The following is a 64134-nucleotide window of genomic DNA, read 5'->3' on the forward strand; positions in this document are numbered from 1 at the left end:
CAAGGTTATTTGTATTTTAATGTCAAAGCATTAAAAGATATTGTTATTGAGCATATTAGTATTATATAATTATGTATAGTTAATTATAGCTGCCACAAAACCATTTTATAGCAAGTATAATGAACATAAAAACCCAAAGAGAGTTGTAATAAGCCCTATAGGTCCTTTGACTTTACCACAATATTAAAAGTCAAAGAAAAATAATCCTCCGGTAGGTTCTAATTATTCAGGTAAATGTTTAATTACTCACTTTGAAAAAATACTGTATTCCCAGCAATATATCCATGTAACTAAAACTATAAAAGAGCTCAAATTAAAATATTTTTCTAAAAACTGTTCCGATATTTTTGTAGTAAATGTTCTTCTGCTTTTACTTTGAAATTGAGGATTGTCCTCAGGAAAGAGAAATATAAAGTTCGTATAAAAAAAATTCAAAATAAGCCCCATAGTACAATAAGCCTGAAAAGGAAGTTTAGCCTTTTAGATAAAGGGGTAAAAGGGTAATTTCTAAACACTTCAAAAGATGAACTATATGCTTTGGACCATGATTTCAGATCAGAGAAACCTGTGTATACAACTGTATTTTTGTGAGTTAATGGTGAAAAAAAGATATCCATTTCATTCTAGATCACTGCAGGTTTCATTTCTGTCTTGAGGGTTTTTGGTTTGTTACATCAACGAAATGGCCTATTACTCTTGAACTCTAGGTAATGTTTGTAGAGCTCCAAATTTAAATAATTTAATGAAAAAATACTACAAATTACCAGGTGTTTTTTTTTAAAGGATATAAATTTAAAAATAAAATTGAGAATAAAGTGCCCTAAATCGCAATTTATTTGGAAATATTTACACTTTTCTTTTTTTGGAGGAAGATTAGCCCTGAGCTAACATCTGCCACCAATCCTCCTCTTTTTGTTGAGGAAGGCTGGCCCTGAGCTAACATCCGTGCCCATCTTCCTCTACTTTATATGTGAGACACCTGCCACAGCATGGCTTGCCAAGCGGTGCCAAGTCCGCACCTGGTACCTGAACTAGCGAACCCCAGGCAGCCTAAACGGAACGTGTGAACTTAACCGCTGCGCCACCGGGCTGGCCCCGGAAATATTTACACTTTTAAAGGCAATTTAATGAGAACGATTCTAATACTAAATCCCTCTTAATTTAATGGCATAGCCCCAAATTGCTTACCTCCTTTTTGGTTAACAGCATTCCCTTCCTTTGAAGAACTGATTTGCCTCCACTGTTTCTGGTAAGACTGCAAAAGTCCCATGCTCCTATGTTTTCAAGGAAAAACCACTGGATACACTATCTCCTTTAGGAGGAAGAGAGCAGAGTGGGAAGGCAGTATCTCCATTCCTATCACTTTGCCAAGAGCGTGGTAGTCTCTGTGTCTTTCTTTGTGGGCAATATAGGCAGAGAAGTCGTCCTTTTACTGAAAAATACTAGGATTTTTCCCTCCCTTCATATTATGCTTATTGTTATAAAATCATGTAAGTTTTTTTCGTATCAAGTCATTCTTCTTAGTCAATCACTTCTACTTATCCAGTCTAAAAGACCTATGTTATTTATTTTTAAATTTTGATATTAAAAAGAATCTTTACCTTTTCGAGATATATAATGAAAACTTACTACGTGATATAAAATAATAGAAGATGCAGGGTTGGTCATAGTGGAGGATTGTGAGGCCTGGGTGGTGATAACACAGAGGTTCATTATACCATCCTATTTTAATGTATGTTCAAAACTCACCATAATAAAATACATTTAAAAAATAATTTTGTTGACAAATCACCTGGTTCAGACTGATAACTCTCAAGGATCTCAATTGGCCACTTCTTTGAGGAGTCTCTCCATTCAATCAGCCTTGAGGAATGAGATGACCTTTCCCTTCCTAAAGCACAGAATTATTTTACAAACAGCACCATATATCCCCATGTGCTAAAGCAAAGAGCATTAGGAATCAACAATGTGTATGTCCCTATAACCTGACACCATTAAATATTTAGGAAATCAATATTCCTAATACTCTTTTTATTTATGGGGCTACCATACACTTTTCCCCTGGTGGGGAAACTCATTTACTAATTCAATATTTATTCAACTATCTTTTATACAACTGATTTCCATTATGCCCCTTTTATCATAATCTCTAAGTGGACAAGTATTTCTTTAACTTGCTTGTACAGTGTTTTGCTTTGTACAAGTTGTTAAAATTGCCACAGAAAATATCTGCCAGTTAACTCTAAAAACCTAGAAGGGAATACATTCCTCTATGTCATCCTGTGTTGATTTATGACTTCAGATATGTTGTATATTGTGAGTCATTTTAGGGTTATAAATAACTTATCCACTAGGCTGTAAATTTCACTAAACAAAAAAGTACAGAAACAAGCAAACAGCTGAGAGACCCACTATAATTTTTCTTTTTTCTTCCCATTTCACCTTAGGGCACATTTTTCCCCCCAATTTCATATTAGACCACAAAATTACACCATTCCTATTATTTGTAAAGAGCTGAGATCAAAAGAAGTGTTCAAATTCATCTGATTCTAACAGTAAGGCAATGAAGCACAATGGAAAGGTAAATTCTAACTGTAAATGCTTTTTTGCAACATAATATTTTCAAATCTGCTTAAGCCAGAGAGATTTTTATTACACAATTTGATTTTTACATCAATAAAATCTTAGATATAACAATACAGATGAAAGAACAACAATTTAATTTGTATTGAAATAAATAATTAGATATACAAAGCACATACAGTGAAAAGGGGTCACAATAAATTACAAGTGGAGACATTATTTTGCTCAATCACCAAAGAAAGCCCTTGACACTTCCAATTTCACACCATCAAATTTATCATTCTTGCTGATTTAAGCAGAACACAAAACAAATATGGATCCCAGGGCTTACTTTCACAGGTACCAGCATAGATAATTTACTATAGTGATCCAATTTGGAAATCAGTAGGGAGCAGTAAATCACTGCATAAAAGAAAGAGTGAATGAGGTCCTTTTTCCTTAGTGTCAGCAGGCTATGATTATTATGTTTATTAGATTTTCTTGAAAGGACTGAGTATTTTGTCAAATATTCAGGAGAAATATATTTCCCCTCTGAGCCCTACATTAGCATTTATGTACTTTGGTCTTGAATACAGGGGAATGATAAATTTTTCAACTTATTTTATAAATTTATACAGTCTGGATAGTATTGGCTGGTAACCCCAACTTGTACAATATTGAATATTAAAAATGGATTCAAGAGAAATTACTAAGAAATGCTGACCTACTGTATACACAAATTTTTTAGTTCAATATTACCCATTGTATACAGCACCAGAAGTAATGCATTTATAAATCAAGCAGTGTTGACTCTTTCTAATCTTTGCGACCCTTTTACATTTGTTCCAATATATACACTTCACAGATGTTACCTGCTCAAGATTTTGCCCATTTGGTCTTAACTTATACAAATATATATGTAAGCAAAAATTCATGTCAAAAGCAATTGTTCTATTTTAAAGTTACAAAAGAAAATGGTCAAAGTTTGGAATTAATCAGTGATGAACCAAGAAAAAAAGGTAAGTTTAAAAGTACTGAGCTTATCAAAAAAGTAGCTTCAGAGGGCTATGATGGAAAAAGTGAAATGATTCTTGAGCCTGCCTTTCTCCGGGAATATGAGCTAATTTTTAGATTCTAGCAAAGACATCCATCAATAATTTCTTCCTATCATTTTCTAAGAAAAAGAATCTGCTTTAGATTTTAAAAATACCGTACTTTCTCTCTTATCAAGTCAACTCAAATTCAATGCATGTCAGTTTTCCTATTTGCACTGCAAAAAAGACTACTCTAGGGTTAATCCCTCACACAGGAACAATGTGTTCCCTCTAAGAGCCACCTGAATACCACCTTAGAAAATAAACATGTCCTAGAACAATGATTACCAAACTTTTAGCAGCTTCTTTCTTATCCTTAATGCCAGATCCAGTAAGAACTTTCCACCCAGAACATTTTAAGAGGACTGCTCATTAAAACAAACTGTGGAAATAACTCCTGGATTTATAAACGGATACCTTTGGTATACCATCTATTGAGCTATACCATCATACAGCTCTCTAAAATTCTCCTAATCCTAGACAAAGTCCAATGAGGTGTTATGAGAAACTAGTTGTCTTTGCATTGAATTGGATTTACAACTTGAATTGGATTTACAAATCTAGGTACCATTCCTGATATGATATCCAAAGATTTCAATCTGCTTTTATTCTACTGTGAAAAGCCTAAATTTTAAGAGGCTGAACTGGCTCTATACCTTGTGTACCTACAAAATGACCATGAAAAAACTTTAAGTACCATTTTTCTACACAGTTGAACATGAAAGAGAAAGAATAATTTTATAATTGATGTATTTAGGTGATTTAGGCACTTAAATGAAATGAAAAAAAACCAGATTATGATTTGAATAATGCCACTCTCAACTGTGGCCAAAACTGTTTGCGTAGAAAGCAGATATTAACAGGGTACTTCTTCCAGCTTTTGAACATTTCAGTATTTAAAAAATCTACTCATAGTAAATGCTTACTAAATATCTGTTGAATATTGAATAATTACATATTAAAAAGGGTCATGGAATTCAGATCCTTAGTTTTATGGCTGACTCAGTACTTTTAGTGGCATTTAACCTTCCAACATGGTATGTGAAACAAGTGGGGGGCTACTTGAGGAAAGAGTGCCACCTACTGCTCTTAAACATAACTGTCTATGGTTACTCTCCCCCTTGAGGTTTTCATTTCACAGAATAAGTATCAAAGTAGTCTAAATGTGGTGAGAGCTTTGAGGCTAGCAGATCCTACGGGGATCTGAGCAGGAGTGGAGGGGGAGAGGCTTCAGAGTAACTATATTAATCACATAAATTCCTTAGCATTAGATAAGGAATTCCTCAATATTAATTTCATTCCCTCTGATATCAAACTTTCCAAAAACCTAAGTCTCAGTTCCTTTTGTCTTATTACATATACACTCATTTTCCTTTCCAGGATGACTAATATTCATGCCCTAAACTTAAAAACCTAATTTGATTTTTAGGAAGAAAGGAAGTTTTCCAATACCTTTACATTTCTTAGTTATACAACAGACCTCATAAATCTTTCCTAACTTCTAGTTTTAATATTAGCTTGCTTTGATTTTCCCTGTAAGGGAGGTTCCTAAATATCTAAATTTAAATTTTAAAAAAGTTAGCTTTCTTTCTTGCTTACTTCTAGGAAGATCTACCTTGATGAGTTTTATTCCAAGAAAATTTAAATACGAATTGCTATTTAAGAAATTTCTCTTTGAACTGATGTTAAATGGAGTTTAAATTCATGATATATTCATGATATATAAAACGTATATAAAAAAAGGAATATAGAATCCTTGTTAGAATTAAGTAGGTTTTGTATGCGGTTTCCACCTGTCAAAGAGGGTTTAATATCTAAAAGTGCTGGAGTGAGAAGAACGGCAGCACTATACCACTTCCTAAAGAATTATACGTTCTGGTTGTTAAATGAACTTTTTTTAAACCAGTAAGTAAAAAGTAGTTCAGCTCTGCAACTATAATTTCTCCTGCTGCATTCATTCTATATACTGCTGTTGTATTTCCTTAATTGCAATTTGATACGTGTACATGTTACACTATAATTTCAGACGCCAAATCAGCTGGTTATACAAATTCATATCGCAGAATTTCTCACTACAAGTTCATGCAAACAAAACATCTAGTAATGCTCAAATTTTAAAATTTACTTTTTCATGATCTTAGGAGTATTTTCTTTATAAATCAAGCCTTCCTTTAAAGAACAGTCAGACATGAGCATATCAGAAACATAACCCTGCTATGTGATAAAAAGCCTTGACTTTTAAAGCACAGGGTGTTCTAAATTATAATAATTAAATTAAAATTCTTCTTTGTTAAAACCAATATGAATTATTTCCTTTAGGAAAATCTTTCTGACCAACAGAAATTTTCAAAATAAAGAGGAAAAACTTAAAACAAAAGCATACTTGTGAGTCAGTAAAAGACAATCATGGTAAAAACAGAACACCCCAAAAAATTAATAAATGGAAAAACTGGTGAAATCTGAATAAGTTCTGTACCTTAGTTGACAGGATTGTTTCAGGGTTAATTTCTCAATTTTCATGAATGTTGTGTATTTATGTAGGATGTTAACATAAGGGGAAGTTTAGTAAAAGGTATACAGGACCTCTGTACTATTCTTGCAATTTTTCTATAAATCTAAAATTATCTCAAGATTAAAAACAATTGTAGAAAACAAAAGAAACTAGTAACTTAAAAATAAATGCCTTCAGCTGCCAAAATGTGACATAATTCAAGACTTAATTTTTTAAAACATTAGAAATCAATAATACACTGTTACTTAACATTATAGTCACTTTATTGCTCTAGAAAATTTAGTTCTTAAAACCATCAGATTACATATATAGAGATAATGAGGCTAGCCACACACATACACAGACACACACACAAAATCAACTGAATATCATGAGGCTGCTTCTCTAACTTAGTAGATAAATATTACAAAAATACAAAAATAGCTGATTACAGTTGAGCTATCAAGTAGATATCACATTTCTAGAGATTGCTAAGTTGAACAAAAAGAAAACTGACGTTACTGAGAAGTTACTAATAAATGTATTAGAGAAACTCCAAATTACATGCAGACACAAGAATATTGGTTACAAAAAGCATTATTACATTATTTTGGACTAAAATTTTTGCAATGTTTTAAACATTTCCAATCATGCAACAGTAATAAATATCAGACTGAATTTTATAAAGGAGTTAACAGAAGCTCAATGAACAAGATTTAACATATTATACAACTCAAATCAGTTGCATAATATATCCAATTCCCCTAAATTTATCTATGAAATTGAAATGTACACTTATTCCCCCGTAACTCCACCTCTGGCCCTATTCCCAATCAATTACCTTACCTATAAACGTTTTAATTTAACATTTTAAATCAGATTTAATGGGTAAGTATGTAATCTACAGGATAATCTTCATTATTATTTCAGAATAGACACCAAGTATGCTCAATCTGCAGTTACATTCCTTTCAAAAGGCATCTGAACTGCTGCAATTGTCTAGAAAAAGTGAAGCCTAAGAAACCGAGCAAACTGGCAGTCAAGAATCTGGTCTAGGTAGTTCTATAAACTGTAATAATACTAATAAAACCCATGTGTCCACATTTATAAAAGAAGGATTTCCTATTTGAGAAATGTTACCCACTGGGTCTCTGAAAGGAAAGCTGTATGACTACCGCTTTCTGACATAAAACAGTTAGGTGACCCCAAACACTTACTCAACTGGCTAACTTAAAGCTGAGGCTTTTAAAAAAATATTCAAAGCCACAGAAGTAATTAGGGAAATAAAATTTTGGAAGGTAATAGCATAAGATACATGCAGAATTCCTCTTATAATCGTACATCCAAAATAAATCTGTCCTAACAAAGCCACAAAAGATCAAATAACAATAAAATACAGTGGAAAATGCCTCTGTTAAAATCATCAACCAAAATTGCTGAATGGCAAAAGAATACTGCCTCAAAACATACTGAATTCACATATGTTAATATCACCATAATGAACTCATGCCAGATATAAATTCAGGTTACCAATTAGGTTGAAACAAATTTTAGAGCTATTTTTACAAGAGAAATAAATGTACTTCATGATAAAGGCACAGTATCATCTAAAAAAAAAAAATCTGATAGATTTATCACCAGACACAAACTTCCTTAATCCTTAACAACACAGCACAGTAAAATTTTCTTGGAAACTTTTTAAAAGGCTTGATTTAACATGCCAGGAAGATGATTATTTTTCCACTGAGATGCATTTATGTAGATTATGTAAATTGGATTGAGGTCAGTTTTACACCTGGAATTAACAAACCCTAGCGGAAGTACCAGCTGCTAATAATGCTTATTTATATTATATATAACTTAGCTGGATGTTAAACTACGCAACTGTTGGTGCCAGTCTGCTTATAAAGGCAATGCTCTGGAGACAAAGTCTTCTCACAAACAGTGGGCAAGCAGGTTTCATTATTATATGTTCAACAATAATCCTCAGTTCATTAAACAAGGTCCTGTAAGATAAAACAGTTTTCTTTCAGAAACACAAGGCAAAAGCAACATAATGCAAAACAAATGGTGATGATGGAATGTTCTACAGCCATTAAAGAATTTGAAGTAGTAAAAAGAAATAACCAGAATGCACAGGAATATACAAAATTCTCAAAATCAACACCTGTGTCTTTGAGGGGGCTGGCAGGGGAGGGGTCCGTTTAACAAAAGCATTTAATAAATGGCTTTCTCTGAGGGCTAGATTAGGGATGATTTCTATGTTCTTTATTGTAGAGTTACATCATTTTCACATTTAATTTAGGCAAATTCAACTAGTTCTAAAAAAGAGCAATAAAGTGAAAATTATATAATATGGGCAATCCCACCTACTATTTCCTTAAATGAACATACTTAGGGCTTTCCTCATCTGTAAAATAGAACTATGTACTTTAAGGAGTTGTAGTGAAGTTTAAACAAGACAACATAATATATACTCAATAAATTTACTTCCCAGTTGGATCACTCCATGATTTAACTGGCTCTTGTTTGCCTTCAGACTAAAGCCCAACTCCTTAACATCCAATGCTCTCCAGAATCTGGTCTCTGTTGAATTTTCTGCTTCATTTCTTGCCACTCTCTGCCATGACTGCTATGTTCCAGTTATGTTGCATGTTTGTGCCTAAAACAGGTTGTAGACTGACTTTGCCTTAACTGTGCTCATTTCCTACAAAGTACTCTATATTACATACTATACACATCACACATATATTGTACAGGCTAGCACACACAAAATTATGTACACTGTACTGTAATTTATAAATGATTTGAAGGAACATCAAGGGTAATTTTATTCACAATTTTCACCTTATATGCTGAGTCATCCTGCATAAAGACAAAACTCCTGTTCTACATTTCTGTATCCTCTGTATTATTTTTATGGTTAGGAAAAGTAATAAGCTACTGTTTTAAAAAAGAATGTAATAAACTCTCACACAAAGATAGGAAGGAAATTTAGAAAGATGCACATTTATCAAAAAACCTGACCTTCTTCTTGTAACTCCTATCTTTCTGACAGCCCCATAGCTCACAATTCTCCAGGCCAGAAACCTGGAGGTCGTCTTTATCTCATTCTTCTTCCCCAAGCCCTAAGTTCCTACCCTCCTGAATAGTTTTCAGATTTATCCCCTTTTTCCTAAAACACTGAATTAGTTCAAGCTCTGGACTACTCTAATAGTCTCCACACCGTCTACCTTTGCGTTCTCTAGGTGAGCTTGCAGTCCATCTTCTGGAATGGTATTTCTAAATCACATCTCATCACATTCTCAACCCCTCCACACTGAACTTCAATTAAGTTCCAGACCCTATCATAATCTGGTCCCTGTCTACCTTTCTGGGCACAGATCTTTATTACTTCCCTATATACTTTTTCAGCTCAAGCAACATCTAACTGTTGGTATGTCAGGCACTTTCAGGCACCCATGTGCCAGAACTCAAACTTCAAGAGATCTGGCTTTTACTACTACCTCCTCAGTCTCATCTGTCTCCCTCTGTTCCCTGTGCCTCCACAGCACCTTCATCACCATATTGACTTACACAGCTGTCTAATTCACTCAGCTCTAAGTCCCTAGAAAACAGGTATTTCAATCCTATATAACTTGTTAGCACCAACAAACAATCACTGTCCTCTAAATAAATGAGTCTAATGAATAAAGCTAGAAGGCATCTTGAAAATACTCTATTCAAACATCTGTAGGTTACAGATGAGACCTAACGCCACATGGCTATTTCTCTTATTCCTAACTCTATCACTGGCATAATCCAGACCAAGTCACAGAGCTCCTTTGGAGCAACGCTGACATTTGAACTTTCACTGATGATGAAAATGTCTATCAGTGCTGTCCACTACAGTGGCCATCAGCCACACAAAGCTTTTGAGCACCTGAAATGTGGTTAGCGTGACTCAAGAATTTAGTATTACATTTTATGAATTTTAATTAATTGAAATTTAAATGGTCAAATGTGGCTAGTGGCTGCCATATTGGACAGCACAGCTCTGGACAATCTACACTAGACATCTACAAAAGACTGATACCACTAACTTGAGAATAAATATCATGATAGGCAAAAATGGTACAAACTGTTGATACAGAGTGTCTCAAAACCCTTAACAAAAAAAGTCTAGTGTAGAAAGTGTAGTTTTATAAACTGTTGGTATTTATAAGTGCAAATATTTTCCATTACCTTTACACTTTTTTTTAATTTAAAGATTGGCACCTGAGCTAACATCTGTTGCCAATCTTTTTTGTTTCTTTCTTTCTTCTCCCCAAAGTCCCCCAGTACATAGTTGTATATTCTAGTTGTAAGTCCTTCTAGTTCTGCTATGTGGGACGCCACCACACCATGACCTGATGAGTGGTGCTGGGTCCATGCCCAGGATCTGAACTGGGAAAACCCTCGGCCACCAAAGTGGAGCACGTACACTCAACCACTCGGCCACGGGGCCAGCCCTTTTTCCACTGTTCTGATTAAAATGTGTGCTTATGGGAAAACTCTGAAGATGCTCAATAACACATATTTGTGTTATCTTGATCCACTGCTATTCTCTTCTTTTTTATTCCAGTGAACACGTCTAAATTTCTGTATGTGTTGATCTGATTTAAGGGTATATGGGAAAATGGGAGTGGAGAAGAAAAAGCATATTAAAAAAACAAAGAAAAACAAATCTGCTGATGAAAAATGGATGTCAGGGCAAGGGACCAGAAGATAATGTCTGAAATGAATACAAGGACAAGAAAGAAAAAGGGCAAAAACTGACAGAATCGAGTAAAACTGAAGGTCAACTTGAAACCAGAGATTCAAAAGACATTTCCTAGAGAGCATAAAAACCCCTCAAAGGAGAAGAATCAGAATCATAGAAAAAAGAAAATAAACTATTTATTAAGACCTTATTAAATCTAAGCACTTTTAAAACATTACTTCATTCGACCCACATAAGGAGGTTTTCTCCCTACCAATGAAGAAATTAAAATTTAAATAACTTGCCTAAAGTCACACACCTGGCAAACGATGGGTTGGCATTCAAATTCACTTCTTTTTACTTTGCTTGTGAAGATAAGACAGAGATCAAGCTAATACACTCACTGGCTTTATGGGTGAATTTCACTACATAATAAATTTATTTTAAACTTGAAAACAAAAACTATGTTAACATTAGTATCTGAGTAACATATTTAAGAAGCTATCAAAAACAGCTATTCGATTTGGTTTTACTCTAACTTTTGAGATCAGCATGCATAATTTACAGTTTAATTTAAGCCTCCATTCATGAACATTAAAGTAATTCACTAAAATATTTCTCTACTTCCTCATTTTTCCATTCCTAACTGTTCTGTCCAGGCTATCAGAAGAATATTATGATCACGTCAAAACCATTATTCTCATACATCTAAAAGATAAATTCTAAACTTCTTACTCTGAAACTCAAGAGGCTTTATGATATGGCTCGAATATGCCTTTTTCTTTTTTTTTTTAAAGATTTTATTTTTTCCTTTTTTCTCCCCAAAGCCCCCCAGTACATAGTTGTATATTCTTCGTTGTGGGTCCTTCTAGTTGTGGCATGTGGGATGCCGCCTCAGCGTGGTTTGATGAGCAGTGCCATGTCCGCGCCCAGGATTCGAACCAACGAAACACTGGGCCGCCTGCAGCGGAGCGCGCGAACTTAACCACTCAGCCACGGGGCCAGCCCCACGAATATACCTTTTTAATCTTAGCTCCAATCACTCACCATTCAGAATCTCCATTATAGTCAAACAGGTCTACTCAATGCCCCTTAAACATGGCTTATACCTTCTAGCCTCTGAACTCGTGCTCCTACTGTCTTCATATCTAAAATGCTTTTCCCTATTTTATCTATTCAAAGGCTTTAATTCTTCCAGAACAAATTAAAATCTCTATTTTGGGAAACTTTCCTGGGCTCTTCTATCTTCTGGCTCAGAAGACAGAAGATGACAGATGCTCTCTCCCTCCTGTGGACTACAGTACTCATATGATAAAGCAAACATATGACAGTTCTCATATACTGACTTGTTAATACTGTATCCTGAACTACTGTTTCCTTATTTTATCATCTGAAATATGTTTTTGTTTCTTCAACTAGGAAAGCTCCTTGAGAGTGGGACTTACGTCTTACACATCTTTAAATTCCTTAAGCTTTAGTACTATCTGAGAGGTGGTCGAGATAACTCCAGTCTCAGTTTCTGAAAAGACATACAATCACCTCCTCACCAATCCTAGAAGCCCTGGAACTTAAATTTATGAAAACATTGCTTGCTTCTAACTTCTAATACAAAAGCTAAGTAACTCTTAAAAGTTACAAACACTATATTTCACAATACCTTTAACAAATAAAACAGATTTAAATTAATCACCAGCTTACCGACAATATGGATTTCTTCGAGAGGAATATCGAAGAGTTAGAAATCTATAGTATATAAAAGGCTGGAGCAAACTTCCTTGACCACTGAAATAAACAAATAAAAGGAGAGTAAATATACATTATCAATTCACATGTGTACTCACAAAACTTAAAGGCAAGTTTATTGGAGAATATGTGTGTCTTCATTCACCAAAGAGTCATAGTAATATCTATGACATCTAAATCAAATTTATTCTTAAAAAGGAAATAAAAGAATGTATATGATTGGTAAAGAATAAAATGTATTGGTTAAATTTTTACAAACATGTATTCATGTATGTATTACTTTTTAAATTTTTAAAAGCTACTAAATGAGTCAGGAAATGTTATATAAATGCTTCCATAATTACCACTAATAATTGATAATCAAGTTTTAAAACTTTATAACATATTACAATGAAAAGTGGTTCATTTTATACAAACTAATAAAATCACACAGGCTAACAAGTAAATTTACACAGCCTATTCTAATTATTTCTCTTGGTTAAAAAAATACCATTACAAAAAAAAAAAAAAAACACCATTACAGGGGCCGGCCCCGTGGCTGAGTGGTTAAATTTGCACACTCCACTGCGGCAGCCCAGAGTTTCGCTGGTTTGGATCCTGGGCGCAAACATGGCACCGCTCATCAGGCCATGTTGAGGTGGTGGCCCACATGCCACAACTAGAAGGACCCACAACTAAGAATATACAACTATGTACCTGGGGGCTTTGGGGAGAAAAAGGAAAAAAAAAAAAATCTAAAAAAAACAAAACAAAAAAAACACCATTACAATACCCCAAGAGTCATATATATATCTATGAAATCCTAAGTCTGGAATTCTTTGCTAGGAAGAACTATGTGGATTAATATATTTACTGAAATAACTACAAATGAAATGTGACAACAATCTAACATGGATAGTTAAGTAGCAGAACTAAGTAAATTATATTATGCTTATCTGATGGACTTAGTATGCAACTACTTAAAATCTTGATTATGAAAACTACAAAGCAACTTTGAAGAAAGTAGAATAAAAACTATATACAGTATTACAACTATATTTTAAAACTTTTTTAAAGGAAATACATTAAGATGCTAAATGTGGTTTGTTTTTTGGGTTAATTTTTTCGCCTTTTCTTCTAAATTGTGTGATACTACTTTCATCATAAAAATAATTTACATGATTACAAACTTATCACTAAAATACATGTTACATCCATTTTTCCCAATAAATCACATGACAAACCTTTAAATCTTTAAATTGAAAAATACACATACTACAGAAAATATAGAAAGAAAAGAATACTCAATGAGAAACAAATCTTCCACCAAGCTAGCTCCTTCCTCAAAGTTATAGCACAGTCTCTAATATATCCTTCCAGAAATTTATACACACAATGTATAAATGACTAACACTAATAGAGTGCTCACTTTATAATTACTGAATCTGTTGAACAACTGTAGGAGGGAAGTGGTCTCATCATTCCCATTTTAAAGATGAAGGAACTGAGGCAGAAAGGAATACGTACATGCCCTTAAACTTATACATACATACCTCAACATATAAATGGGGAATACCCTACATGGTCCCTTACATGGTCCCTTTTTTTTTTTTTTTTTTTTTACAAACTTTTAAACTTACTATATCTTGGAGATCATCCTCTATCACAACACATAAATTTACCTCATTCTTTTTACAATTTCAAGTATTCCACCTTATACATGTACTATTATGTAACAAGTTCTCTACTAATGAATAAAGCTACAAGGATCATCCTTTAATCTGTCTTTGCACACGTGTGTGTGCATGCATATGTAACATAAACTCAGACTTCATGTTCATTTTTAAATACAGAGCTTTAAGCATTATTGCTAAAAATATAACTTAATATTAAGACTTCTAACATTAGACTGTGCTTCTACCATGAAGGGTAGCATGTAAGGAATAATGAACTAAAATTATTTTTAATTTTATAGTTTGTGTTATATTCAAGAGACATACTTAAAGCATTAATAGCTTTTCCTATTAGGGATCGAATAAAACTTCCTAACTTTATTTTAATTTTTTAGAATAACAAAGTGATTTCTCTATTTAAATATTTCTGGTAAATTCTCCTTTCCTTTACAATAATCTTAAAAATTAGGGGCTGGCCTCATGGCTGAGTGGTTAAGTTCACGTGCTCCGCTTCGGTGGCCCAGGGTTTTGCTGCTTCGGATCCTGGGCATGGACATGGCACCACTCATCAGGCCACGCTGAGGCGGTGTCCCACATGCCACTAGAAGGACCTACAACTAGAATATACAACTATGTACTGGGGAACTTTGGGGAGAAGGAAAAACGAAAAAAAAAATTAAAAAATTAAAAAATTAAAATCAGTTTGCACATAGTCAGTGTTTAAATAAAAGATTAAGTAGCACAACTGAGTTAATGTAGTCAAAACTTGGTGATCCAACCAAAAATTCACTCCAGTTCCAAAAATGAGGCTTTTGTTTTAAGTGTGCATGGCATCTCAGCATTCCACTATAAATCTTATGTTGATTTAAGAGGAAAATTAATTATTTTGCTTATTAAACAGAAGCTGGAGGTTTCAAATGCAGACATCAATGATCTCTACACAAAGAACTAGCTTTGGTATCTTCATTTTTTTTTTAATTTTTTTTTTTTTTTGATTAAGATTAGCCCTGAGCTAACATCTGCTGCCAATCCTCCTCTTTGCTGGGGAAGACCGGCCCTGAGTTAACATCTGTGCCCATCTTCCTCTACTTTATATGTGGGACGCCTACCATAGCATGGCTTGACAAGTGGAGCGTAGGCCCACACCCAGGATCTGAACCGGCAAACCCCGGGCCGCTGAAGCAGAACCTGCAAACTTAACCTCTGCACCACCGGGCTGACCCCTGCTACCTACATTTTAATTTTCACCCAGTTACATGAAACAAATCACAGAACCTGGCACGACCCAAGAAAACAGAAAAGTGAATAAGAGGGCAAAAAGTTGCCTTTACTAATTAAATGTTTAAGTGTCTGATCACTATCACAAAAGAGGGACATTAACTTTTAGGGTGAAAGTTTTAGAGTGAATAATGGACAAATAAGGCAGTATCAAATCCTATGTTCAATGTTCATGGAACGTTGGAAGGATTTCAGGGAATTACTTATTTCAACTACCACTAGTTTTTTAAATGTGGAAAATCAAGGCTCAGAAGGCTAAGTTAATGGTCAAATCAACTAGAATCCAGGTCTGCTAACACCCAGTAAGTCTTCCCATTGTATCATTCCAGAACTTTTATATTACCTAGTTTGCAACCCCACAACTTAAGCGACATCTGGTGATCCTGGAGTTTTCAGAGGAAAACATTACTTAAAAGAATGGAACAGATGTATTTATGAGGAAATCTATAAAACTCTGTTACTAGCTTGAAGAGAGACGGAAGGAAAGGAGTAACTGCTAGGCATATATATAAAAAAAAAAGGTTCATAGCCAAATGATACTTTAGCTTTTTTCTTGTTTCTTTTTTTTTTCTTGAGGAAGATTAGCCCTGAGCTAACTGCTGCCAATCTCCCTCTTTTTGCTGAGGAGGACTGGCCCTGCGGTAACATCCAGACCCATCTTCCTCTACTTTATATGTGGGATGCCTACCACAGCATGGCTTGCCAAGCGGTGCCATGTCCACACCTGGGATCCGAACCAGTGAATCCAGGGCCGCCGAAGCGGAACGTGTGCACTTAAGTGCTGCACCTCCGGGTCGGCCCTGATATTTTAGCTTTTATCTGTAATGTCCTATTACTTGTAAAACTAAAAATTAAAAAAGCAATAATCGGGATTGAAATGTAGTTTTAAAACCTAAATGCAGACTATTGATGGAGGGGTCAATACTTTGCTATTCTAATGTTCTAATTTTTAAAAGGAAGGCTTTCCTTATTCATACATTACTCCGATGCAAACAAATACAGAGGTGATAGTAGGCAGCTATAAATACCAGACCTAATTTTTCTCTAGTGTAAGAAAAATCATCTCAATAATGGCAGAACGGTCTAAAATAGACCTCCTAAGATTCTTTCAAAGGTAGTAATTCTGAAATTAATTTTCAGAATGTTAAGTGATAATTCACAAGGAACAATAAGTAAGACAAGTTCCTAGGTTTACTATAATCTCAGATTTTCTACTATAAAGTGAAAAGATGATTGCTAAGATCCATCTAGCTAAGTGTATCAGTATCTACTTCAACAGATTTAAGGAGGATAAAATTTGAGCTAATATATTTACTATGTTCACGAAAGTCATCTGCCTCCCAAAACAAATATATTTTCGTTCTTACCTAAAAAGCATAAAAACTGTAGCAGGCATCAAGAATATTTCGTTACAAGCAATGAATTTCAAAATATTCTGTTGATTAGCACTTAATTTATCCAAGACAGATCTCAGCAGAGGTAAACTATTTGAACCCTTTGCCTAAAACATAAGAGAACAAACATTAGAAATAACAAAGCATTTTTGATCTCTCAGTTATTTTCTTTCTTTAGATAAACAGCATATCCAACAGGCAATACAACCGAAAGACAATTATTTGGAGATGGTGACATAAAAGTTTACAAAAGTCAGTGTATTTTCCTGCTTTATTGTATTTTGTTAGTTGAAGAGTTAAAAGTCATTTTCATGCTTTTTCTTAAGAAAGATTAGATCATTTCACAAAAAATCGTCATTTCTCTCCAACCACCATAAAATCTGACTACCCAGTAATACAGTTAAAGTATCTGTGACTCCTTAGCTAACGAAAGGTAGAAATTATGGAATCCAATTACTACTGTGAAAAAAAGGGCAACACAAGGCAAAAATAATGGATATTTTAATTCAAATTTCAGTGCATCTGGAGCCAATCTGCCCGGCACACTGAAGCCAGGCTTAATGTTTCAACCTGGGAATAAGAAAAAATTTTAGGAATTTAGCAGATTGAACATCAGTGTAAAACAAACTCAGTACACTCTACTTACTTGTTATGTTAGAAGTAAGCATTGACAGAACAAGACATCTCTGACAACCTATCAAATCTAAAAGATAGGACTTTTTAAAAAAATAAAGAGATCTATTTCAAACTTCAGAAATTCCTCTGGCAACTGAGGAGTAATCTGAAACACAATCCTTTATCTATAAAATGTACCATTTTGTGAAACTTAAACAATAAAAAATTCCAAACTTAAACCTTGCAAATCACTAAATAATTTAGAACAAGTTTGGAAGGAACAGAGGAACTTTTTGTGACAAATGCCCAATGTCTTAGAACTCAAATTCATGTCAACTATCTGTAATCCAGGAGTTAAAAAAAAGCATAGTTTTACTTACATCAAGGACCTTTTTTGTATACGTAGCAGCATGAAGCAAAGAGAACAACAAGACTGGGAAAATGCTCACTGAAGGAAACAATTAAGGAAAACATTTAAAATTCATCAAACACTTTGCAAAACAGGCTATGTATTACGTCCAACTACATAATTCTGAAATGGCATCTGCTAAAATGAGTTCAGCAATGGCTTTTGTTTTACTGACATACTTGATAACCAAAGGAAGTTTTTAAAAAAATCTATAAGGAAGAACATTACTTCATTTTCTAAAGCTCACAGTTCTTAGATGAAGAAAATAGTGAAAAAAGTTTATTTCTATTGGATAAAATATTGTAAACGTTTGCTAAATTAAATTGAAATCTAGGCCACCTCAAAGTGTTCAATACAGCTTTTAACCCCACAACAGTCACTCTGGCCAGAATAACTTAGCTTTTAAATACAAGGATAGTCTTTTGTGCACTGCTTTCACTATCTCAACTCCTTAGGAAAGAGTCTGGGGTAATGGTTTAAAGAGCAGTTCCCAAATTCTACTCAACTAAAGATCTTATTACTTCTTTCCTACAAGGACCGCACTATTTTGAGGTACTGCACCTATTAAGCTTTTACAGTTAATGTGTTCTCAACTTGTACAAATAAAAAAAGAGAGTGTATATTTGGGTTTGTATCTACTCAACTGAGAGTCTCATCAGACTAATTACAGACATAAGCAAAGAATCCTTATATTAGATTGCAACTGTCTGGCTCTACGTCATGAATAAATATACAATTTTCATTCAGCTTTTTGAAAAACAGAAATTGTTCAAAAGATCCTATTCACTCCAATTTCTGCCAGGTTGATAAGAACAGTAACAAAAAATTTGTCAAGTATTTCCATAAAATGATATGAACCGTTAGTCAATCACAAATGGCAAAAATAGTTGTCCTAAAAATATTAAGAGGTTCTAATAAGCAAATTTTTATATTTTATATTTTTCTACACTAACTGAAAGCCTGGTGTGACAGGAAATGATGACTGCTGTGACACAATACGAGTATCACATTCATTATAACCATAACTCAATTAGGACCCAAAAGTTCCGAATTTCCACCTGGCGAGCAAGACACTGACCTTATACCTAAGTGTTAGAAGAATCCTCTTTTACATTTTTTAATGAATCATAGATCCCTTTGAAACTGATGAAAGCTACAACCCTCTCCTAAGGCCACTGTAAACTCTGTTGCTTCTTAAATAATTCAATCTAAACTGTGACATACATCCTAACTTGAAGCCTAATTCAATAAAGAGGCAACGTCAGGTAGTGAAAACAGAACCTCGAATTGAGAGTCAAGATACATGGGTTCCAGTCACGGCTCTGACACTAACTTCATTTCCATAGGCCAAGTTTCATATTCTGTCAAATGAATATGTAGCAATCAAAGCGAGAGATTTCTAACGTATCTTTTACCTCTAACATTCTATAACTCCCAAATCCTTGATAAGAGATTCATAGTCTTAGCTTTCAATGTCATTTTTAGACCACTTAGAAAATATAAGGGGTGAAAAGTCTACAATTTAAACCCTGTCATTGTTAGAGCAAGGACAATATATCACCTTTGTAAGAACAAAGATCAGAATCTAACTTTGTAATATGACTTTGGGCTCACCTTTATTTATTAACATAATACTCAACTACTTTAGATTACTGTTTCTTAACTATTATCAGTTTCTGTTACTCCCACTGTTCACTACTCCTCCCCACCACTCTAAAAATTTAAGGAACATGAAATCTTAATCTTTGACTCCCCAGAGAGGGGCTATGAAATAACCAATTGCATAGAAAAGGCAGAGAGGTTGTCTTCACTGGTCATGAGTCTCATTTGGCACTATCTCAGGATTCACTCAACAAAACTTACTGACCACCTGCTCTGTGACACACAATGTCCCAGAGGTCAGTATTGGTGCATTCAATTTGCTCCATATTAATTATCTGGAAAACAGTTTCTACTTCTCTCTCCAAAGAAATTTTAAGCTACTAAAGGGCAGAACCAAGAACCTTTAAATAACTTCTCATTATATCTTAGAAAGGCAAGAATTTTAATTATTAGTGATTGTAAAGGACCTCAATAAATGTGATAGACAAAAGCAGATCAATCCAAGGGTTGGCCCTGTGCCTAGTGGTTAAGTTCGCGTGCTCTGGTTCGGCAGCCCAGGGTTTTGCTGGTTCGAATCCTAGGCTCAGACATGGTACCGCTCATCAGGCCATACTGAGGCGGTGTCCTACATGCCACAGCTGGAAGGACCTACAACTAAAAATACACAACTATGTACTGGGGGGCTCTGGGGAGAAAAAGGAAAAATAAAATCTTTTAAAAAAAAGCAGATCAATCCAATGATGTGCCAAACAAATGTGACTGTCATTTAGTTGTAGTACAACAATCATTTGTGAGTTTTACCTAAAAATGAACAAACACAGGGGCCAGCCAGGTGGCGCAGCAGTTAAATTCGCATGTTCTGCTTCAGTGGCCCAGGGTTCACCGGTTCAGATCCTGGCTGCAGACATGGCACCTCTTGGCAAGCCATGCTGTGGTAGGCGTCCCACATATAAAGTAGAGGAAGATGGGCACGGATGTTAGCTCAGGGCTAATCTTCCTCAAAAAAAAAAAAAAAGCTAGAAAAAAAAGAAATGAATACAAATACAAATTATGGTGGGACATTACAGACCCAAGCATGCACTGAAATCAGACAGACCTTGTCAGCTTAACTAACTTGCCAATGTGATGTCAGGCAAGTTATTTTAAATTCTTTGAGCGTCAGTATCCTTATCAATAATGATGCTCATGATTTTTTTCAGATTGTTGCAAGGATTAAACGTCAAGTTTGTATATACTGGCAAAATGAATACTCAAAAAATTTCAGTTTCCTCCTCTTCCCTTTTCCTTAAAACTTACAAAAAACTATTTAAAATTTGATACTCCACAAACATACAAAATATTATCTAAAAATGTAATAGTCTTGGATACATATTTTATCGTGCTTTCCATTATGTATAGTTGTATCATAATATCATAACTCTTAAGAGTTCTTGAGTTCTCTTCCCTCATCCCTCCCCTTCCTTTTTAGAATACCTATTATCATCCCACGACACAGACTTGAAATTGGTAAACATACAAATTCCAAATGGGTTATTTAATTCTTATTAGCTCCAGAGATTATCCATGTGTCCTCATTTTCTACTCTAACCACAGCAAATACTAATTTCTTTTTCTTTTATTAATTACCTCATTGTCTGCTTAAATAAGTTATTTCTTGATGAATTTCCATTTGTTCCTAGCTCCTAGGAGTTAAAAGTAAAAGCTAAGCATTACTCTTTTTATAAAGCAAGACATCTGGACATTTTCCCAAAGATGATGTGAATTAAACGAAAGAAAAATTTAAATGTTAAAATAAGTCCTCCATAGGCTTGTGCTATGAATCTCAATTTTAAAATATCCATTGCTAATAGAGAAGCTTACAAGAGACGAGAACAAAGATCCAAAGTTTAAAATTCACACACCAGCTCTTCAAAATTTAGATTTCACATTTTACAGTCAGAAATTCTTACAATAAATCTATCTTCATTTAAATGAAGTGCAAACAAATGAACCAACCCAGGCTTCATGGAATACCCTCATTGCTGAGTCCTTCCTATAGCGAAAAAAAAAAAAAATCAGAAGAACGCTCCTACACTCTCAGTAGACAATTTCACGGTATAAAAGGATACTTGTAACAGGGTAGGAATTGACAAAGATGAGTGAATACAACAGGTAGTGGCAGCTGTCCTCTAACAAAGCCTGGGCCAGGAATGCTCTGCTCAACTGGAAGTGCGGTAATCTTTGGTGCAGCCTCAGAGCACTGGTAAGAGCATTTGCCAGCAAAGCACGTTGGTAAAAGCTTGCTGCTTCATGCAACCTGCAAATTACCAGAGGAGAGGTTATCATGAGACATAAACAACTACCATGTCTCTTCCTCCTTTGTGAATTGCATCATAATTGCACAACACCTAAATCTATTACTCGTCAATAGAAAAAAATTACTTGAATCTAGGTAACTTCTTAGAAGCCTCACTTCATATATATTCCCAACTGAATTTTATAAAGCAGTCATTCTTCCTGTTAGGTTAAAAAGTCATAAATGCAAAAGTTTTACATGAACTCATCTCATCCCCACATACCCATTTTCTCTCAGATTTTCAATGTGATACCAGTTTTCACAAAGCATAAGATATAAAATATTCCTCCAGTTGGTAATATTACTAGGTTACTGGTGCCATAAGGACGAGACTCGTGTTTTATTGTCCCTGAATCCTTTACAGTTTAACAAGTCTTGCACCCAGAAGGTATTCCATAAAAACTGACTGAACAAGTGAATATCAAAGGCAGAAATACGTATAATACATACCCAAGAAGAGGCAGAACAAACAAAGCAGAGCAGTAAACTGTGAACAAGCGAGAAAACCACATTGCTGTGTCCAGTTTATTGGTCATCATGAATTGCTGAATTTAAAAAGAAAAATATTGTAGTAAACCAAACCTGCAAGTTATGTTTTTAAGGATGAAGATTATGTAGTTTTAGTCCTATTCAAAATGTTTTAACAACTCTGTAGCAACTGTTTTTTTTTTAAATCATTAAGTGAAAACTCTCAAGGCGATTGTTTCATGTATATGCTCAGTAACAAGACCAAAACAGAAAGTACTTAAATAGGATACTAGTTGACACTTTAAAAAGTAAAAAGACTAATTAAGAAAGAAAAATTTGGATAGAAATTTAACTACAATTGTCTATATTCCTTCAACACGTGTAATACTAGCTTCATCTATTTTAAAAGAACATTAAATAAGAACTAATTGCTCTCAAGAGAACCATAAAGCCTATTCTTAGAAAAATCTCATATTCAAAGAGGTAGATCTCAGATCTGAGTAAAAAGGCATCACAAAAAGCCAATTTGGATTAAATAAACCTTACAAAGGAAAAATGTAAAATCATGGTAATAATAGGCACTCATTATTGAACTCGTCAGTCTATGGACGACTTGCTTATGCACACACAAGGGCCTGGCATACTGTAGATGCTCAAAATATGGCTATCATGTGTTAAATGGCACCTGCCTCTCTGATTTTATGACTTTCTTCACCTCCTCGAAGCTCTCCCAGACATCTTACCCTGGTTTCAGTGGCTCTAGACTAAACTTCCATATACCACTTTCTTCTCCATTTTTTTTCATTCTGTGTTTTCCTTTCCTGCATTTTACCAATAGATGTGTCCATTACCACTAACACAATAACTTAAAATCTGTTTTCTCATTCAAAATGTATCTTGTATTCAAATTCTAAGTGGCTTTTACATTTTTGATAGAATCTATATGAATAATTTTTACATCAAAACCCAATACAAACATAAGTGGGTACATAAAGTAAACAAAAGTTTCACAAAACAATACTTATCTTCAATATGCGTGATGGATTTTGGCATTTCGTACTCTAATGTTTTAGAAATACTTAACATTTCCACTAAATTAATTTCAAAATTCATTAACAGGTCTTTTAACCTAGAGTCTAAAACACTACTCTAAGCAATCTAATAATTATCTTTTGAAAGGCAGAAAAAACTTTTGGGAAAAAAAATGCAAGTATATTTTAAAATTCAAGGATGTTTTATTGCATGTGCTTTTAAGAATATGCAGGTGATTTTAGAAATATGTCTCTGGTTTACTCTACCCAAACCTACTATACTGTAACTCCTCTAAATTTCAATGATCACCAGGAAAGGGGAAGGGTGAATCTAGCTTACTGTGCTCAGTTTCTCTACAAATATTCAGTCTCTAAACCATAGTCTGAAATTCAACTTTAGAACATTTTCTTTAAAACCTATTCGTTTAGGGTGTTCATTTTGTGATACATCATTGAGCTATGCATTTCATTTTGTATACTTTTGAGGATGTGTATTTTATTATACAATAAAAAAGGCTTAAAAAGTGTATTGGTTTATATTTTAAGAGTGATTATAAATTGTGTTATAAATAGTTCAGGCAAAAAATACCAATGAATCTTTCGGGGAAAACTACTGAAGTGAAAAACTATTCACAGTCTCCAAGTATCTTACTACAGAACACTTTTTAATTACAAAGGAAAAAAGGTATCTTTACAATGGAGAATCTGGTGGACATCACCTTAACCAAATAATCAAACTTAATATCTCCAATGATGGTATAAATCAACATAAAATGTTCCTGATATTATACAATGCACTGAGAAGGACAGAATATCACTTATGTAATATTCCTACCAAAATGTTTAGCCTGAATGTGGTTAATGGAGAAAAGAAACAAATCAGACAACTCCAATTTGAGGAGCATTCTGCAAAACAACAGGTCTGGACTCTAGAAAGACAAAAATGGGAGGAGGAGGGCAAGAAAACTTCTAGACTAAGAGACTAAAGGCCAGAAAATGTAGTGCATGCTTTTCAATTAATTCTGGATAAGGAGGAAGCAGCTTTTAAGGGCAACTGGAGAAAGCTGAATATGGATTGTCTATTAGGTAATAACGCATATCAATGTTAAATTTCCCAAATTTAACTGCAAAAATTCCTGCGATGACCGCACCGTGATCATGTAGAAGAATAATGAATGAAGTATTTATGGGTTAAAGATCACGATGTATGCAACTACCTCTCGAATGCTTCAACAAAATAAAGAAAAAAGAAACAATGTGTATATAAATACAGATGTAGTAAAATGTTTAAAAAGAAAAAAGTGACTTACTCAATTCACGTACTCATAGTGTTTAAAATTAAAGGCAATAACGCTTCAGGCACAAATAACCAGTAAGCAGAAGAGCCGCATCTCAAGAACAAAAAATTTACAAAACCGTAACAATATTTCTCTTTGTAAAGAGGGACAAAAATGAATAAAGGAAAAAAGAAGATCGCTCTCCTCGTTCTGCGTAATTCCTACATAATAGCAGAAAATGGGCAGAAACGTCTTCTACCAGCACGTGTGAGCGGAATGAGGCGTGTGTCACAGCACAACCTCAGGTGGCATCTTCAATCTTGAAACCTACGACAATCAGAGACCGAGGCAAGGCGGAAAAAGCAAGGTGGAAAAAGGCAAGGCGGCCCAATTTCCATAGTATACAGGTTAGGGCCACCTGCTCCAGACCTGCCTGTTATCGGTTCCGAAACAGAAACTTGTAGTTCCCTCTAGATCTTCGCTCACAATCTCCCCTCTCCAACCCACTCCCAACCCCGACCCGAAGCACTAATCCCAGTCCCGAAAGCCTCTTCTGGAACGCCTCGGACCCGGCTCCCAACACTTCCTCCTCCTTTCTAACTCTAGCAAAGCAAGCCAGAGACGACCCTGACTGCTCACTTACCACCGCGCCCGCCCCTTGCGGGCCGTTCGGGGCCGTATCCGCCATAGGGGACTCACACACGCGTCTGGGACGCTGCAATTGGGAAAGAGAAAGAAAGAAGGGATGTCAGCACCGGGGCCACGACTCCAGTAACCGGCCTCCCTGCCCCGTGCCACAAGCCCACCGCGCCCTGCGGCAACTCCGAGCCTCCACAGGGGGCAAAGGTCTCGCCCGCTTCAGTGCAGCGCACTGCCCCGAGGACACCTGCTGTGACCAAGAAATACCTGTCCAGCACGGTCAATAGCAAAGCTGGGTTTCTAGAAAAAGCGGAGCATAGGCGGAGCTTCGGGACAAGGCCCAACAGTGCGATCGAAGGCCGCCGGCCCCCGGTTATTGCCGAACCTGGAAGTGCTCCTTTCACTTCCGTGGGGAAGAGGCGGTGACAAAGAGCAGAAACCGGACGCTCTTCCCTGAGGCATGATGGGAAGTGTAGTTTGTCTTGTTTGGCTTCACCTGTATTATACGCCAATCGGCTCTGTAAGCTAAGAGGCGAGGCTGGCGAAGCAAATTTTCTGATCTCCGGCGCACAGGTGGTCTTCCCAGTCCGTGTCCAAACCGCGAAATCTCTCTACTACCTAGTATAGAAGCGTCAGAAATGTCTTCTTTTCTGTTTTCTTCTAGGGGCTGAGGAAGCCCTGTGTTTCTACGCCTAAAATTAATTATTTCAACAAGCACGTAATGAGGCCTGTTATGTAATAGGTCCCCTGCTTGGCAGAGAGGATAAAAAGATGACTATGACACAGATTGCAGGAGAGAGACACAAGCAAACAGAAATCACAGCACAGTGCTTGTGTAATATGGACAGAGGCCGTGTTAATCACAGGGAGCTCATAGGGGACCTGAATCAGAACGGGTCTGGGAAGGTTTTCTGGAAAAGGTAATGCTGGCCCTCAGTTTTCAAGGACAAGGATAACTTGGCTAAATGGGGAAGGGGATTCTAGATAACAGAAAATGGATGAATCAACAGAACACAGTCAGGGGATTGGTTCAGTATGACTAGAATGAAGGTGACAGGGGAGGTTGTGAAAGATTGGGGCTAGAGAAGCAGGCAAGTGTGCTAAGGAGAGGATCTGAACTTGACCCTGAAATCCAGGGAACCATTGTACCATTTTAAACAAATGTGATGTCGTGATATTTAGAAAGATCTCTCTGGCAACAGGATAGAGGATGATCAGAGGGGCAAACTAAAAGCTAGGAGATTAATTGGCAGCCCGTTACATACATATAGAAGTGATGAGATTCTGAAGGGAGGCAATGTGGGGGAAGAGAAGAGGAAAGATAACTTGGTGAGGCCATCCAGGATTTGGTGACTGACTAGGTATAGGTGTGCTAGAGAGGGGAGGTCATCAGCCGAGACCTAGAGAAGAGCTGTAGAGAAAGAAGAGTTAGAAGAGTAGTGGATTGAGAATAAGATCTGAGGGAGTTGAGGAGAGGAAGCCAACAAGAGGTATACAGGACAGCTGAAACTATGAACCTGTAATAATCTAACTTTCTTAGATGTGTAGATTTCTTCCAACATCCATGGACAGTCCAGGTGCTAGTCAGCTGTAGCTGACAAGTCAAATGGTGCTCTCTTGAAGCCATGTAAACTGTTTTTCTAAGGTCACTGCCCAAGATCAGGGCCTCAGGATCTCCAGCCTGGATTACTTATCGCCCTAGCTGAGGTAAAATGCCTCATCCTCTGCGCTCCTCACATATCGTTTACCCCGTATTTTTATAGCACTTATCACTCCTTATCATTATTTGTGCACCTACCAGGAGTGCATGTGTATATATGTGTGTGTGTGTGTGTGTCTAAGCTTTGGCTGCCATAACAAAATACCTTAGGCTGAGTGGCTTACACAGGAGAAATTTATTTTTCACAGTTCTAGAGGCTGGGAAGTCCAAGATAAAGGTGCTGGCAGGTAGGTTTCATTCTGAGGCCTCTTCTCTTGATTGGTATGTGGTTGCCATTTCCCCAGTGGGTGCATATGTGGGAAGAGGGAAGGGAAAGAGAGCTCTCTGTTCCTTTTTTAATAGGGCCGCCCAGTCCTACCAGGCTCCATGCTTTGTTACCTCCTAAAGACCCTATCTCCAAATATAGTCACATCAGGGGTCAGCGCTTCACTATATGAATTTTGGAGGGACACAATTCAGTCCATAGCACTATGTATATATATATATTTTACTGATTTAAAGGATCTTCTTATTAAGAAAATATTAAAATATAGAATATTCTCTATTGTAAGTTCCATATAGACAATTGATTCTCACAGAATACTCTTGTTGATTTTTGCTAAGCTTTTGTATCCATAGTAAGATATGTTTGCAATTGATGAGCCAGTGTAATTCCATGAATGTTGCTTGATATTTTTGATAAAGAATAAGGTGAAAGTGAAATAGCTAAGGCACATATTGAAATTTCACTGTTTCAACAATGATGTAATCAACTTCTTTGCTGAATTGAATAATAGTTTTTGAATACTGAAAGAATACTCAATTTTTTAATGCTATTCACAATGTAACAGCTACAGATATAACACACTTTTTTTTTTTATTAATGTTATGATAGATTACAACCTTGTGAGATTTCAGTTGTACATTTTTGTTAGTCATGTTGTGGGTACACCACTTCCCCCTCTGTGCCCTCCCCCCACCCCCCCTTTTCCCTGGTAACCACCGATCAGATCTCCTTATCAATATACTAATTTCCACCTATGAGTGGAGTCATATAGAGTTCGTCTTTCTCTGACTGGCTTATTTCGCTTAACATAATACCCTCCAGGTCCATCCACGTTGTTGTGAATGGGCCAATTTCGTCTTTTTTTATGGCTGAGTAGTATTCCATTGTGTATATATACCACATCTTCTTTATCCAATCATCAGTTTCTGGGCATGTAGGCTGGTTCCACGTCTTGGCTATTGTAAATAATGCTGCGATGAACATAGGGGTGCAACGGACTCTTGAGATTTCTGATATCAGGTTCTTAGGATAGATACCCAGTAATGGGATGGCTGGGTCATAGGGTATTTCTATTTTTAACTTTTTGAGAAATCTCCATACTGTTTTCCATAGTGGCTGTACCAGTTTGCATTCCCACCAACAGTGTATGAGGGTTCCTTTTTCTCCACAACCTCTCCAACATTTGTCACTCTTGGTTTTGGATGTTTTTGCCAATCTAACGGGGGTAAGGTGATATCTTAGTGTAGTTTTGATTTGCATTTCCCTGATGATTAGCGATGATGAACATCTTTTCATGTGTCTATTGGCCATATTCATATCTTCTTTTGAGAAATGTCTGTTCATGTCCTCTGCCCATTTTTTGATCGGGTTGTTTGTTTTTTTGTTGTTAAGCAGTGTGAGTTCTTTGTATATTATGGAGATTAACCCTTTGTCGGATAAGTGGCTTGTAAATATTTTTTCCCAATTAGTGAGCTGTTTTTTTGTTTCAATCCTGTTTTCCCTTGCCTTGAAGAAGCTCTTTAGTCTGATGAAGTCCCATTTGTTTATTCTTTCTATTGTTTCCCTCAACTGAGGAGTTACAGTGTCCGAAAAGATTCTTTTGAAACTGATGTCAAAGAGTGTACTGCCTAGCACCATTTGTTGAAGAGACTTTCTTTTCTCCATTGTAGGCCCTCTGCTCCTTTGTCAAAGATTAGCTGTCCATAGATGTGTGGTTTTATCTCTGGGCTTTCAATTCTGTTCCATTGATCTGTGGACCTGTTTTTGTACCAGTACCATGCTGTTTTGATCACTGTAGCTTTGTAGTATGTTTTGAAATCGGGGATTGTGATTCCGCCGGCTTTGTTTTTCTTGCTCAGGATTGCTTTAGCAATTCGCGGTCTTTTGTTGCCCCATATGAATTTTAGGATTGTTTGTTCAATTTCTGTGAAGAATGTTCTTGGGATTCTGATTGGGATAGCATTGAATCTGTATATTGCTTTAGGTAGTATGGACATTTTAACTATGTTTATTCTTCCAATCCATGTGCAAGGAATGTCTTTCCATCTCTTTATGTCATCGTCAATTTCTTTCAAGAAAGTCGTGTAGTTTTCATTGTATAGATCCTTCACTTCCTTGGTTAAGTTTATCCCAAGGTATTTTATTCTTTTCGTTGCGATTGTGAATGGGATTGAGTTCTTGAGTTCTTTTTCTGTTAGTTCATTGTATAACACACTTTTAAGTTTAATCTGTATTACTAAGATTCTTTACATCATTTTTAAGTCTAGACAATCGGCAAGACAATAAATCAAGCCCTGATTTGTGGTGCTTGCGGATATTTCCATGATGTAAATGCTCCCAGCATGACCTGTTTTAAACCGCCAACACAATGTCACTGAACATGGAATTGAGAGGAGATGTACATTATATAATATTTTCATCATGCGAATGCAATAGACATAAATAACCTCAAGAGCATAGATAATGGTAAGATGGAAAAATAATTAGGAAGTAATGAGTTTTGAATATTTATTATCTGTTTTTAATATAACTTATTGTAAATTTATACAATTTAATTTTTAATAATGGCTGTGCATAACAACCAGCTCACAAAATTCTTCAAATTTGAACAATCAGCTCTTGCAAGCCAATATGAGCTGGCTCCAGCACACCACTATATCCTTTGTTCCTGATATTCTCTCAGCCCTTCCCCCCACTTCCTTTAGGAAATGGAATTTCCTTGAACTTTCATGCCCATTCAGCTCCACTGCCCAGTGGCACTATCACCAATCTTTCCTTTTCCCATCAGAAAAATCCCCCATTTAAACCCCTGAATATATTGCTATTCTACTAGGGAACTTATTTAATCCTCTTTTGTATTATAATGAAGATCTTATATTCTTATCAAAGGTCTTAAGTTTCAGAAAGGAAACATGATAAACTATTAACAATGGAGAGCAGAAGAAGGTGGATGGCTTTTGGTTAATAGTCTTATATACTATATTTATAATTAAACATTTTTTAACTATTCAATTAAAAAAGAAATACATTAAAAGCTGGTCAGAAAATAATACTAATAGTAGAAAGACTCATCAGTGGATGGTAAAACCACTGAGTGAATCGCTGATGCGGGCATAATATTGACACAGCTCCAAAGTATCACTCCAGAGTGTTTTATTTGTTAATAATTACAAAAGAAATTGTGAATTTTTTCCATGGAGCAACATGGCAGTTAAAACCTTAACCAAGGGGCTGGCCCCGTGGCCGAGTGGTTAAGTTTGCGCGCTCTGCTGCAGGCAGCCCAGTGTTTCGTTGGTTCGAATCCTGGGCACGGACATGGCACTGCTCATCAAACCATGCTGAGGCAGCGTCCCACATGCCACAACTAGAAGGACCCACAACTAAGAACACACAACTATGTACTTGGGGGCTTTGGAGAGAAAAAAGGAAAAAAAATCTTTAAAAAAAAAAAAACCTTAACCAAGATATCAAATTTAACATCACAAATATAGTGGGTTATCCTGACACTGTTTCCTGATATGATGTAATACAATATTCACAACAATCCCTATCAAGAAATTCTTGGCAAAATTTTTACTGTGAATCTAATCAAGCCCTTCTAGACCTAACTTCCAGTTTACAGAAAGTATGAAGAGACAGAGGAACAAGTTAAACAACACCATGAGACAAGTTTCAACATGTAGGACCTTCTACAAAATAGCTTGCCTGGACTCTTCAGAAAATAAGTCTCATTATGAAAGGTGGGAGAGCTATTTCAAATTAAAAGCCTGTACAGGGGTCGCCCTGGTGGCACAGTGGTTAAGTTCACGTGTTCTGCTTCAGTAGCCCAGGGTTGGCCAGTTTGGATCCCAGGTGTGGACCTATGCACCGCTTGTCAAGCCATGTTGTGCCAGGTGTCCCACATTTAAAGTAGAGGAAGATGGGCATGGATGTTAGCTCAGGGCCAGTCTTCCTCAGCAAAAAGAGGAGGACTGGCAGCAGATGTTAGCTCAAGGCTAATCTTCCTCAAAAAAAAAAAAAACACAAAATAAGTGAAGTAAATGTTTTTTAAAAAAAAGTCATGATAGCCAAGTGCATGGTTTGATTGTCTAGATTCTAGGTTGGGAAATAGCAATAAAGGAAATTTGGGGGACGATTATAGACATTTGATTATGGGATGGATATTAGATGACATTATGTGGTTATTGTTAAGTTTTTTGAAGGGTATGTGATTTAGAGGTAAAGTCTGCAACTTACATTCAAAAGTTTCTGCAAAAAAAACCCCGTAAATGTATCTAGGTAGATGGATGGACAGAGAACAAAAGTAAATGTAGCAAAATATCAATAATTATTTAATCAAAGTGAAGATATGAGTATTTATTATATTATTCTCTGATCTCCTCTCTGTTTAAATTTTCCATATTAAAAAGTTTAGAAGAGAATAGAAGGAATTTTGTTAAAACAATGTAATGCCTTCTGTGTTTTAATATGCCAAAAATCATATATTAATTTGTCAAGTATTATATTTAATTATCAATCAACTGACAACTCAATTTGGTCTTCCAAAATTGATTGGAAAACAAATAATTGATATTATTTATAATTGATATTATTGAAAACAAATAATTGATAGTGAACAGTAGCAAAATACACTATCCCAAAATATACCACGTTGGCATAAGGATTATTTTGGGCTGAAGGCAATTGAGAAGAAGCAGATATCATATTCTCAGAAAAGCTCTCTGCCCTCCCTCTATCTGCCTAAAAACAGGACATAAATTTGTTAAGTTGCTCCCCTTCTTCTCTCTACCAGGAAGGACAAAAGTTACCCTTATTGGGGGGGCTGGCCCCTTGGTGTAGTGGTTGAGTTTCACATACTCTGCTTCAGTGGCCTGTGTTCACGGATTCAGATCCCAGGCGCAGACCTACACCACTTGTCAGCCATGCTGTGGTGGCAACCCGCATACAAAATAGAAGAAGACAGATGTTAGCTCAGAGCTAATCTTCCTTAAACAAAAAAAGAGGAAGATTGGCAATGGATGTTAGCTCAGGGTGAATCTTTTTCAGCAAAAAAAAAAAAAAAAAGTTAACCTTGTCACCCCAGAGATGGCACCAGAGCAATCTATATAAGAAACTTTACTAACTAGCCCTTTGTTTTCCATTAGTTCCCATATATATTTGACTTCCCACACTTTGCCACTCTAGAACTTCAAGGTCTTTTTCCTTTGTCTTGTGACATCTATAAAAATGTATTGTCCTTTTGTTAAGATGCTACATAAGCCCAAGTTCTAACCACCCCGTTGGCATGTGTTAATAATCTTCAGAATGTCGTTCTCTTGTTACTCTATTTTTTGTCAGTCTAATTTACAGGACCCCAGCAAATGAACCTAAGATATTTAGAGGGGAAAAGAGTTTTTTCTTCCTCTACAAAAGTCACCTGGGTTGCAAAAGGATTTGTTATAGTTATTAGAGTAATTTTTTCTCAACATCCAACTTGATATTTCAAATTGTCCCTTTGTTTGGTGCCCTGGAAAATTTGATAGCTACTAAGATTTAGAAAATTGAGTGGGATGCCTTTCAAGATGTGAAAAGGGAGGTGGGCAAGAACGCAAATACATGGAAGTTATGGTTTGGTTCGTTCCATTAAAAATATCAGTGCCAGGGGCTGGCCCCGTGGCTGAGTAGTTAAGTTCTCACGCTCTGCTGCAGGCAGCCCAGTGTTTCGTCAGTTCGAATCCTGGGCGCGGACATTACACTCCTCATTGAACCACACTGAGGCAGCGTCCCACATACCACAACTAGAAGGACCCACAACGAAGAATATACAACTATGTACCAGGGGCTTTGGGGAGAAAAAGGAAAAAATAAAAATCTTAAAAAAAAAAAAAAAAAAATCAGTGCCAGTACATCTTTTAGGAAACCTTTTTGTACTCCCGGGAGTATATCTATATCACAGAAGTTAATCTTTTGCCATATTTACTTTACATTTTTTCTTTTTTATAAAATAATACATATGCAGTTGAAACCCATTCCCATTCCATTATCCTAACTATTCAGAGCTACCTCTTCAATGAAGTTACTGTATTCTTTCTGTTCATGTTTTTGTACTTTTGTTATATGTGTATTTTTTACATATGTATCTGCATAATAAGCAACATACAGTATGGTTTTGTATCCTTTTACATTTTAGGAGATGGTACCATACTTCATGTATCCTCTTAGAACCTACTTTTTTCGGTCAACATTGTGTTTAAGATGTATCCATGTTAGTACACCTAGGTTTAGTTCATTTATTCTAGTAATAAATACTATATCCTATAGTATCCCATTTATGAATTATCAAAATTAATTTGTTATCTTAATGATGGACATTAAATTTTTCACCTCAAAATCAATTCTGCAATGAACAGCTTTGCATGAGAGTTTATCTAGGGTAAATGTTTAGAAGTGGAATGGGAAGCCATAGGGTATCTTCAACCTTGCATATTAAAATAATTGAAGATTTACTCCCCTAAGTGGTTATGGTTACTTAAGTGGTTACTTAGCTTATGAAAATATCCCTAATCCCTGCCAACATTTGTTGTTTTCAGTTCGTACCAATCTTATGTATATGAAATGGTATATCATTGTTTTAATTTGCGTTTTTATGAGTAGCAATGAGGTTAAGCATTTTTTTCACAACTTTATTGACCATTCAGGTATTCTCCTCTGTTGCCTCTTTTTCTGTTGTGTTGTTTTTCTTTTATTATTATCCATTATTGTTGGTCTGTTGGAGTTTTAAAAATTTATGTTTAAATGTTAATGTTTTGATAGGAGTCTTTTGTTATGAGTTGAAAATTTTCCTTTCCCTTTCAAAGCTGAGTAAAAGTACTAAGTGACTATTTGGAGGGAGGATGGAGGAACAATCTGCCCAACAATCTGAGACCCCAAGCTGAACTAGAAACTGCCAGGCATGGTTTCGTGAAGCTGCTGAATTAAGATAAAGGCAAAGGGGGCACAAATGGGTTGCTTTCCAAATGGCTCATGGTTTGCTTTCCTGATTTATGAAAGATGACACTCCCCATTAAAACTCTTTTTAATAGTTTGACGACATTTTGCTGACCAAATCAACTTAATCATATTATTTTAATAATTGTGTTATTTTGATTTCATTCTGTTTGCTTCTTCTTCATTCTCAGGTGTGCTGAATATAGACCAAAAAGAACCACAGATGTAGGCCTACAATGGAGGTTCTAGAAGGATTTCAAAGAAGAAATAATTTATTTTGAATAGATAAAAATAAGGGGATAACTCATCAGATTTGCACTATAGTTATTCTTACAAAGGCCACTCACTTTTAGCAACAGCTAGATTTTCTTTTTCTGTTATCTCTCCCTAGAGCATAGGCATCTCAAAGACAGACTATGTTTTCTCCATTTCTGTGTCATTCCCCCAGGCTTCAAACAAAACTATAGATGCCAAGATTCCAAAACAGTGTTTCAGGCAATTTAGGGACTGTATAAAATATACTGAGGTCATAGTGGAAGGAGTTGAAGCCACTTTGCCAAGATATTTGGTTCTGTAAGAGCTTTCAGTAGTTAGGGTTAACTGTTGAAGGCAGTGACATCTATCATTTGTCTTCTGCAAGAGGTATCATTTTTTAAAAAATACATCTTTATTTTTTTTAACTTTTTTTTTTTTTGAGGAAGATTAGCCCTGAGCTAACATCTGCTGCCAATCCTGTTTTTGCTGAGGAAGACTGGCCCTGAGCTAACATCCGTGCCCATCTTCCTCTACTTTATATGTGGGATGCCTACCACAGCATGGCTGTGCCACGTCCACACCCAGGATCCAAACCAGCAAACCCCGGGCCGCTGAAGCAGAATGTGCAAACTTAACTGCTGCGCCACTGGGCCGGGTCCAAGAAGCATCATTTTATGTTTTGTGTTATGTTTAATGTATGGATGATATTTAACCCTCTCTTCCTTTTTTCTGTTTTTGTTTAACAATTGGATTTTTTTCCCTAGTATATTCCTTTACTTTCTTCCTTGATTAGTAGTAGTATTAATTAAACAAGGAGGCCATTAGACTGAAGTGGCTCTAATACCTTATTGCCTATGTAAGCAAACTAAAATCTAAGCCTTTAAATGCCTCAAGGTTAAGAAAGCAAAACCTAAGGACAACCAATCACAAACAGACAACTAGACTTTTCCAAATAAGGGAAACGTTTAAGCTACAGCCAATCAAGTAATTTCCTTGCTTTGCTTCTGCCTTTTTTCTACAGAAGGCTGTCTCCCAGCTCCTGTCAGCACAGCGCTTCTAACCACTTCTAGTTTGGTGCTGCCTGATTCAAATGGACTTTTGCTCAAGTAAACTCTTCTAAAATTTTTAATATGCCTTAGTTTATCTTTTAACAGTAGTAAGATAACTTATCAAATGTATATGGTTGTCTTCGTCAGGACTCTCTTGATTGCAGGTAACAGAAATTAAACCCAAACAGACTTATGGGGGGAAGGGAGCAGAATAATTGACTTTGAAAAGACCAGAAGTAGAAGATCTTTTAACAGGCATGACTGGGCTTAAAAGAACAAATGATATCAAAGGAATCTATGTTCTCGTTTCTGCTGCCCTCTGAGTTGACTTCATTGTCAAGCCGATTCTCCCTCTACTCCAGTCCATATTCCACCAGGTTAGTAAGACCAGCCCATAGAAAGTGCTGTTCCCTAATGCTTTCAAATAATGATCCAAGCTTGATTCTGTAGGGGAGGAAGAACTATTCCTCTACCCTCTAGGTCCCTCTGGCTGTGCTAAGAATTAAATTGACATGAGACAGAATAACAGGAGAAAATCAAACAAAGTTTAATTACATGTATACATGGGAGAAACCCAGGAAAACTGAGTAACTTGCCACAATGGCTGAAGCCACCACCTTAAATACCATCTTCAGCTAAAGACAAAGGAGGATGTTGGGGTAGTGGTTTGGGACCTCAAAAGGGAAGAAGGCAATTTCCATGGAGATGGAAAAGCAAATGTTTGATAAGCAAATGTTTGCTGGCCCATCTATAGACAATGTGACAAGAGGGGAAGGAGACAATGAGAGAGAAAGAGAGAACGAACTTAGATAAAAATGGGGCTTGGGAAGGATCCTCCAAGTCAATTATATCCAAAGTTATCTGTGGTGATAGCTCATTGCTGGGACAGGTCTTCTACCTTAAATTCTTTTAGGCAGTTAGGGGGAAGGTCAAAGTTTCTTTCAGAGTCTTTTGTCCTTGAAAATAGGCAAGCCAAAGAGACATATTTTAGGGTGGCAAATTCTGACCCCCAACAATTATCAGCGGGTCATATCTGGGCCCTCCATTCTTAAACCAATTATTGAGATGGGTGGGCCATGGTTAGGTCATTATCTACTATTCACTAACTATTGAATGGAGTAGTAAGAGGAATGTGTGTGGGATCAGCTTCATCTGAAACTCTAAGTGTGTTAGCTATGAAAAGAATGAGACATAGATGCCAGGAAGGCAAAAACAATATAATTCCACTTCAGTCATCATTTTTTATCTGATGCTTTTTATATTTTTGCCTTTTTTTTCAGTGCCTGTCAATCAATTTCTATTTGATAAGAGTTTCCATAGGATGAAGTTCAAGTCCTAAGTATTTCCCAGGTTATTTTAATTGAAGGCAAGAAAATTCTGCTGTAACACAAACCCCAAAGCTGAAGCAATTGGCTATCAAAAGGCGATTATTCCTTTTGGCTAGAAATTGGCTGATGGAGCAAGAATTCATTCCAGAATTATTGATGATTTGGCTCTCCCCAGTTTTCAAGGGGGATTCTACTGAACCATCAAGACATCAATTTGCTCATTTCTGTTTCCATCCGTGATTGATGATCCTGTGGTTGGATAGGGCATATTTGCAATTGCTAAGTGCTGAGTCATTTATCTCATTAGGAGTACATTCCTACTTTTATTCGCTGCCTGAAAAGTAAGCTCCATAAGCTTTGCGGATATAGCGTGAGTATAAGATTGTAATTATGAGTGTGTGTGTGTGTGTGTGTGCACGCACCTTTGCTTTGACTAGGCTATTTTTAAACGCTGCAAATTGTAGATAACTAATAGCAATGAAACTAATTCTTGTCTATTATGTTAGTCTTTTATCACTGCTTTAAAAAGTTACCACAAATTTGTTGCCTTAAAACAACACAGATTTACAATCTTACAGTTCTGGAGGCCAGAAGTCCCACACAGGTCTTGTTCCTAAAATCAAGGTATCTGCAGGGCTCCAATTCCTTTCTGGAGGCTGTAGGGGAAAATTCATTTCCTTGCCTTTTCCAGCTTTTTGGAGGCCACCCCATTTGTGAGTTCTTGGACCCCTTTTTCCATCTTCAAAACCAGCAACAGTGTATCTTTCTGATCATCCTTCCATGCTCACAGCTCCCTCTGACTCTCTTCTGCTTACCCTTCTCCGCTTTTGAGGACCCTTGTGATTACATAGGGTCCACCTGGATAATCCAGGATAATCTCTCTATAATAAGGTAGGCCATCTTAATTCCATCTGCAACCTTAATTCGCCTTTGCCACTAACTTAACATATTTACAGGTTCTAAGGATCAGGATGTGGACATCTTGGAGGTGGAGGAGGGAGGCATTATTCTGCCTTCCACATCTGTAGACCTACAAATAAATTCTGTCTGGTGGCGGCTGACTCGACTTCTCTACCCGCCCACTCCTGTAGAAAATTCCAGTTTTGCTTCCATTTGTAAATTCATTTCAATTTTCCATATATATTTGTATATATTTCCATATATATTTTCCATATATATTTGTATATATTTGTAGTTCTTTGACTTCTCTTTTGAACGAATTTTAACAAATTTCCCAGTTCTCTTATTATTTATTGAGCTACATGAAATCTCTGACATGTGTTTATTTTGTACATAATATAAAATAACTTATTTTATAAAAATTACATATTTGTAATATAGGTCCATTTTACCTTGTCTTGAAAATTTATCAGAGACTTAGCTACTGGAGATAGAAAAATACATATACTGTATACACTAGAGACACGTTCTAGGGCTTCAGAAAATGAGGATATCCCTCACTCTCTTCTCTCCTATAAATTTTCTTATAAATTTCAACATAGGCAAAGGAGATGAACCTGGCTGGGACTGTAATGCCCACTGGTGTAAAGTCAGAGATCAGTTATTTCCCCCTGACATTTGAAACTCAAGTTTGTATAACAGTTAATTCAAGGGACTTGTTTAAAATCCCCAGCTCATTACCCTAGCTGGATCCCTGAAGTTTTACAATCTACTTCTTAAAAAGAAAGCTGACAATTAGCCACTGAATAAATAATACTAATAAAAATAAAAATAATAATAAAATGAGTATCAGATCATGGGATCTGTAGGCTTGTTAGAAACCTGAAAAAGTCGGTTTTGGGCACTAAATTGTCTTTAAGTGTATTTATCATTTTGATCAAAGTCCAAAGGAATAATTTTTATCTTTATTTCTCTATAATCTACATATTTTCTCTCCATTAGAAAAGAAAATTATTTGTGTTTTAAATGATAGATTTACTGAGATTTAATATTTTTTCATTATGAAAATAACATATGCTTATGTTAGAAAATTTGGATGTGTGTGTGTGTGTGTGTGTGTGTGTGTGTGAGGAAGATTGGCCCTGAGCCAACACCTGTTGCCAATCTTCCTGTTTTTGCTTGAGGAAGATTGTTGCTGAGCTAACATCTGTGCCAATCTTCCTCCATTTTATGTGGGACACTGCCACAGCATGGCTTGACAAGTGGTGCTGGGTCTGTGCATGGGATCCAACCTTGTGAACCCTGGGCCACGGAAGCGGAGCATGCCAACTTAACCACTATGCCACCAGGCCAGGCCTCCTGCCCATTGTTAACTGTGCTGCCTAGCCAACATGCTATCTCAATCCCACTAGGTTCTTACAGATAACATCTCCCTGGCACCTAGGTCACCACGGTAATGGGTGTTTGAGCTGTTTTTCAGGAATTAGGACCCCCTTGTACAGTCAGGACCCTTGGGACCACCAACTCATCAACTGGGCCCTTGCAGATGCCCTAGAAGTGACCTTTTGACATCAAGAGGCTAAAAACTCCACCCTCAGATCACGCTAATGCCACCATTTTGTGAACATAGGTCCTATGAAGAGGCATGGAGTCTGACTAGCTTGCACAGATCATCAATTACCTCACCTCTCCTCACCTCCAGTCATCCGTCTCCATACTTCAGACCACCTTGCCCCCCCCCCACCCCATGAATATCTGTGAGTCCCCATTTTCAGAGAGATGATTTGAGACATTCTCCTGCTTCCTCACTTGGCTGCCTTGTGATTAAAACCTCTCTGCTGAAATCTCATGATCTTGGTGCATGACTTTCTGGGTGATGGGCAAAAACGAACCTAGTATGGTAACATCCAGACAACCATTGGCTTTTATTAATGTCTAAGTTTTTATTGGATTTTTTTCTTACATTGTAATAATCATCTATATTTAAAATTTTTATGGTGCTCTTTTCACTTAATATCATAATCAATTCTTATATCACTATTTCATAAGTTTTTATGGGCTACATAATATTTCACCAGCTAGATATTCTATAGTTTAAGTAATGTTTGCATATTTGTTACCTTTATGGCTATAATAGGGATTTGGCTATTATGGTGGCTTCAAAGATATCTATTCAATTTTTTATTACTGCTTCTTGATAATCAAATAATTCATGTAAGTTTATGAAGAACAAAATTCAGTAGTTATGTCAACATTTTCAAAATATAAAATTTGGATTTTTTAAAAACTTAAAAAAATTTTTTGTGTGTGAGGAAGATTCACCCTGAGCTGACATCTGTTGCCAATCCTCCTCTTGTTTTGCTTGAGGAAGATTGGCCCTGAGCTACCATCTGTGCCAGTGTTCTTCTACTTTGTATGTGGGTCACCACCATAGCATGGCTGATGAGTGGTGTAGGTCTGCACCTGGGATCCGAATCTGCAAACCCGACCCACTGAAGCAGTGTCTGTGGAATTTTAACCACTTAGCAACTGGGCCAAACCCCAGATTTTTTATTTTAAAAATTCTCCAATAGAAGCTTAAAAAAAAATCACATAAAACTCAATATAAATCCCTAGAAGATTTGTCCATGAATTCACCAACAGTGTTAAAGACAATTGGAAATTCTCTTTTGCATCAAAATTGTTGTTATCCATATTGTACAACAATAAATGTATATTGGGGCCAGCCCGGTGGTGCAGCAGTTAAGTTCACACATTCCACTTTGGCAGCCCAGGGTTTGCCAGTTCGGATCCCAGGAGTGGACCTGTGCACTGCTTGTCAAGCCACGCTGTGGCGGGCTTCCTACATATAAAGTAGAGGAAGATGAGCATGGATGTTAGCTCAGGGCCAGTCTTCCTCAGCAAAAGGAGGAGGATTGGTGACAGATGCTAGCTCAGGGCTAATCTTCCTCAAAAAAACCCCAATAAATGTATAAATATATATTGATCACTGGCAAGTTTATTAAGAACAACTTGTGAAAGTAGGCAATGAGCATACAATACAAAATAAAATGAACTTAAGTTTTTTAGGGTTTTTTGGTGAGAAAGATTTGCCCTGAGCTAACATCTGTTGCCAGTCTTCCTCTCTTTTATTTTCCTCCCCAAAGCCCCAGTACATAGTCATATATTCTAGTTGTAAGTCCTTCTAGTTCTTCTATGTGAGCCACCGCGACAGCATGGCAACTGACAGATGGGTGGTGTGGTTCCACGCCTGGGAACCAAACCCAGGCCAGGTGGGGCATGCCAAAGTTTTAACTACTAGGCCATCAGGGCTGGCTCAAGGAAGTCAGTTTTAAGCACCATTCCCTTACATTTTATTCAGAGCTGATTTTTCAATATTCACTCATTTATTCATTAAATGTTGAAGGAGCACTAACTAGGTACCAGACATTGGAGAAGGAGTGTTAATAAGAGAGACAAGGACCCTGTCCTCTTATAGCTTTCATTCTAGGGCAGGCTAGATTATCTTCAGACTCTTTAGCATGGTATATACAATGCCCTCTGGGATCTGACTGCTAATGCTGAAGCATCAGAACCCTGTGCTGAGTTGCTCCAAAGGCACTGACCCTCTCTTGGCACTCACGTGCTCAGTCGTAACTAGTTAATATGAACATGACCACTCCTAGGCTTGATGCTGTAAGGGTGGGGAAAGGAGCTCAGGAAAAGAAAGTTATGTGGAGAGGGATGCCTTGGCAGCAGCTGTAACCTTTGGTCTTTGAGGCAGCTAGGCTGCACCAACCCCACAGGGACAAAACCAGGGATTAAAAAAACACCAACCATCTTTCCCTACCTCCCTCCGCTCTTCTACCAGGAATCCCCATTGGCCAAATCCAAATTGAAGCTAGAGAGCAAGGGAGTCTATTGATACTGCCCATGTAGGTCAGATTCCCAGGGCCAAGAACAGGGCAAAGAAAGGTAGAGAGTGAATCTGGAGGGACAAATGGAAGACACTCAGCACAAACCTTATGAAATGGGCAGTACTGTGCCCACTTTACAGGTGTGGAAACTGAGGTACTGAGAGGTTAAGTAATTCACCCATAGATAATAGCAGAGCAAAACTGCCATTTAACTCCAGAGTCTATGTGTTAACTATCTATACTGCCTTTTTCTTCTCCAGGATATCTCCCAAATAGTGCCATACACAGTAGAAATCCTCAGTAAATACTTTTTGAAAGGAAGGAAGAGGAAAGAGGAAATAAAGGAAACTATTTGTGAAGAACTTAAGTTACTCTGGAAGAATATCCTGGGTTAACAAAGGCAACAGATAGATGCTCCTCTGGCAACTTTTCATGAGCCTGATAAATCCTTGTTTTTAAGGATTGCTCAAGTGTACTCTGCCTGAAGGTGAGGGATGTGAATCAGAGAGGCTCTGCCCAAGGCCCTATGTCTCCATGATTCTATCTAATCACACTTTTTTATTTTTAAGATTTTTAAATTTTTTAAAAATTTTTCCTTCTTCTCCCCAAAGCCCCCTTGTACATAGTTGTATATTTTAGTTGTGGGTCTTTCTAGTTGTGGCACGTGGGACACCACCTCAGCATTGCTTGATGAGTGGTGCTAGGTCTGCACCCAGGATTCGAACTAGCAAAACTCTGGGCCACTGAAGCAGAGTGCATGAACTTAACCACTCATGCACAGGGCCAGCCCCTGCTTCTATTTATTTATTTATTTTGCTGAGGAGGATCTGTTGCCAACCTTCCTCTTTTTGCTTGAGGGAGATTCACCCTGAGCTAACATCCATGTCAGTCTTCCTCTATTTTGTATGTGAGTCACCGCCACAGCGTGAGTGGTATAAGTCTGTGCCCGGGAACCGAACCCAGGCTGCCAAAGCAGAGTGTGCTGAACTTAACCCCAAGGCCATGGGTCTGGCCCCCCAAAAAATTTTTATTGTGATAAAATACACATAACATAAAATTTATCATTTTAACCACTTTCAAGTGTACATTTCAGTGGCATTAAGTACATTCACTTTGTTGTGTAACTATCACCACCATTCATCTCCAGAAATGCCTCACCTTCCCAAACTGAAACTCTGTACCGTTAAACAACAACTCCCATTCCTCCTTCTCCTCAGCCCCTGGCAACCATCATTCTCCTTTCTGTCTCTATCAGTTTGGCTATTCTAGCACCTTATGTAAAAGGAGACATACACTATTTGTCCTTTTGTATCTGGCTTATTTAATTTAGCACAATGCTTCAGGGTTCATTCCATGTGGTAGCATGTATCAGAATTTCATTCCTTTTTCAGGCTATATATTGCATTGTATGCATATACCATATTTTGTTTATCTATTCACCCATTGATGGACATTTGCACTCTTTCTACCTTTTGGCTATGGTGAATGATGCTGCTATGAACAATAGTGTACAAATATCTGTTTGTTACGCTTAAATAACACTTGTTATTTTCCATTTTTTTAATAATAGCCGTCCTAATGGGTGTGAAGTGATATCTCATTGTGGCTTTGATTCATGTTTTCTGAATGATTAGTGATGTCAAGCATCTTTTTGTGTGTTTATTGGCCATTTATATATTTTCTTTGGAAAAACATGGATTTAAGTCTGTTATGGTCTGAATTGTATCCCCCCGAAATTCATATGCTGAAGCCCTAACCTTCAGCTCCTCAGAATGTGACTGTATTTGGAGATATGGCCTTTAAAGAGGTAATTGAGTCAAAATGAGGCCATTAGGTTGGGCCCTATTCCAATCGTTGGTGTCCTTATAAGAAGAGATTAGACACAGATGGACACTAGGGATGTTTGTGCACAGCGAAAAGACCAAGTGAGGACACAGTGAGAAGACAGCCATCTCCACACCAAGGAGAGAGGCCTTAGGAGAAACCAAACCTGCCGACACCTTCATCTTGGACTTCCAGCCTCCAGAACTGTGAGAAAATAAATTTTTGTTGTTTAAACTACCTAGTCTGTGGTATTCATTATGGCAGCTCTGGAAAATTAATACAAAGTCCTCTGCTCATTTTTTCAATCAGCTTGTTTGCTTTTTTGTTGTAGAATAATAAGAGTTCTTTGTATATTCTGGATATTAATCTCTTACCAGATCTATGATTTGCAAATATTTTCTCCCATTCCATAGGTTGCCTTTTCATTCTGTAAGTGGGATCCTTTGATGTGCAAAGATTTTCAATTTTAATGAAGTCCAGATTATCTATATTTTCTTTTGTTGCCTGTGCTTTTAGTATCATAGCCAGGAAATCATTGCCAAATCCAAAGTCATGATGTTTTCCCCTTATATTTTCTTCTAAGAGTTTTATAGCTTTAGCTCTTACACTTAGCATCTCTGATCCTCAAAACGTATTTATTGAGCACCTAATCTCTTTACAGAATTAGGTATTGAAGGGGCAAGAAAAAATGATAAATTTTCTTTTCAATAGCAAAGTGTGACATAGACACTAGCGCACATAAGAAAGGAACACGTGCTAAAAAAAATTACAAATCAGGGCCAGCCTTGGTGGCCTAGTGGTTAAATTTAGCACGCTCTGCTTGGGCAGCCTGGGTTTGGTTCCCAGGCATGGACCTACACTACTCTGTTAGCAACCATGCTGTGCTGGTGGCCCACCTACTAAAAAATAGAGAAAGATTGTCATGGATGTTGGCTCAGGGCTAACCTTCCTTGGCAAAAATAAAAATTACAAGTCAAGTGCTTTTGGAAGCTTCAAAGGAATGACAGATCAGGAAGGATTTCATGGACGGCATTTGAGCAAGCACTGGAGGGATACTTAGAACTGGACTTACGGAGATGGGGTAGGAGGGCCTTCCAGGCTGAGGGCATATTGTGAGCATGCACGAGAACTAGTGGTATTTCCTTGGCTAAAGTGTTGGGTACTGATAAAGGAAGAGCAGGAGTTAAAGCCAAAGCTCCTGATGTGTGCATGGGAGAAAGGCAAACCAGATAATACTTAAATCCAAGATATTCCTACTACAAGGGTTCCCAGTTACATTTCTGAGGTGTTGGCATTTCTGTTAACAGCCAGAAACCTGGGAAATCCATCCTTCTTGACAGCTTATAAACGAATAAGGTCATCCCTTTCTGCAAAATAAAATTGTATTAAAGGAAAAAGAAACCTACAACTATTAGGTATTATCCCATGGATAAATTGCATGGTCCATACTCTCACCTTATTCTGCAGTAGGCTTGCAAGGGTCAATCATACGGGCATACACGGGCCCTAAGCTGGTTTAGCAGAACCTCTTGAGTCTAATGTCCCTGTGTTCTGGCTGAGCTGCCCCAGGAGGAGGAAACCTGACACTATTTCTTTTTTCTTTCTTTCTTTCTCTTTTTTTTTTTTGAGAAAGATTAGCCCTGAGCTAACCTCTGCCACCAATCCTCCTCTTTGCTGAGGAAGACTGGCCTTGAGCTAACATCCGTGCCCATCTTCCTCTACTTTGTATGTGGGACGCCTGCCACAGCATGGTTTGCCAAGCGGTGCCATATCTGCCCCTGGGATCTGAACTGGCAAACCCCGGGCTGCCGAAGTGGAACTGTGAACTTAACTGCTGTGCCACCAGGCCGGCCCCTGACACTATTTCTTTAACAAGCCTGGATGGCTTTCCACAGCAAGTGAGGTGCAGATTCTAGGTCTTTGGTCTGGATCTTCCCACACACTACAGTAAGGGCCAGCCCTGCTATTTCTGGGTACATCTCCCATCAACTTTCCACAGGACTCCGCACCTTTCCACAGGTACTGCCTAATATTTTTGGGGAAACCCATATGTTTCTTCTTAGATGTGTAATGGTTAGCGTGTTTTTGAAAGTTAACTTATAAAAATATACAAAATAAGGTATATGTTGTTTGTAAAAAATTCCAGCATATATAGATAAGCAATAATTAATAGTTATTAAAGCTGCCAGAGTCTATTTGGAGATAATCCCTGTTTATGGTTTAGTATTTATTTTTCCAGAATTTTATTCTGTGCATTTGTTTCACATGTTTCCTAAACCTCTTGCTTTTAGTAAGTCCACCAACTCTGCCTAAAAGTCCTCCAAGGAGGGCCTCACTTGTACTTAACCCCTTTTTACGACTGGGTTGTCAAGAGTAGGAAAATAAAAGTAAACACTCAAATAGTATCTGTTATCATTAGCATTATTATTAAGCCAGCCTATCAGCTTCAGTTATCACGTGGCTGAATTCCTGCCTGGCAGCATCTGCTCCTAATGCAGACCTTGTGCCTAAGAGCCCCTTTGGTAAAGCCTCATCTTGGACACTGTCCCTAATCGAGATATCAATGTCCCTTCCAGAGGACATTGTCCATTGAAGCCTCTGGTTCTTCCCAAACCTTCCAGTGCTCACATTCCAGTGTTCTCTTATGAAAAGAGATGGGGAAAAGGGCCCACTTTGGACCCCTTGTGCTCATTGAACTTTGCAAAGCAGCTCTGCCTCCATCAGAGGTAAATTTACTGTGAAGCTGAAGAAGCTTAAGCTTCAGTTTCCTTTACTTGCATGGGCTCCTTCCAAGACCCTGGGAAGGGCCTTAGCATTGTGTTCACAATTAAAACTGCTATCTCAGCCAAAACAATCCTGAGAAAAAAAAAACAAAGTTGGAGGTATCACACTCCCTGAATTCAAAATATTCTACAGAGCTATAGTAATCAAAACAGCATGGTACTGGAAAAACAGACACACCAGTCAATGGGACAGAACTGAGACCCCAGAAATAAAACCACACGTATATAGACAGCTAATCTTCGACAAAGGAACCAAGAACATACAATGGAGAAAGGAAAGTATCTTGAATAAATGGTGTTGGGAAAACTGGACAGCCACATGCAAAAGAATGAAAGTAGACTATTAATTTACACCAAACACAAAAATTAACTCAAAATAGATTGAAGACTTGAATGTAAAACCTGAAACCATAGAACTCCTAGAAGAAAATATAGGCCATACGCTCTTTTTTTTTTTTTTTTTTAAAGATTGGCACCTGGGCTAACAACTGTTGCCAATCTTCCTTTTTTTTTTTTTAAGGATTGGCACCTGAGCTAACAACTGTTGCCAATCTTTTTTTTTTTTTTTTCTGCTTTATCTCCCCAAACCCACCCTGTACACAGTTGTATATCTTAGTTGCAGGTCCTTCTAGTTGTGGGATGTGGGATGCCGTCTCAATGTGGCCTGACCAGCAGTGCCATGTCCACGCCCAGGATCTGAACCCTGGGCTGCTGCAGCGGAGCGCGGGAACTTAACCACTCAGCCATGGAGCCGGCCCCCACACACTCTTTGACATCAGTCTTGGCAGTGCCCTTTTTTTTTTGAGGAAGATTAGCCCTGAGCTAACATCTGCTGCTGATCCTCCTCTTTTTGTGGAGGAAGATTGGCCCTGAGCTAACAACCATGCTCATCTTTCTCTGCTTTTATGTGGGACACCTGCCACAGCATGGCTTGCCAAGCAGTGCCGTGTTCGCACCCGGGATCTGAACTGGTGAACCCTGGGCCACCGAAGCAGAACCTGTGAGGCTGGCCCAGCAGTGTCCTTTGGAATACCATGTCTACTCAGGCAAGGGAAACAAAATAAAAAATAAACAAATGGGACTACATCAGACTAAGAAGCTTCTGCACAGCAAAGGAAATCATCAACAAAATGAAAAGACAACCCACCAATATTCTCCCAGCAATATGGAGAAAATATTTGCAAATCATGTATCTGACAAGGGGTTAATTTCCAAAATATATAAAGAACTCATACAATTCAACAACAACAAAATGAACAACCCAATCAAAAGTGGGCAGAGAATATGAACAGACATTTTTCCAAAGAAGATAGAAAGATGGCCAAAAGGCACATGAAAAGGTGTTCAACATTACTAATGATTAGGGAAATGCAAATCAAAACTACAGTGAGATATCACCTCACACCCGTCAGAACGGCTACAAGATAAGAAATAACAATTGTTGGAGAGGATGTAGAGAAAAGGAAACCCTCATACACTGCTGTTGGGAATTCAAACTGGTGCAGCTACTATGGAAAACGCTATGGAGATTTCTCAAAAAATTGAAAATAGAAATACGATATAATCTAGCTATTCTATTACTGGGCATTTATCGAAAGAACATGAAATCAGCAATTCAAAAAAAATTATGCACCCCTATGTTCGCTGCAGCAGTATTCATAATAGCCAAGACCTGGAAGCAACACAAGTGACCACTGACAGATGAATGGATAAAGAAGATGTGATATATATACAAAATGTAATACTACTCAGCAATATAAAAGAGAAAATCGTGCCATTTGCAACAACATGGATGGACCTTGATGGTTTTATGCTAAGCAAAATAAATTAGAGAAAGACAAATACCATACGATTCCACTCATATGTGGAAGATAAACACATAAGTAGAGAAAGAGAATAGATTAGTGGTTACCAGAGATGAAGGGGGTGGGGAGAGAGCAAAAGGAGTAAAGGGGCAGGTTTGTATGGTAGACAGATAAAAACTGGACTGTTGGTGGTGGACACAATGCAGTCTATACAGAAACTGAAATATAATAATGTACACCTGAAATCTACACAATGTTATAAGCCAATATGACCTCAATAATTTTAAAAAAAGACGCTATCTCTTTCTACTCCAACTTGTCCTCCACCACGCTTCCTCTCACATCAAGGGGTCCTAGTGGCTGTAGGAATTTTGGGAATCCAGCAAAAGGGAAATAGATATGCAAATGCACTTAGTTTAGGTTTAGTGGGATATGGTCAGGTGGTTCCTAGTCACTTTTATGTATAGTTAAGTCATTTATAGGAAGACCAAATATGAGAAGGGTTGACTCCATAAAGGAAGCCATAGGCACGAGTCTACAAAAGCTGAGTAGGGCTGTAGAGGACAGAACATTGTGGACATCACTCACTCATAGTGTTGCCAGGAGTCGCAGCCAACTTGATGGCACATAACAACGACGTTATTTAGTTATATTAAGATATTCAGGTGTAGGAATGGCTTCCAAGAAGATTCCTACCACCCACTGTGTGGACTTACCAGTTCTGTCACTTGAAGGTGCAAGACCAGAGAGGATGTGAATGTGACCTGGCAGTAAAAGAAGGTCTAAAATGTATGGAACTAGAAGCTGGTCTATGGAAGGTTCTTCCAATCACCTGACATGTAAAGTGGAGGATACATTTAATGAAAAAAAAGGTTTTCATTAAGACCTAGTCAAAATGGAATTTCTTTCCTGTCAGCAATACTCTCAATAAAGCAGCTTATGCACTTAAAATTGTGCCACTTTGGATTCCTCGATAAACTAATTAAAAAAGAGGAGTAAATCGTATGACTATTTAAATTTAAATTTCTTGCTGCTTGGACATGCAACACTGCCATCAATGCAGATAACAAAACTCACAATGTCCCGCTACCATGAGTCTCATTAATTCAAAGATTATGTATTCACCACATAAGAACACTTATTTGGAAGGCCCTTATATATTCTTATTATTCATACATGAAAGAAACTGGATTGATATTTTCTCAAGTTTGACAATAATTCTAAAAATTTAATTACCAATAATGTCATGTGAAGCTGAAAGGACAATACCCTAGATTATTGGTAATAATTTTTTTCAATCAATCATGCTAAAGGAAAGGCTGAATGATCTTTCTGATCTCTCTACAGAAAATAAGATTGCAAAACTATTGTCTTGTCAAGAGTAGATCAAAGAGTTTGCAGCCAAAACATTTATGGGAAAAAGTATTATAGAGGTGAGTCAGGCAATTAATTAGTAAACATACTATATTATTTTCCTAGATTTTTATGATATTTGTAGTATTTTTTAGTCCTAAAATCTTGTAATATTTTGAGGTTTTTTTCTTATTCTAATAAATTTTCATTTTTGTAAACTAACTTTGTATTAATAATGTGGGAGTTCTTTTTCTTAAAGAATGTTCCCAAACATGCATGAGCTTCAAGCCCCTTAAAACCTGGTCTTCGTTCATTTATTCAACAAATACCTGTACAACACCTTCTATATGTCAGGCACCATTTGGTGCTGAGAATACAAGAAGTGAGCAAATCTGACACAGACTGCCTCATGGACTTTCTACCTGGAGTTTCTCAGCATCTTTCTTAAAGAGTTGCATCAACTTCTGGCCCTCACCTGCCAAACTGGAGGAGCTTAAATTCAATTCTGGGGCAGAACGGAAAATAGACACCATACTATCCTTAGTTTTTGGTCACCTTCTAGGGGAAGATTTTCTTCTCAATCAGCTTACAGTTCCTGAAGGGTGAGCTGTATCTCTGCTCTATGTTGTCTTTATTCTTGTACCCAGACAGCAGAAGCTGCCCCCTGTATAGGACATGTGGTCTTGTGACATTGGGAAAAGAGAGTTGGCAGATCATGTGATAGCTTTTTTTTTTTAAAGATTTTATTTTTTTCCTTTTTCCCCCAAAGCCCCCAGGTACATAGTTGTGTATTCTTAGTTGTGGGTCCTTCTAGTTGTGGCACGTGGGATGCCGCCTCAGTGTGGCTCGATGAGCGGTGCCATGTCCACGCCCAGGATTCAAACCGAGGAAACCCTGGGCCACCTGTAGCGGAACGCGTGGACTTAGCCACTCAGCCACGGGGCCAGCCCCTCATGTGATAGCTTTTAAAGCATCTACTTAGAGTGGTATTTGTCATTACCACTCACATTTCATTGGCCACGGTAAGTCACATGACCAAGCCTGAAGCCAATGGGATGGGAAGTATAGCTCTCCGATAGGGAGGGACTTCAAATATGACTGCACATATTTGGAACAGTAATACAGTCTACCTCGTAAGTCCTCCGGAGTTGATAAAGATATTTAAAATGTTTGGAAGATACATCTCCAGAATGTTGATTTTCAAATATCCATTTGTAATAATTAAAACTAACAAATGTGATCACATTGTCTTTACTGAAGTACTTTAAAGTAAGTTATAGATCAGAGCTGTCCAACAAAAATACAATGCAAGCCATGTATGTAATTTAAAATATTTTACTAAAGTAGAAAGTAACACATGAAATTAATTTTATTATATTTTATTTAACCCATATATCCAAAGTGTTATCATTTTGCTGTGTAAGCAGTATAACAAAATATTAGTGAGATATTTTACATTCTCTTTTTCATATAAGTCTTCAAAATCTGGTGTGTATTACAGTACACTTGGAGCACATCTTAGTTCGAACTAGCCACATTTCAAGTGCTCAGAAGGCACATGTACCCAGCGACTCCCATATGAGACAGTGCGTGTTTAGATAACCCAACCTCTGTATGTTCTCATAGAAAGATACTGATTAGTTGTTAGACAGATCCTCAAAACTAGAGGTTAGCACCCTTCTTTGTAAAATTCAGGTTCAATACCTTTCAGGAGTAGCAAGTAGATTTCAGGTATAGCTATCTTATTCTTGAGTACTTAGCTATATCCTCTTACACCTCATGAAGAAATATATCAAAGCAAATTAAAACTTTTTCCAACTTTTTTTTTAAAGATTGGCACCTGAGCTAACAACTGTTGCCAATCTTCTTTTTTTTTCTGCTTTTTCTCCCCAAATCCCCAAAGTATACAGTTGTATATTTTACTTGTGGGTCCTTCTAGTTGTGGTAGGAAGGCTGCCTCAACTTGGCCTAATGAGCAGTGCCATGTCCGCGCCCAGGATCAGAACTGGCAAAACCCTGGGCCACTGAAGCGGAGTGCACAAACTTAACCACTCGGCCATGGGGGCGGCCCCCCAACTTTTATTGATGTTTCATCAGCTTTTGGTTTGGTGATCAAGGGCCAGCTGGGCCAAGAGTGTATGAACTTGACATAGATTCTTAGTTATTAATATTTCTGCCCAATCTATCTTTTAATACCATCTTCAGGACCAGGGTGGTCAAGAATGCCATCTTGATAAATGTTATTTTGTGTGGTTATAAACAATGTGTCTTCAGCACCACTTCCTTTAATGTATATGTTAATAGTTTGGTATCACTTTTCGGTGAAAAGAAAGAAACCCTTACCTTCTCTCTTGAAACAGTAATCAAGAATGTCCTTGCAGAAATTGATGAAATTATTCTATTGTCATGAATCAGCATTAGCCTTACAAGACAAAGTTTCCATTGTTAGCAAGATGAAGTGATCATCGTTAACTGTGGAAAAAAAAGAAAACTAAAAAGATGAACAAATAAACACTAAGCTAACACTTCTCTAATTTTTAAGTGTTCAATGTTAAATGAAGTTACACAGCAGGTCAATTTGTTCACTTAAGCCAGAGGAGTACTTTATGGTTAATTCATGTTGGTAGGTCTCTATTTTAGATATGCTTATATCTCTAACACCTACTCTAGAACTAGGCACATAGTGTGCAGTCCATAAATACTTGCTGAACTGAGTTAAAGTTAGCTGTCTGGAAGCCTGTGGTATGTGTGTCAGAGGGAAAGTAGATGTGGAGTCTGTATTAGGCAGAGAGATCTTAGAATGGCAAAATCCTGGAGACATTCACATTAGATGATGAAATGGCTTTAAAGTTCTTTGAGGAATCCTAAACTTCAAAACAAATACTATGCGATAATAAGAAAACCATTCATAGCCAATACAGTGAGTTTAAAAATCCTAAATGTTAAAATATTGTGTGTGTTGTTTTGCACATTCAAAAGACGTTTCTCTCAGTCTGGTCTTTATCCAGCACTGATTTTAGTACTCTCTCTTTCAGATGCCTAATGTCTTCAGAAGCAGGCCAACAACGTGAAATAGTTTAGGTAAGTCCCCAAAAGGGACACAAATTACTCCACCAGCTGCGTTCCCTCATGTCAGGAAAAAGAGAGCCCAATATATTTCTTGTCTAATACAAAATCTCAGAAGGTTGAAACACACTAATACAGAAAGAGAATGAAATTAGGATTCAACTACCTGCTGTCATGAAAAGTACCGATAGTTAATAATGTTTAAAATTCACAGGATGTTAGAGACAAGAGAGTCCTCAAATATCTAGCACGATCCTTCTCCTTTTACAAATGGGACAGCTATGGACAAGAGGAGTCAGGCGAGTCAAGCCTTCAGGCTCATGGTGTGATCTGACAGTGTGATCTTACAGCTCAGTGTCAAGAAAGTCCTTCCAATCAACAGTGCTCCCTGATTCCATGAGGGGGACACATTCTTTTTTTTCCTCCCCAAAGCCCCGGTACATAGTTGTATATCCTAATTGTAAGTCCTTCTAGTTCTTCTATGTGGGTGCTGCCACAGCAAGGGGTGATGACTGCTGTGTAGGTCTGCACCCAGGACAGGTTAACCACTATGCAACTGGGCTGGCCCCAGGAACACATTCTCAAAACATAACTGGAGCATCAAGATATTATCAAATGCCCTTTTTCCACTTTTACTTTTCACTCACCAGTTATTTAGGACTCTATTAATTATACTATAGTCCAAAGAGTTCAGGAACTTGTGTGTACAACCCAGGCTCTTCAAAGAGGGACACAAATGGTCATGACAAGTGTTTATACAATCCGTGTGTATACACACATACATATATGTATATGTTTATAAATACACACATCTTTACACATTTCTTATATGTAAATATATCAGCTAATACATAATATATCAGCTAATACATCAATAGTTAAACAGCATTAGTAGCACACCCATATACTACAATGTAACTGCTGTTAATTGTGTTAGAAAAAGAGAAATCAAGGCAAATTTTCTACTTATCAATATTTCAAAGTGTTTGTGAAAAATTCTTCACTCTGTGCTGCTGTTAGGTTCAGTTGTCAGTTCTTAGACTTTACGCCATCTAGTAATAAGCCTTACATCAATTACACTAACGAAAAATGATCCAACCTGAGATGTCTGTTTTATGTGAATAACCCAAAACTGTTTGTGAAAGAACATCAACTTCTACAGTGTTCATCTTTTGTCAAGTGTTAGTGACATAGCTTTAAATTATTTTTCTAACTCTTTTTTTAAACAAAGGAAGCGGGTGTGTTCGTTACCCTGTGCAACACATCAAAGTCCAGACAATAACTTAAGGAAGCTATCAGGAAACTAATTCCATACGAATTGGATCTGCTTCAGAGTATTTGTTTGAATTATGATGATTTTGGGTGATATATGGGGGGGTTTTGCCCTTTGGAGGCATTAATGCTTTTTGTCAGTAACGTGGTTCTTTTTGGTAGTGATACAAATATAGGCAATGTTTTAGCTAATACACACCAGAATATTTATGTTATTACCAAAAAGAACCTTGTTTCTGACCATTATTGTTTAGAGATTAGTGGTTTGATTCTTGAATATGGAACTTTACCACATGGCAGCATAGTGAAATGATTAAGAGGTCTCAGGATCTCATCTAAACCTAATTATCTCCCAAAGGCCCTGTCTCCAAATACTAATACATGGAGGTTAGAGATTCAACTTATGAATTTGGGGAGACACAATCCAGTCCATAGCAACAGGAAATTCACTTGTACCAGATTTTTCTTTTTTCCAAATATTCGTAGATGATGACATGGTCCTGAACAGAAAAGAGAGAGGTATATCCACCTGCTCCCTAAATCTCAGCCCTTCTTGATATGTCTTGACTAACATGATATCACCTCTTCCTGGGGTTTTGCAGAACCGTATTCAAGCTTTCCTCTCAAATTGCTAGACCAAAATTTTCTTCTAAGAACTACTTTTAATAACATAATTGGTATTAACTGTACTATACAAATATTAATTAACTTTTAATAGCAAAATAGTTATTGTTATAGGTTGAATTGTGTCCCCCCATAAAGATACTGTGAGTTGAAGTCCTAACCCCTAGTATTTCAGAATGTAACCTTATTTGGAAATATGGGCAGTGCAGATGCAATTAGTTAAGCAAGGTCATACTGAGTGGGGGACTCCTGATCCAATATGACTGGTGTCCTTATAAGAAGATGACCAAGTGAGGACAGAAACATAGGGAGAATGCCATGTGAAGACAAAGATTGGAGTGATGCACCTACAAGCCACGGAATGCCAAAGATCCTGCCAAACCACCAGAAGCTAGGAGGAGACGAAGAAGGGTCTCCTATGGGTCTCCAGAGGAAGCATGGCTGGACTTGATTTCAGTTACTAGCTTCCAGAACAATGAGACAATAAATTCCTGTTGTTTTAAACCACCTAGCTTGTAGTACTTTGTTATGGCAGCCCTACCAAACAAAGACAGTTGTCTATTTTCTGCAATTGGATTGTAATAGAATATTTAGAGACATTTTATATTCTTATTTTAAATTTGTATTTATCTTTTTTTCTATTTTTTCAAATATGGTGAGAAAACAAAAGGTGGTCAGAATTTACTCTTTTTTAAAAAAATTCAGAGCTGTCAAAGTGAGTCACAGCAAGTAAAAACCAAACAAAGATGAAGGTAAATATGTTATTTTATTTAATCCAAGAAAGTAAATAGAACATTTGCTGCATAGTGTGGCTCATTGCCAGAGCAGTTGTTGGGAAAACAGCTATAAGTACATTAAAAATGACATTTACAGAATCTACTATCAAATTATTTGTGGAATACATTTAAAATGAAATTTTCATTCCCAACTCCAATATCAAAGGACATTATTAATATTGTTTACAATATTAATTATGCAGAATAGAAGGAAGATACCAGACTCACAAATAAATTGCCAATTTAGATAGAAACTTCTCATTCTGGAAAGTCTAAGCGTTATCTTTGAAGTACTGCTTACTGCAAATACAGGGAGAATATTGGAGATTCACAGGGGTTTCTGAAGCCTTACACTTTACTAGAGTCATATTTGAAATTAAAACATTCCTTTACATCCTGTCTCATCATAAAACAAAACATACCCTCTATTGACTTATGTGGAAAGATTCAAGAATGCCCAAGTCAAGTTCCTTTGTGTACAAATAACCTCTGTGTTCAATACTGAAAACAGAAAGTCCTAAAGGGAGAAGTGAAGTGCAGAACAAGCAAAACCTAAGTGAGGTATGACTTGCTGGTTAGCACTCATTTACCTGGAAATGGAAAGGAATAGAGACTATAAGGTGATATGTCTTACGCCCTAAAAATACTCCTTGGTAAGAGTATGCTGTAAAGGTATGGTCAGATAATAAACGATATGTAATACACACATACACTTTCTCTTCTGCACAAATTCTAAGGGAGTATGATCTCTTCTTGCTAAACAAGTTTGATCTAGCATCTACTATGTGCTGACGACGCATGTGCATTGAAACAATCAAAGACCCTACTTCCACGGAGCTTTCATTATAGTGGGGGAGACAAAAAATAAATATATATTGTTCTATGATGTGTTCTATTGAATTGCTTGAAAACTTAACCTTTGCAACTGAAATTCTAAATTGCATCATACGAGGAAATGAATTTGACATTTCATCAAATCTGAAGATTTGGGGGTCACATTTTAAAGTCTGTCTCTTCTGGGATCATTATGGCAATAATGAGGTAGTATTTGCTGCTAATGCAGTTCAGTTGACAACTTAACTTGAAAGAAAGAGCCGTGGACGTTTTTGAGAATTCTTTATTGTTGTAGTGACATTCTTTCTACCTACAGCAAATGTAAACACCTGTTCTTTGTTTTGGGGCCTCTCTTGTTCACACCATTCAATACCATTCTGCTGATATAGAGTAGATGCCTTTTTGCAGTGTAAAAATGAATACAAGTTCAACAATCAATTTTCCCATAACAGAACAAAAGAGTCTAGCCCCTTCATCTACCTCTTACAGTTTCATGAAAGGCCCACTGGGAGAAAACAGCTTGGTTTTGAGTTATTTCAGACAAGGTTCTCCTCATTTTCCTTATATTTCCTCTTACAGTTAGGATAGGCTCCCACGCTTCAGTTTTTAGCTCCCCCAAGCTACAGAATAAGGTCCAAAATAATCATCAAATGATTCAGGCAATCAAGACAATAACTGAACTTTCAATTATCTGTGCAAGATCACTTGGTCTTTATATAAACCGAAGGGCTCAATTCTGAAATGCTTACAGGCCTGCCCTCCATTCTCCAACATACTGAAAGTGTCAGGATTCTTAGCTGCAAGCAAGAGAAATTAAATCTGGTTGTGTTAAGGAGAAAAGAAGTTGATTAAAGGATATTGAACAATTCACCTGAAGAACAGGGCTTGGAGGCTACACAGCTGGAAATGCCCCAGATCATACTCTGGAATTGGTCCCATGAAGCCATCACTGCTGCCATACTGGACCCAGACACCACAACTTGAACCGTCTCCACCACTCACACAGAACATGGAACACTTGTGCTAAAACCACAGACACTGACAGCTCTTAACACTGCCACCTCTGTGTCTGCCACCTCTGCTGCCACTGTCTTCAGCACAGACTCTTCTCAGAGTCTGCTCCTTTTAGGACTTTCTTCTGACGGCGACACCATTGCATGCCTGGCCCTCCCTGCAAGGGAGGCAGGGAAAGTGAGTAACCGACATTTTCAGATTCCAGAGTAGGGTCTACCTCAAAAGGTAGGAGATGCCTCCGATCAAGGAACTGGTTCCGACGTAATGGTAAACATCTCTTTTATAGGCTAAACTGAAAACTGAATCACTATGCCTTGATGAACAAGCAATGAGCTAGGAATGAGCTTGAGACTTTTGCTCTTTATCTTACAACCCAGCAAAACGAGCCAGCTCTGAGGAGAGGGCAGCTGTGCTTCCTACTGCTCCCCTCACCTGCCCCTCCGAGCAGCTAAACACAACTCATTACTTCAGATGGAGCTTAGAGTGGTCAGTCCCTTGCCTTGACCTGTGCTGTGCCCACTGCCTGGAAGGCCTTCTGCCCCTTAGCCACCCGCATGACCCACCCAGCCAGACTCAAATGCCGCTTCCTCCAGGAAGCCTGGAAATTAAATTGCAAAGGAGATTCAACATGGCCTAATTTCCTCACAGGAATTACTCCCCTCTTGGTTCTCAATGCTCCCACAGCACTCTGCTTTTACCTTTCAGGACACTTACCCACCTGGCAGCGTTGTTGTTTGTAAATGCACCCAATGTTCAACAGAAACTCCAGAACCTTCTTCAAGGAGGAGTTAGTGTAGGAGTCAAGGAAGGGGTGGGAGCTTGGCGGCTGGAGCTGTGTTTGCTTCACACTTTACATGAGACTGAGATGTCCTCAACTTCGTTATGAAGACGGGAGTTTTGTGGGAGCTCTGTGTGTCCCCTGTCCCCCAGCAATCACCTCTCAGCTCTGTTGCCTTTTTCTCATGTGGGGGTTTAGAGCCCAGGCTCTGCAGCCAGCCCTCTGTCCCTTCCCAGTTGTGTGACCTTCCTAGCTGTGTGGTGTTTGGCAAGTGGCTTCTCACACACTCCACAGGGTTGTTGTGGAGACACACTGAGTTAGTACTTATAAGGAGCTAACAAGGGGGCCTGGCATCCCTGAGCCCCAAGTTAGTTATTATTACCCCAGTCTCCTTAGAGGGCAGAGACCTTCTTGGTTCTCTTTGGCGCCTTCCCCTGCCCAGCCCCTCTGCCGGGGCCTTGCCTATAGAAGAGGCTCATCAAGTCTGTTGCAGTGAGGTTCAGTATCTGGAGGGATCTGGGGGGAGGCCGGGGGAGGCAGAGCAGTACACTGTGGTGCAATCCTGTCACAGCAACAAGAATCCTGAGGCAATCCACGTCATAGGGTTCTCCTCGGCTTTAGGGGCAAAAAAATTGGGGAGGGAGATCAGACCGACTGGTTGAAATACAGATTTCCCTCACCGTCCGAAAGTTCACTTTACACTACTTCATTTTTAGAAAGACTTAAGTTAGTCCCTGTTTTCGCTGCCGGAAGAGGATTTTCACTTTTGTGAAAAAAGGCAAAAAGTGAAAACAATGTTCAGCATTTGTTTTGTTCGAGGCAACTAGATGAAGAGAATTTCCACCAAAACCTACAGTGATTTACTTGGAAATGTTTCTTTCCCCAAATCCATGGAAAAGTAAGAGCATTTAACAGAAAAAGGAAAATAAATTCATGATATCATTAGAATGAATACCATCCTTTGACTAAGTGACTGTTCAGGGGGAACAATAGTCATTTGGGGGTCTTTTTCAGGCTGGATAAGGTTGTAGTCTCTGCAGCATCCACACTACTGAGCTACAATTGTATATATAATTGTGTGGTATCTTAAAGGCATTTTCTGTATAGTTTTTATCAGAGAACAGCAGAAGTTTACCAGAGCCAAAAATACTTTTCTTCACATTGTTAAGAGGACTTTCATGCTTTTCATCCATTCTTCAGAAAATGAAAAGCTAATGCCATGTAATCACAATTTCCTGGGATTCTGAAAAACCATTAAAGAGGCACATTGATGCCCTCTGAATGGAAACACTGTAGCACGTTTCGGATTGGCTCTGTTGTGGGGGTTCTTGACACTCATATGCTCAAATCAGAGTTTTCAAAGGTTTCTTTTGTGTCCAAAACACCCAGACAGTCTGATTTCAACCATGCATGTGCTTCTGGGTGAATGCAGATGGTAGGTTTTTATTTTTTTTCTTTACGGAAAAAAAGTGAAACACTTAAAGCCTATATTAATTACATCAATACTTCAGACTTGACAATGATTAGAATTTCATTTTGTATGTGTGTCAAATGTAATATTTTAAAGTTGTATTGTCAACCAAAGTGTTCTCTCTTTCCAAATTTACTAAAAACTGACCACATACCACACAAAATGAGCTTTACTAGAAGCAGGGGATAAGCGGGAAGTTTTCTGGCTCCATTAATATTTCATGCAAAGACAAAGTAACATGCCTGTGTTACTAGATGTATCAGACTGTATTTTGAAAGCATGCTATTCTTCTTAGGCCGGTGAGATAGCCTCGTCCTCCTCCTCATATCTTCAGAAATCTCTCTGAAGTATATGATTGTATACAAAGTCCTGAAGCAGTTTCCAAGAGCCTCAATGATTCTTCAGAAAACAGTTGTACAGAAACAAAACGGTTGTGTGGACTACTCCCAGATATGTGCAACCACCAACATCGTTTACGATGCATTCGCAGGGAAGCCCACAGTGTCAGACACAAAGGGATTAAACAGAGAGGCATGGAAAATGTCAAGAGTCCATATTTCTGTGTAACAGGAGATGATTTTAGTTCTTCGAATAGGAAGTGGTCCTTGTTACCAAAAGGGAGATCAAACCCCTTCAAAGATCGAGGCCACGAAACAGTCAGGTGGGAGAGACAGAGCTGCAGCCCCAGCCTGCCATGCTCTGGGTGGGTAAGCAAGGGCAAGAGCCTGAAGTAAAAAGCAAATATATATCGACAGGAGTAACCTGGGTCACCCAGAAAGGGGTGCTTCAGGACCAGGCATGTTTCACAGCCACCTTCAGAGGGTGAACCACAGGATGTCAGAGTTTGTTGTATAGATCTCATTCTGCAGTTCAGTAATTTTCAATCAATCCATTTGTGACCTTCATAGAGTCAAGTGTCAAAGGTCCCCTTTAAGGTGTTATATGTAAAAATGCAGACCTGGTTCATCTGAATTGAACAAGAGAAATTGCCTTGAAAGGATGAAACTTCTCTTACGGAATTGGGTGACGCCTGTTTTGGTCTGGATGTGCTACATGTGATTCCAGCACGTGTGAAGAATCTAACATGTTATCTTGAGTTAAGTAGTCAAATAAATTTTGGTTAGTAGGATCCACCATGGCTTTGTGAAAGAGAAATGAATGACAAATAAACTGAGAGGTGAGATTTTTCAAAAAAGACTTTGGATAATCTCAGCTCATTGATAAGACATTTATTGCACCCTTAATATGTACAATGCTTTGATAGGGGTCACAGCGGTGAGGGCAGTGGAAAGTGCAGGAAGGGAAAAGGGGATGAGGCTGACACAGGTTAATTTTACGTTGATAGCACAGTATGATGAGAGTGCTCAGAAGGCTCAGAAGTGAGATGCTGTGGCATCCTGCGGTGTGCTGTGACTCGTAAGCTAGGCCATTTAGCATAGGTTAAGAGCATGCCCTCTGGAGCCTGATTATCAGAGTTTAAATTCCAGCTCTGTCACTTCCCAGCTGTGCGGCAGTTCTGTTTCCTCACCTACACAAGGACAGCAGCCATAGCAACTCAAAGAAAAAGGAAGTTAAAGGAATTAAAATACCTAAAGCACTTAGTATAAGTTATATAAATATTAGCTGTTATCATGAGGTACTACTGAAATTGACATTTAGCAGTCCACGTATTCTGTTACATGCTGTGTGCTCGTTTTTGAAAATGATTAATTTGTGTAAGCTATATCAGTGACTGTGAGATAACCTGCTGATTGGAATTCACAACTCCCCAACCACTCTAGAAAAATGGAAAATTACTGTACAAAAATTATGAAGGACCCTGTGTTTGTATTTGAGGATGTTCCAAGAATATATAGAGGAATCTTAGAGTTCTGTATTTTATTGAATTTTACATATTATGAATTTAATTCTTACTGTTCATGTGATTATAATTCTCATTAACTGAAGGAAAATAATTCAGGCTGTATTACCTGACATAGCAAAAACACGCTAGTTTTCATGTGAGCTCACGTTCTTGTCCACCAGGGGGCAGTCCACTCATTGAAACTAAGGACAGAAACAGTAACAAGAATAAACAAAATCTGCAATTAAGAAAAAGTCACATTTTAAATTAGTTTCTGTTTCAATAAACGTTTTACTAGAGCTACAATTACATAGTAGAACTCATCCTGTTTCTACCGTCTGGTAGATAGATGATTAAGAGACAGGAGAAAGCAAGAGGTGATACTAATTTCTGATCCAGTCTCAAAGTCGGACAGATAAATGAGGGGCGGAGACATAGTCTACAAAGAGAAGTGGACAATGCTAAATTGACCATACGAAACAGGATTGAAATGCAAGAGAACTAGTGACAGTTAGAGGGAACAATTAGAGCTCCAAGTACAAAGTACATACATGTTTATCAAAGGGTGTCTTATCTTAATCTAAAACATGGTGAGAGAAACAGCAGCTGTAAAAGCAGAAAGACTATGAGCTTCTCAGTTAAGAAATAGATTGTTAAGAGCCAGCCCTGATGGTCTAATGGTTAAAGTTTGGCACTCTCACCACTTCAGTGGCCCGGGTTCGTTTCCTGCTCTCAGAGCCATACCACCCATCTGTCAGTTGCCATGCTGTGGCGGCAGCTCACACAGAAGAACTAGAAGGACTCACAACTAGGATATATAACCATTCACTGGGGCTTTGGGGAGAAAAAAAAAATGCATCGTTAAGTTCAAGGGTACTGGTACACATTTTGGCAAATCTGAAGGACTTCACATCCAAAGAATGACCACACATCGTATGCCCAGAGTTGACATTTAGCGATACCTCACGGCCAGAATATAGAAGCCATACTTAATGACAGAATGAAACTAAACATTTTAAACTCCGAACCCTCTCTGGATTTTCATGAAGCTGATGCTACAAGTCTTCTGGTCACACTTTGCGTAGCAAGGAACTAAGGGACAGTTGGGTTCAAACATGCTATAATGTGCAATTAACCAAGAACTGGTCAAGTATAGCGAAAAGATCAATGATCTCGGGGTTAAAAGAGCCAAACGTAAATCCTGGTGTCTCTACTTTTCAGTTATGTAGCCTTAGGCAATATGTATGTAAGAGAGTCTTGGAAAACTATGAAGGGCTAATAATTTAAGGCATAAAGAAGAAATAAAGTTCAGTCAGATCTGTATGTTTTTCCACCATGTGGGGCATGATCATATCGTATATTTATAAGACTTTCCCAATTATAAAGCACTTTTCTTTGTTTTTTTTTTTTATAAAGCACTTTTCAACGCACCATCTCCCCAGAAGACTTTCCTCAGATGGGATTTTGCAAGAGTTAAATGAGAAAATTCACACATGGCACTGGGAGGATGCCTGAGCATCAGAGCAAGCACGCAATGAATGGCAGCTGTTGTTGCTTTGACTTGGTCCTCCAACAATCCTGCGCACTAAGGATTGTCATCCCCACATTGCCAGATTTTGAAAAATTGAAGTCCAAGAGAAACAAAGTGACTTGTCCAAGGTCACCTGGCTGGAATGTCAGAGCCTGGATTCGGCTCATGCATGTTTCTCCTCTTCCAGTGCATGTTCCTAGACAACTTCACAATAAACGCAAGCAGTATCGTGAACAACAGGGTTTTTTTCGCTGAGTACGATTGGCCCCTGAGCCAACATCTGTTGCCAGTCTTCCTTTTCCTTTCTCCCCAAAGCCCCAGTACTAGGATACTTCTATATCCTAGTTGTAGGCCATTCTAGCTCTTCTATGTGGGATGCTGCCACAACATGGCTTGATGAGTGGTGTGCAGGCTTGTGCCGGGGATCCGAACCGACAAACCCTGGGCCACGAAAGTAGAGCAGACAAACCCAACCACTGGGCCACAGGGCTGATCACAACAGTTTTGGTTTTGTTTTTCGTTAAAGAACAGAACAAAGTGAGAGCCCAAGTCAGATGCTCCACCCCTGGCTTTTCCTCCTTTCTGCCTTGTAGTTTCGTGGACCCCAAGGGCTCTGTCAATGCTTCAGTATAGAGGAGAGGTCCCTTCCCCCCGGTCACCTTTGTTGAGATATAATTGACACATAACACTGTATAAGTTTAAGGTGAAAGCAGAGGTTCTTAACCTTCACTGTACATAAGAATGATTGGGTGAGTTGTAAAAAGTACAAAGGCCCAGATTCCAAATCAGTCTAATGAAATCAGAAAGTCCTGTGAAAGATTTCTTCCTTCTCCACTCTATCCACAGTAAGAATGTGGGAAGCTGGAGTTCAAAGCCAATTCCTTGGGGTGGCCCGGTGCCACAGCGGTTAAGTGCGCATGTTCTGCTTTGGCAGCCCAGGGTTCGTCGGTTTGGATCCCGGGTGTGGACATGGCACCGCTTGGCAAAGCCATGCTGTAGTAGGCGTCCCACGTATAAAGTAGAGGAAGATAGAGGAAGATGGGCACGGATATTAGCTCGGGGCCAGTCTTCCTCAGCAAAAAGAGGAGGATTGGCAGTTGTTAGCTCAGGGCTAATCTTCCTCAAAAAAATTTTTTAAAAAATAAATAAAAATTTTAAAAAAGCCAATTTCTCCAATTCTGAATGCAGTGCTCTCTCTGAGACTACATTGAAACACTAGCAGTCTCAAGAGTGGAGGCCACAGTTACAACTGGGCACTAATTTTTTTAAAAAGCCTTTAAAATAAAAGATGGAAGATGGTCAAAGTAGCAGATTGTGGGGAAAATGTAAAGAGTTTAGGAGACCAATTACTTGAGGAGGAGTCAAACTAGAGAAAATGACTAAATGTGCATGCAGGAGCTCACTTTTCCAGACATGGGGGAAATATGCCACCATGAGCACCCCCTTAGACTGGATACAAAGAAAGAACTGG

General features: G+C 37.7%; 1 protein-coding gene across 2 annotated transcripts; it reads right to left on the reverse strand.

Moving 5' to 3' along the window:
* Nucleotides 1-2632: 2632 nt before the first annotated feature.
* Nucleotides 2633-25751, reverse strand: TMEM33 (transmembrane protein 33). 2 transcript variants are annotated; one of them, XM_008525343.2, is made up of 8 exons: nucleotides 25578-25751; nucleotides 25315-25386; nucleotides 22346-22440; nucleotides 21669-21856; nucleotides 17930-17997; nucleotides 16908-17041; nucleotides 12566-12649; nucleotides 2633-8153 (listed from the first exon to the last, which is right to left on the reverse strand). In XM_008525343.2, exons 2-8 carry the CDS (start codon nucleotides 25357-25359, stop codon nucleotides 8024-8026), a joined length of 744 nt encoding a protein of 247 aa, XP_008523565.1. In that variant the 5' UTR covers nucleotides 25360-25386; nucleotides 25578-25751; the 3' UTR covers nucleotides 2633-8023. The 2 variants fall into 2 exon arrangements, with proteins under 2 accessions (XP_008523565.1, XP_008523566.1); XM_008525344.2 differs by having other exon boundaries at nucleotides 25478-25698.
* Between the last annotated feature and the right edge of the window lie 38383 nt (nucleotides 25752-64134).

Source organism: Equus przewalskii, chromosome 3 (assembly GCF_037783145.1).
Source record: "Equus przewalskii isolate Varuska chromosome 3, EquPr2, whole genome shotgun sequence".
Taxonomy (NCBI): domain Eukaryota; kingdom Metazoa; phylum Chordata; class Mammalia; order Perissodactyla; family Equidae; genus Equus; species Equus przewalskii.

Bases quoted from the DNA above. Each gene is read 5' to 3' on its own strand.
- TMEM33 (XM_008525343.2), bottom strand. From the start codon at position 25,359: ATGGCGGATACGGCCCCGAACGGCCCGCAAGGGGCGGGCGCGGTG. The intron at 17,042-17,929 runs GTAAGTAAAACT...CTTATGTTTTAG, and splicing joins ATACAAAAAAGGTCCTTGAT to GCAAAGGGTTCAAATAGTTT. The intron at 12,650-16,907 runs GTAAGAACGAAA...TGTTTATTTCAG, and splicing joins ACAGTTTTTATGCTTTTTAG to TGGTCAAGGAAGTTTGCTCC.